General features: G+C 48.4%; 4 protein-coding genes across 16 annotated transcripts; all 4 read right to left on the bottom strand.

The window, feature by feature from the left end:
• Nucleotides 1-9359: 9359 nt before the first annotated feature.
• Nucleotides 9360-12915, bottom strand: RBM3 (RNA binding motif protein 3). 12 transcript variants are annotated; one of them, XM_080831339.1, is made up of 7 exons: nucleotides 12792-12915; nucleotides 12053-12172; nucleotides 11692-11798; nucleotides 10945-11050; nucleotides 10757-10850; nucleotides 10233-10318; nucleotides 9360-9917 (listed from the first exon to the last, which is right to left on the bottom strand). In XM_080831339.1, exons 2-6 carry the CDS (start codon nucleotides 12153-12155, stop codon nucleotides 10258-10260), a joined length of 471 nt encoding a protein of 156 aa, XP_080687465.1. In that variant the 5' UTR covers nucleotides 12156-12172; nucleotides 12792-12915; the 3' UTR covers nucleotides 9360-9917; nucleotides 10233-10257. The 12 variants fall into 12 exon arrangements, with proteins under 12 accessions (XP_080687465.1, XP_080687466.1, XP_080687467.1 ...); XM_080831340.1 differs by having other exon boundaries at nucleotides 12053-12205; nucleotides 12792-12909; XM_080831341.1 differs by lacking the exon at nucleotides 12792-12915 and adding an exon at nucleotides 12317-12488 and having other exon boundaries at nucleotides 12053-12205.
• A 6851-nt stretch (nucleotides 12916-19766) lies between these two features.
• On the bottom strand, nucleotides 19767-32823 carry TBC1D25 (TBC1 domain family member 25). Its single transcript, XM_080795921.1, has 6 exons — nucleotides 32614-32823; nucleotides 30907-31016; nucleotides 29823-29977; nucleotides 21961-22088; nucleotides 21638-21826; nucleotides 19767-21365 (listed from the first exon to the last, which is right to left on the bottom strand). The coding sequence occupies exons 1-6, from the start codon at nucleotides 32731-32733 to the stop codon at nucleotides 20007-20009; spliced, it is 2061 nt and encodes a 686-aa protein (XP_080652047.1). The 5' UTR covers nucleotides 32734-32823; the 3' UTR covers nucleotides 19767-20006.
• Nucleotides 32824-36382: 3559 nt separating this feature from the next.
• On the bottom strand, nucleotides 36383-41751 carry EBP (EBP cholestenol delta-isomerase). Of its 2 annotated transcripts, none has more exons than XM_080795919.1 (5): nucleotides 41409-41751; nucleotides 40168-40486; nucleotides 37755-37791; nucleotides 37492-37622; nucleotides 36383-36885 (listed from the first exon to the last, which is right to left on the bottom strand). In XM_080795919.1, exons 2-5 carry the CDS (start codon nucleotides 40466-40468, stop codon nucleotides 36662-36664), a joined length of 693 nt encoding a protein of 230 aa, XP_080652045.1. In that variant the 5' UTR covers nucleotides 40469-40486; nucleotides 41409-41751; the 3' UTR covers nucleotides 36383-36661. The 2 variants fall into 2 exon arrangements, with proteins under 2 accessions (XP_080652045.1, XP_080652046.1); XM_080795920.1 differs by lacking the exon at nucleotides 41409-41751 and adding an exon at nucleotides 41073-41114.
• A 778-nt stretch (nucleotides 41752-42529) lies between these two features.
• On the bottom strand, nucleotides 42530-53564 carry PORCN (porcupine O-acyltransferase). Its single transcript, XM_080831283.1, has 13 exons — nucleotides 53454-53564; nucleotides 52628-52800; nucleotides 50870-51062; nucleotides 50464-50507; nucleotides 49858-50039; nucleotides 49647-49777; nucleotides 48018-48143; nucleotides 47754-47854; nucleotides 46346-46422; nucleotides 46193-46256; nucleotides 45999-46084; nucleotides 44862-44972; nucleotides 42530-42972 (listed from the first exon to the last, which is right to left on the bottom strand). Exons 2-13 carry the CDS (start codon nucleotides 52761-52763, stop codon nucleotides 42871-42873), a joined length of 1353 nt encoding a protein of 450 aa, XP_080687409.1. The 5' UTR covers nucleotides 52764-52800; nucleotides 53454-53564; the 3' UTR covers nucleotides 42530-42870.
• Nucleotides 53565-60948: the final 7384 nt, after the last annotated feature.

Genomic DNA, 60948 nt, shown 5'->3' with positions numbered 1-60948 from the left:
TTGCAATCATGACATCTAGAGAAAAAAGCTGAAGCCCGTGAAGTCCTACTCTAATAGGACCTGGGGCTGTTTTATTGTCAGATTGATGGTTAAGGGTCCTAGACAGAAGAACAAACAGATTTAGACAGAAAAGACTGGAAGCCAGAGCTGTTTGAAGATAACACATCACAATAGGGACTTTAGTGGTGGGAGAAACAGCCAGGGGCTATGTCTTTCCTGGACTCTTCCTTCCTTCCTGTGCCTCCTGCCCATTCGACCCCCACCCCTGGCCCCTAGTTTAGAAATGCAAAGGCAAGCACTGGACCACACTGGCTGTGTCCACTTTTCATTACTAAGGCTGACACCAAACCTGAAGTTGAGCCCCATCCTCCAGGACAAAAGGCAGTACAATTTGAGGGAAAGCCTGGGTGGCTTGGGGTGACAAGGGTATGCTGAGAATCAAGACCCAAGAGCAAAATGGGAGACGTAGAGCTGAGGTGTAACTGGAGTCTAGAGTTCTTTTTTTTTAAGATTTTATTTATTTATTTGACAGACAGAGATCACAAGTAGGCAGAGAGGCAGGCAGAGAGAGAGGAAAGGAAGCAGGCTCCCCGCTGAGCAGAGAGCCTGATGCAGGGCTCCATCCCAGGACCCTGGGATCATGACCTGAGCCGAAGGCAGAGGCTTTAACCCACTGAGCCACCCAGGCGCCCCTCTTTTAAAAAAAAAAAAAAATTATTTATTTATTTTTAAAGAGTTTATTTATTTATTTATTTGCCAGAGAGACAGAGAGAGAGAGAGAGACAGAGCACAGCAGGGGAAGCACCAGGTGGAGGGAGAAACAGGCTCCCTGGTGAGCAGGGAGCCCGACATGGGACCCGATCCCAGGACTCTGGGATGGTGACCTGAGCCAAAGGCAGGTCAGCCAACTGAGCTCCCCAGGCGACCCTGGAGTGCAGGGTTCTTATTCAGTTATCTTACCCTCCAAGTTTCTTCCTAAACGGGACAAGTGGGGGTTGAGACACAAGGTCATAACTTAAATTTTACCATTTCCTGACAAAAAACATTTGCCTCTGAAGCCAAAGTTCTCCTCATCTCCAAAGTTCTTAATGGTAATAACTCTCCATGGCCTGAGTCAGAAACAAGATTCCTGCGGTTGGGAGAAGTCTCACAGACCACTTGAACAGCCCCCGAAAGCTGAAACGGAGAGCCAGCCTGCCAAGCAGCACCTACTTGTCAAGCCCCTACTCAGTTCCAGGCACTGGGAAAACAGTAGTACTTGAACCCCCTCTCATGGAGCTGCCACTGTAACTGGACAGATAAACAAGAAGGTCATATAAGAAACTGATACTCAGGGCGCCTGGGTGGCTCAGTCATTAAGCGTCTGACTTGAGTCATGATCCCAAGGTCCTGGGATTGAGCCCCGCATCCGGCTCCCTGCTGGGTGAGAAGCCCGCTTCTCCCTCTCCTACTCGCCCTGCTTGTGTCCCCTCTCTCGGTGTCTCTCTGTCAAATAAATAAATAAAATCTTTAAAAAAAAGAAATTGGTACTATTGTTAAAATAGAAGTTTGGTTAGTGTTGCTGAGCTGTGGGGGAAGGAAGGACGGATGAGAAAGACGTTTTGGCTGGAACCTGAATGAAAAGGAGCCAGATACACAGAGCTCTGGACGCTGAGTGTGTGGACAAGGCCAATGAGGCTGGTCAGTGACTGACTCAGAGACGGGGAACGTCACTTCACAGGGCTAGAACTGGGGTCACTCTGCTCTTAAGATCTCAATTCTATTTACTCAGGGAAGGATTTGGGGTCAGATGGTGGGCCTGGAAAGACTGGACCCCGAGTTTGGTACCTCACTCTCTAGCAATATAGATAATTGGGCACAGCCCTTGATTCTTTACATTTGTTTTCTCCTAATACACTAACTACATCTCATTGCTTTTCGAATATTTTTTTAAGATTTTATTTATTTGTTTGACAGAGAAAGAGAGAGAGAGAGATCACAAATAGGCAGAGAGGCAGGCAGAGGGGGAGGGGGAAGCAGGCTCCCCGCCGAGCAGAGAGCCCAACGCAGGGCTCCATCCCAGGACCCTGAGATCATGACCTGAGCCGAAGGCGGAGGCTTAACCCACTGAGCCACCCAGGCGCCCCTGCTCTTTGAATATTAAGGCGCCCTTGCTTTCCTGAGCTCAGCCTTGCCTGGTCTCGGTGACAGCCTGAATTTGCCAGGCTCTTACTACCTCCAACTTCTATAACTGTCCCAAACCACCTTAGTGAGAGGTACGTGTGACATTTAGCCCCGCTGTGATGAGGAAAGTGAACTGTGGAGGAGTTTACCACCCACGGTCACGGAAGCAGAAGATACTAGAACCAGCATTTGGACTCAGGCAAGAAGTCAAACTGGACTCATTTTCTTATCCTGGGCCGCAGAAATCAGAAACCACCAGCCCCTGGTGTTGACAACAGTGCTCCATTCCCTCTCCTCTCTATACATCCCCGGGCCGAGTCTCAGATTGGTTTTCCCTCCTGTCTCTTTTGCCCTCCTGCACTGGAAGGTCCATCCTGAAACTCACAATGGCTCCCGGCTGCTGTGAGGAGCAGCTCTCGGGCCTCCACTCCATCTTCGCCCCCTTGTTGCTCTTACTCAATCACGTTTGGTTCCGGCCATGCTGGCTTTCTCGCACATCCTTTGAAAACTGCACAGACTGTTCCTGGGCTCCGGAACGCTCTCTCCCGTGCGTTCTCGGTGAACGCTTCCATTCATCCTACGGTAATGTTACTAAGAACAAGTGCTCTGTGCCAGGGACTGTCCTAAGCACTTTATGGACATGGAAAACCTTTCATCCTAGTCCAGCCACCCCATAAAATTGGTACTGTTAGGCCATGTCAGAGATGGGGAAATGGAAGGAAGAGCTGATGTGACCTGCCCAAAGCCAGTCAGTTGGCTCCAGGGCTGGATGTGTACCCAGGCCACTTGGCTCTGGGAATCCTTGCTTTTTTTTTTTTTTTTTTTAAGATTTAATCTATTTATTTGAGAGAGAGGGAACACAAGCAGGGGGAGTGGGAGAGGGAAAAGCAGACTCCCCTCTGAGCAGGGAGCCTGAAGCCGGGCTTGATCCCAGGACCCTGGGATCGTAACCTGAGCCAAAGGCAGATGCTTAACAACTGAGCCACCCAGGGGCCTCTCTAATGTGGATTCGTAACAAGCATTTCTCTCATCCTCCTCCCCTCATTCGACCCGTCAGCAGTCAGTTCCATCTTCAGAATGTATCCAGAACGCAACCTTGCCTCTTCGTGTTCGCTGCCACCACCGCCATCACTGGCCTCGACTACTGCCGTGGCCTCACTGCTTCCACCCCCATCCCTCCCTGTCTGTTCTCATAGCGGCCGGAGGGTCCCGCTCCAACCCAAGCCAGCCCTCGGCCCTCCTCTGCTCACACGCCTGTCCTGCCTCCATCTCTCAGAGTCCTTCCTGTGGCCAGTGTGGCCTTAGAGGACCAGGCCCCTGTCACTTCTCCAACCTCGCTTCCTGCCACTGGCTCCCTCGCTCACCCTGCTCCTGCCACCCTGACCTTCTTGCTGCTCCTCACGCACCCTGAACAAGCTCCCACCTCGGGGCCTTTGCACTTGCATGCTTCTCCTTCCGCCTCTAACTCTCTCCCAGATGTCAAGGCAAGGCTAGGCTGACGGATTTGGTCAGCAAGGAAACGTGCCCTCACTCGATTGAGAGGTTTGTTACTTACAGATAGCGAACACAGGACCAGCCACGGATGCCAGCCCGTGTCCCACGTGCTGGGGAACACTGAAACGGAAGGGGCCAGATTACTGCAGCACAGATGGCGGGACACCCCGTTGCCGAGGAGCAAGTGCCATGCTAGGCAGGGGAGGAAAAGGACAGAAGGCCTCATACCTGCCCAGACCCATGCATGATGGAAAACCGCCTCATGACAGCCTCTTTGGTAGACAAGGGGTGAGAAATGGCTTCACGGTAGTTCCTCAAGCTGCTTATGCTCCGTGTCCTGAGGCTCACAGGGCGTTCTGCTAGTACTTAGATCAGCCTGCCTACGTAGCCTATGTGGAGATGTGCAAGGCAGCCTGAGTGCCATGGCGGAACCCTGCCTCAGCACCAGATCTCCTTGCTTGCTCTCCCCCGCCAGTGCTATCTTCAAGTCTCTGTTGAAAGGCTGCCTCCTGAGTAGCCTCCCCTGACCAGCTTGTATAAAATAGCGGATCCCATCGCTCTCCACACCCCCGGGTTTAATTCTTGCTACTCCCTAACATTATGTTACACACTGATTTATTACTTTACTGTCTTTAAACCCCAGCATGACATGATTCCTGAGGGAAAGAAATGTTGTATCTATTGCTGTTCCTACAGTTATCTGTCACACATAACAAATGCTAATATTTGGGATGCCTGAGTGGCTCAGTCAGTTGAGCATCTAACTTCGGCTCTGGTCATGGTCTCGGGGTCCTGGGACAGAGCCCTGCATCTGGCTCCCTGCTCAGTGGGGAGTGTGCTTGTCCTTCTCCCTCTGCCCCTTACCACCACTCCTGCTCATGTTCTCTCAAATAAGTAAAATCTTTTTTTTTAAAAGATTTTATTTATTTATTTGACAGAGATCACAAGTAGGCAGTGAGGCAGGCAGAGAGAGGGGGAAAGAGGCTCCCCGCTGAGCAGAGAGCCCGATGCGGGGCTCGATCCCAGAACCCTGGGATCATGACCTGAGCTGAAGGCAGAGGCTTAACCCACTGAGCCACCCAGGCGCCCCTCAAATAAGTAAAATCTTAAAAAAAACCCAAAACAAAAAAACAAATTCTAACATTTATTGACCACATGCAATTACCATTGTTCTAGGTGCTTCCCATGTCTTAACTCATTTAGGGGGCTACCTTCATTACCCCCCTTTTATAGGCCAGAGGTTCGAAGGCAGGAACTCCAGTGCCAGGCAAAGGGATAGTTCTTTTGCCTGGAAAAGCCAGAGGGATTCTGAGATCTGTGATTGGGGCAGGGAAGCAGGATGCGGTTCTGGGGCCAGTATCTGGAAAATAACAATGTCAGATGCCAAGAAAGAGAAGCTAGTATTTATAGAACAAGCACCCCTGCTTGTGCTCTGTCATTTTTTTTTTTTATTAAAGATTTTATTTATTTATTTGACAGACAGAGATCACAAGTAGGCAGAGAGGCAGGCAGAGAGAGAGGAGGAAGCAGGCTCCCCGCTGAGCAGAGAGCCCGATGCGGGGCTCGATCCCAGGACCCTGGGATCATGACCTGAGCCCAAGGCAGAGGCTTAACCCACTGAGCCACCCAGGCGCCCCATGCTCTGTCATTTTTTTTTAAGATTTATTTTATTCATTTGAGAGAGAGAGATAGAGACAGGGAGACATAAGCAGGGGGAGAGGGAGAGGGAGAGGGAGAAGCAGACTCCCTGCTGAGCTGGGAGCCTGACGTGGGGCTCCATCCTAGGACCTGGAGATCATGATCTGAGCTGAAGGCAGACGCTTAACCATCTGAGCCACCCAGGCACCCCTAGTAAATAAAGTCTTAGAAAAAGAAAAAGAGGGTCACCTGGGTGGTTCAGTGGGTTAAGCCTCTGCCTTTGGCTCAGGTCATGATCTCGGGGTCCTGGGATCGAGTCCTGCATCAGGGTCTCTGCTCAGCGGGGAGCCTGCTTTCCCCTCTCTCTGCCTGCCTCTTTGCCTACTTGTGATCTCTGTCAAATAACTAAATAAAATCTTTTTTAAAAAAGATACAATAGGGGCACCTGGGTGGCTTAGTGGTTTAAAGCCTCTGCTTTCGGCTCAGGTCATGATCCCAGGATCCTGGGATCAAGCCCCACATCGGGCTCTCTGCTCCGCAGGGACCCTGCTTCCTCCTCTCTCTGCCTGCCTCTCTGCCTACTTGTGATCTTTGTCTGTCGAATAAATAAATAAAATCTTAAAAAAAAAAAAGAAGATACAATAAAGTGGGAAACACCAGGGCACTTTGCCCATTTCATTCATCAAGCCATTCTTCCACTTACATAGAAAAATGGGTGGAATGGACTCCAGTGAGGAAAAATATACCTGCTACTATGGATTACAGTCATAAAGGTTAAAATAGAGACTGTGAATCTTGTGTTCAACTACTAGGAACTAGAAAAAGCGAAGGAAAATTCCAAAGATGAGTTAAAACATTTGACTCAACATTGTACAAGGAACATTTATACAGAATGTCATGGTCTGTTTTCGACAATTTAGAAACTTTTAACTTTCCTTGTGCCTTCTCTGTATGTTAAGACCACCCACCCATTAGGATCTGGGGCAGCTTGCCATAACCGCTTTATAGCAGTATATTGCATGCATTTGCACATGGAGGTAAAAAAAAAGATTATGAGAGCTCTGGCTCAGTTGGAAGAGCATGCGACCATTCTGGGGTTTTGAGTTTGAGCCCCACAATGGGTGTAGAGGTTACTTAAAAAAATAAAAAGATTATGAAAAGCTCCATGTCAAGTCTTGTACCCAATTTGAAAAAAACTGCTTCTAGTTCCTCAGATCTTTATGCACTGTGAATCCTAAAGGATCATGGCCTTCATGTTAGCCTGGGGAGGGGGAGAGGTGGGGGACGGTGGAAGCAGCAGCTGGGCAGGGACAGGAGATTTTGTCCTGAGCAGTCGTGGAACACTGGCTACTGACCATTATCTAATACACCTTCTTAGTCAAGTATTCACAGCAGCTTTTAAAAAGCTTGTTTGTTTCTTAGACCCTCAGATCCAGGAGTGTGTGGGACAAGGGTGTGGGTGTTCACTCGGTAATCTGCCATGTCCTAAAATGTAGATCTGGTGGGCACTATTATTCCCATTTTATACACGTTGAACCTGAGGCAGAGAAAGCTGTGAAGCAAGACTTCAGGGTTTTCAGGCCACATGGGGTGGGAAGGGTTAGGGCCTTGGATTTATTCTTGAAATGAGCGAGGTGGGGTGTCTAGAAGAAACGTTCGGGTCAACGTTTTTGGTCTAGGCAAGATCCAGGGCTTGAAAATATAAGTATCTGCAGTCCAGGGATCTGGTCTTCACATGTCCTGGGACAGAGGTTCTCAAGGAACCTCTGCATTGGAGTTTCTGGTCTCCATGGGTTCTTGACAAGCATGCACACTAGGGAAATTCTGGTAAAACTGAAGCAAGGACTAATAAACATTTTAAGGGGGCTTTGAATCCCGTATCTGGAAATTTTAACAGCAATAGCAGTGAGAAAAACCAAGAGTTCTCTAAGCCTTTTTCTTTAGAGCAAATTATCAGCCAGAGACTGGGCCTTCCTGGGCTGGATTATAAGAGATCTTCTATTTAAGTACGCTCTATGCCAATGTGGGGCTTGAACTCATAGCCCCGAAAATCAAGGATCACATGCTCTACCAACTGAGCCAGCCAGGCACCTCTACAAGGCCTTTCTAACATCAGGCATCAGGATAGCAGAGCAGGTGTAGGAAGCTGTGGTCTTTACTGATGTCACTTAGGGGATCATTTTGTTGCAGGAACTCTTGCAGCTGACTATGCAATCTCAAGCCACACCAAGGGTGAGAACATTTCACTTCCCAATAGCAGGGAGCAGGTGCCCCCCACCATGGCCTACTTACACAATGGTAATGGTGCTCCTCCTGCAAGCCCCCACTGCCTTTGTTCCCCAAAGGCCCGGCACAGAACACCTCCTCAGACCAAGTACCCAATACCTAACCAGTGGTGGTAGCCACAATGCCCCTTTTCCTGGCTCAGTGGGTCAGTCAGGAGGTATGAAAAGTTCCCTAGTCTCCACCCACCTGCCAAACAAAGCAGATTCATGACTGCTTAGGTAGAAGGGTCCTTGGAGCCTGTCCCAACTAGCTGGGGCCAGGAGGGCAGCTTCCAATATGGGACTCTTCCAATACAGGAACCTGTAATTTCAGTCAGTTCAGAGCTAGAAAACCACGACAGACTGGGACACCTGGGTGGCTCAGTTGGTTAAGCATCTGCCTTTGGCTCAGGTCATGACTCTGGGGTCCTGGAATTGAGCCCTGCAGGGGGGGGTGAGGGGGGTGAGGGGGGAGCCTGCTTCTCCCTCTGCCTTCCACTCCCCTGCTTGTGCTTGCTCTGGCAAATAAAATCTTTAAAAAATCAAACAACAAAGCAAAATGAAAAAACACCAAAACTGGGTGGCTTATCAATTTCTCAGTTCTGGAGGCTAAAGTCAATCACAGTGCCAGCATGGTTGAACTCTGTTGAGTGCTTTCCCAGACTACTAGCTTCTTGTATCCTCACGTGGCTGAGAACAGAAGGCGGAAGCTTTCCTGCGACTCAGGATACTATCATTCATGACCTAGTTACCTATCTTCATCACCCCTGCTCCCCAAGAACCTCACCTCCTTACACCATCATATTGGGGTTTCAATATAGGACTTTTGAGGGAACATACGGAGTTTATTAACACATGCCCTGTGAATGAGGGACTATGGCAGTTAAAGATGTCCCAGAACTGGCTATCTGGTGGTATGTGATTTGCATCAATCAGGTAGAAGCCATGGACACCACCATTAAACTCCAAAAGGAGGGATAAAGCGAACAGGACCCCAATGCAGCCAAGAGAAACAGGACCAAAGGGAGTAGCAGGAGGACTGAGGAACTAAGACCAGCTACAGGTGCAAAAGCAGGCCCAACTATTGCCACCTTACCACCAAAGACCCTCACACCACCAGACTGAATGAATCCCTGTAGGTTTGTTAAGTGTTCTCAATGGCTGTACATGCCTACTCACTGTACTTAATCCTCAAGAAGAAATGCGAAATGCCCATGAGGCTGAGGCACACAGGTTGTGTCCTACCCAAGATCAAATAGCTGGAGAGCAGCAGAGGCTTTGTTTCAATCCTGGATCTGAATCCAGTCTGAGCTCTTAGGACCTTGTTTTCAAGTCAGGATTCTTCCATGTTCCTCGAAGGGGAATTTAGTACACTTCCTCCACTTCTCAACATTTCAGAGTCAGAAGAAACTGAAAATGCTGCTTATGACAGGATCTAACTCCCACCAGATGCTTAAATTCTCAGAACAATCCTGTGAGGAGGGTACCCATTGATGCTCCAAGAAGCTAGGGAGACTCAAACCCAAGCAGTCTTGATTCCTAAGCTGACAACGATCAAAACAACGGTGACAAAAAGGCTATCTCAGGAAACCCAATTCCAGCCTAATATTTATTTCCTCTGTAACCCCCAGCACCCCCACACTTCATGTATACCCAAACACAACCAAGCTTTGAGCTGGAGAAGTCTACTCTTACAGCAATTGCTGCCTACCCAACTAAACTCTTTCCTAAAAGCATCCCTTCTTGATCTTCCATTTTTAGTTTGAAAACAGCTCAGCAAGGAAACAAACAAACACGTATCGGTTTTTCATTTTAAAACTTTTTAATCAGCTCTGTGAAGAACATCCTAAAATGCTAGTGAGACACAACAGAGTTTTTTTTTCTTCCAGTACTAAAAAAAAAGGACACTCACAAATATTTTAAGAAACTTCTGTATTCTCAAGGGTGGGGACCTTGAATAAAAAAAAACCCACCTCTAATTGTGATTTCTTGTACTTGCATTTGGAAATGCTTCCTAATCACGATAAATGCACATTATTTTTTTTTTTAAAAAGCAGTCTGAACATTTTTTTTTTGCCATAATCAGTAATCCTGAGAGCCCAAACTGAAAAATTGGTAGAAGGAAAAAAATACCCAGACTCTACAAATGTCCCAGGATTATTATTTAAAAGAGAAAAAAAATTTTAGAAAACACATGGAGCTTTCTAAAAGTTCTTTGTGACAAGCTACCTTGGGAGCTCAGTTCAAAAATAGAAGTTGATGTACTAAAACAGATGTGTCAGTGCAGCTCCAAAAATCTTTATAAATACAGCCATTTGGAAGGATGATCCTGGACCAGAAGTTTTATTCCTTGTGTATCTGAGAACAGTAAGAAGGGGAGAATTGTAATGTTGGGAAGGCAGAGGTACACATGCTCACCTCCCAGGGTTGGTAAGGATTGCTGAGCAATGCTGCTTCATCTCCTCCATACCCAGCAAGAGATTACAGGGTAGACAGGTTTTTAGACATCCCCTCCCAACAGCAGACTAGCTGACAGGCACCTGAGAGCAAAGGAGGCCTAGGAATGGTGTCAGGTGGGCCAGGTGAACTAAGTACAGGCAGGAGGAAAGCTCGAGTGGAACATGACAGGGCTGGTGGACAGAGGTCCGCTCAGTGGCAACACATAAGCCTCACCTACATTAGGTGCACAAGCCTCATCTCAGTTGTCGTAATTGTCTCTGTAATTTCCTCCAGAGTAGCGGTCATAACCACCCTGGCTTCTGGGAAAAAACATACATGGCAGTTAGCAAGAACATATCCTAAAAACCCTGGTATTAAAAACCACACATATTTACTTATCCTGTCATGTTCTGTTATTATTACGCTATAACATGTAAAACACGTATCAAACATATACTGTACAGAAATCATGTAATTACACGGCATGGAACTTGCACATAGCATATTAGACAAACAACACATGCAACCAACAAGACATGATAAACATGTATTATTACCACCTACCATATTACACTTTCATTATCTTACAATTTACTAGTGCATCATACACACCTCAAAAGTGTCACACTGAAAATCTCATTACAATTTGTAAAAACTGCCATAAGTTAACACCAAAATCAAGTGTGTATGAACTCCCAGGCAGCTGAGCTAAGAAGAAAGCAGCACCACCAGAGCACCCCAATCCCATGGCTACCCACCTGCCACCATAGTCTCTGGTTCTTCCATATCCATACCCATATCCTCCAGGTCGACTGTCATATCTGCCACTCCCATAGCCCTGGTCCCCACCACCTACAGTACGTTAAGAAAAAGTTGAAAAGCAGCTGTCTAGACGTAAGTCACTAATAAGCCACTCTCCCCCATATCCACTTACCACTGCACTTACCTCTAGAGTAGCTGCGACCACGCCCATGGGCCCCAAAGGCACCCCCTCTAGTTCCCCTGGCCGACTTGCCCGCGTGATCCACACGGATCTGGCGACCATCCAGAGACTACGCGTGGGGAGACACAAGGAGGATGGGTTGGTGGTCAAACAGGGCAGTGGTGAAGGAAGAACGGGTAGGGCAGGTGGGCTTTTGCCCAGAAACAACTGCTGGGCACCAGGTTCTGGGTGCCATGTTCCAGAATAAGCTCCTTTCACCAGAATGGCTTTATCAGGAGCTACAGAATCCCACAAAATGACCTGAATCCACCGTGTTCCCCCTGCTACTACTTACATCTTGACTGAACTCAGGCTGAGTTCTCCTCCCCACTCCTACAAGCTGCCCCACTATTAGGGCTAGACAGACACCTCTCTTGGTTTGAGACTTCAGAGTCCATCCCAGAAGACTCACGAGGTCCTCTCCGGGCCAGGCCCGCAGGTCTGCAGACTCTACTACCTAAGCCCAGGGCAGGTCAACCATCCACAGGTGGCTTCTCGGCCTCATGCAGGACCAGTCGTCGCCTCCCAGGCAGCCCGGCTCTGTCTGCCGCTGCCCTCCACCCCCTAGAACAGAAGGCAGTCACGCTCCTGTGAGTGGGCACTGCGGGGTTTGGTGGCCGCGATGCCCCTAGCAGACACAGAGGGAAAAACAGAAAGAATGGTGGAAGTGGCAGATGGGGGCAGGGCCCCTATGCAGGTAGGAGACCTCACCTCTCCATTCATGGCTCTCATGGCATCTGAGGCATGCTCTGGATTGGTGAAGGTGATGAAACCAAAACCCCGGGATCGCTGAGTCTCCCGGTCCTTGACAACCACCACTGGGGAAAAAGAGAGAAAAATGTGGGTAGGAATGAACATAAGCCGCAAAGGGTGTCCCGTAGAGAACAGATCCCTCCCACCACTCCTCAACTGAAAATTAGGGAGTTCTTGCAAGATTACCTTAGAAATAGAAACAACAAAAAAGGAATATGCGAAAGTCTAGGGTCCTGATTTTTCTTCTTTCGTTTCTTGAAACTCAAGGGCCCCAGACTTTCAAACAGCCAACTCATCATACAACTGGCCCATATCTCACCCTCCGAAATAGGACCAAAGCTGCTGAAGTGGTCTTCAAGAGCCTGTTCGTCGGTGTTGAAGTTGAGTCCTCCCACGAAAAGCTTCCCTTCTTCAGAAGACATGGCCGTCAATTTGAGTACTGCAAAGGGAGTACGAAAAAGGGTGGGAGAAACTGTAGAGATGAGAGAAAGAGAGAAAAAATGAAAAAAAGCAGGATCACGAAAGGATAAAGAAAGAGAAAGACTACAAAAAAGAGAAAACAAAGAAACAACTGAACACAGACCTAAAAGAACAGCGAAAAAGCTGGGAATCAGCAGTAGCGCATCAGGGAAGCAGCCATTTGGGGGCGGCCTTCGCGCATGTCCATTTCACCACCACCACGCCCGTCATTTTGTGCCACTGCGCAGCCACTGCGCAGGGCCCGATCACCCTTGTGTTCCCTCCGCGCCGGCCGAACAAGATGGCGGCGGTCACGTGGTGGTGGGGGAAGGGCACCCGCAAATCTCGGCTGTCGCGCGGTCACTCCCGCCACAGACGTCGCCAGTCCCTCCCAGCATTCCTCGCACTCGGATATAAGGAGCCAGCCTCCCACCAAAAGAAAAGTTTCATCTTTCAGCACGGACCTACCCACTCGGGAGAAGCCCAAGCCTACGTGTCAGAAGCCGCTGCTCTCCCCACTCGCGCATCTAGCTCCTGGCCGGCGCGAGGCACATCAGTGAGGCCAGGAGCAGCCGGCCCACAAGATACGCGCTGCTTACCTGCAAATTATACAAAAGAACTGGAAGAACAGCTACCGTGCAGCAGCGGAGACTGGGAAGATTGCCGCGCAGGAAGACGCTTGATAAAGCGCACGTAGCATGCACGTCACGAAACGTCCCCCGCGCGCACCAGCGTTCATGCTCATTGGCTGAAGCCAGCAAGGGGGTGGGAGGAAGGGATGGCAGAGCAGATGGACCAATAAGCTCAGCATGCTTCCGGAAAGGGAGGCGAGCCTTGTGCGATTGGTGAACTGTGGGGTCCGTATCCGTTCGCGGGCCCAGCAGTGCGCAGCAGCCTTTCACTCTGATACCCTTTTCCGGCCCTGACGTCACCCTGGCCATCCTTGACGTCATATCGACCATTGGTTCTGGCGTCTTCCTCACCATCTCAGTTGTCTTCCTGTAGGTCCCCAAGACGTAATTACTGTAACCTCCTTCAACCCCCAGTTCTCTCTTATTCCTCAAGGGTCGGATGTTTTATTCCCTACTTTACCGGTCGTCCTCACCCTTCACAGTCCTTAACATCAGATCCTCTGTTTTCTCAGTGCCTGATGCTGATCCCTACGTTTTCTCTGCCCAACATCTAGCCGCCTGTCATGGGATCCTTTTTCCTGGCGTCATTCCTTCTCATTTCTGACTTCAGCCCTTCTCCTTATCTGACTGTCTCCTGAAGTCAATCTTTTGATTTCCCTGCCGGTAGACTGCCCGAGATGCTTTCTACAAAACAGCATGCCCCAGTCTTTAGAGGGAGTAAATTCCAATCCACAGAACAATTTTTGGTATCATGCAGGGTCCCTGAGCCCTTGATCCGCAAAGACTTTCACAGTACACAGTGGACCTGTCCAGCTTTCAGAGTTTCTGAGCTCCCCCTCAAGGAAGACTGGGTTACTCTGCTCTCAGTAACTCTATATTTCCAAGTCGTTCTAAGGGTCAGCCCTCCAAATACAGACTAGATTTGTTAACTTTTGGAGTACACAATTGTATGCACCCACAAAATGAACTTGTCTGGCTTTTGCCATATCCAGGCCTCCTATGCTCAGGATGGACATGAATAGATTTCACATTGTGCATATACATAATAGTCTTATGTAGCCCTCAGGGAATCTGAGGCCCCATGCAAAAAGAAGTACCTGTTTGATTCTCAAAGTGAGCTCTGATCATATTCTATGGTTTGTGACACATCTTCATTGTTGTTACACAAAAAGCCCCTCATTTTATTTATTCTCTTTTAATCCTGCACCCAACTTTTGTTCTCTTCCTTCCACAGTTAACCATTTTATTGGTTTTAAAGTGTATCTTTTTCAACCTTTCTTTCCTGATAAATGTATTTAAAGCTACAGATTTCTTGTTTTAACTGATTTTGCTGTGATCTACAAAATTTGCATGTAGTGTTTTTATATTATTTAGTTGTAAATTTTTTAACATTTTATTTTTTAAGATTCTTACTTTATTTTTTTTTAAGATTTTATTTATGTATTGACAGATAGAGATTACAAGTAGGCAGAGAGGCAGGCAGAGAGAGAGGAGGAAGCAGGCTCCCTGCTGAGCAGAGAGCCCGATGTGGGGCTCGATCCCAGGACCCTGGGATCATGACCTGAGCCGAAGGCAGAGGCTTTAACTCACTGAGCCACCCAGACGCCCCAAGATTCTTACTTTATTTGAGAGAGAGAGCATGAGCTGAGGGGAGTGTGGGGTGAGGAAGGGCAGAGGAAGAGGGAGAGAGAGAATCCCAAGGAGAATCCCCACCGAGTATGGAGCCCAATCTGGGGCTCAGTTCCTGGACCCTGAGATCATGACCTGAGTCATGAAATCAGGAGTCAGATGCTTAACGGACTGAACCACCCAGGTGTCTCTATTTATATTTTTAAGTAAACTCTATGCCCAACATGGGGCTTGAACTCTTGACCCCACAATCAAGAGTCCCATGGTCTATCAACTGCGTGAGCCAGGTGCCCCCAGTTGTAAATCTTTTTTTTTTTTTAAAGATTTTATTTATTTGACAGAAAGAGATCACAAGTAGGCAGAGAGGCAGGCGGAGAGAGAGGAGGAAGCAAGCTCCCCAGCAAGCAGAGAGCCGGATGCGGGGCTCGATCCCAGGACTCTGGGATCATGACCTGAGCCAGAGGCAAAGGCCCTAACCCACTGAGCCACCCAGGCACCCCAATCTTTTTTTTTTAAGATTTATTTATTTGAGAGAGAAAAAGAGAGAACACAGGGAGGGGCAGAGGGAGACGGAGAGGAAAAACTATAGCAAACTTCTTGCTGAGCTCGGAGCCCAACTCGGGGCTTGATCTCAAGACCCTGAGATCATGTGGTGTCTGGGTGGCTCAGATAGTTGGGCATCTGCCTTCAACTCAGGTCATGATCTCAGGGTCCTGGGATAGAGCCCAATTTGGGCTCCCAGCTCAGCAGGGAGTCTGCTTCTCCCTATCCCTTTGCCTGCAGCTCCCCCTGCTTGTGTTTGCTCTCTCTTTCAAATGAATAAATAAAATGAAAAAAAAAAAAAAAAGACCCTGAGGTCATGACCTGAGCTGAAACCAAGAGTCAGGTGTTCAACTGGCTGCACCACCCAGGGGCCCCTTTCCTTTCTTAATTTTTAAAAATATTGTATTTATTTATTTACTTATTTATTTAGATTTATTTGAGAGAGAGAGAGCGAGCAAGAAAGAGAGTGCATGCACAGGTGGGCGGAGAGGGAGAAGCAGACTCCCCGCCAAGCAGGGAGCCCAAGCAGGGGGCTTGGAGGACCCCAAGATCGTGACCTGAGCTGAAAGCAGATGCTCAACAGACTGAACCATCCAGTCACCCCTATTCATTTTATTTTAGAGAGAAAGAGAGTGCAAGCAGGAGGGAGGGGCAGAGGGAGAGACTCTCAAGCAGACAAAGTGCTCAGAACTGGACACAAGGCTTGATCCCAGGACCCTGAGATCATGACCCACCAAGTGCCCCTAGTTGTAAATATTTCTAAAGTTCCTTTATGATTTCTTCTTTCATCTAAGGATTATTTAGTAATGTTTCAAAGATGTTTTTTTTTTTAGCTTTTTGCTGTTGCTAATTTTATTGTACTATGGTCAGAGATAATGTTTAATGTTGATACTTTTGAATTCATCGAGGTGTTAGTGCCCTAACATGGTCTATTTTTGTAACTAAGTGTAAGCATAAAAGTAGTCTTCTCCATTTGTTAAGTGTGGGTTATATAGGAATGTGTTCTTACATATATGTGAATATATAAAAACCATACATATATATATACATTAATATCTAAATCATATATATAATATGATGTATAAATAAATAAATATGTGTATATATAAAATACCAAACTTAAAAATGTATTGTTCACAGGCACCTGGGTGGCTCAGTCAGTTAAGTGTCTGCCTTTGGCTCAGGTCATGATCCTGGGGTCCTGGGATCAAGCCTGTGTCAGGCTCTGTGCTCAGCGGGGAGTCTGCTTCCTGCTTCTCCCTCTCCCTCTGCCCCCCACCACTGTGTGCTCTCTAATAAATAGATAAAATCTTCAAAAAAATGATTGTTCAGTACTCCTTAGGTGTGTATGTGTTTATGGTAGACATATCTTCCTGTCAATGAGTGTATGTCCTTTGTCTTTTGTGATCTTAAATTTTGTTAATTATTGGGAAGGCTATCTCAGCTTTCTTTGGGCTTTTATTAATGTGCTATATCCTCTCTTCATCTTTTCATTTTCAACATTTCCCAATCTTTGTGTGGGTGTTATTGGACTTTTTTTTTGGACTTTTTATTTTTTAAATCCAATGAGGATCTCTGTGTTCTAAATATTTTTGTGATTGTTATTATAGTAAAACTTCCATCATCCCATTTCATATTCTCTATTTACAGTATTTTTCTGTTCCTTTTTTTCCTATCCTACTCACACCTACTATTTTCTTTAGGTCCCTGTTATATCACTTGTTCTGGTTTTATATTCTACTTTTATCTATTTATTGTATTTACTTAAAATTACTCATGTCTGGCCCAATACTTCTTCCGATATTATATTATATTATATTTATATGGCATACCCAGTACACTAGCCAGCCTCCAGTATGGCCCCCAATGATCCCTGCCTGTTGGTATTCACATCCTGTGTAATTCCCTCCCGTGTTGTCCTAAGGTTGGTTGGTGTGACCAAGAAAATATAGCAGAAGTGATGGTATGTCATTTCTGAGGTTAAGTTCTAACAGACACTACAGTTCCGTCTTGCTCATGGTCTCCTGCCTGCCTGTTGGGACCATGTGTTGTGAGGAGTTCCACGGAGCGGCTCAGGTGGTGAAAAATGGAAGCCTCCTCCCAGTAGCCTCCCAAGTGGGCCATGTCGGAAGTGGGTCCTTTAGCCTCGGGGTCATGTCTTCAGTCCTGACAACTTGCCTGAAACTTCAGATGAGACTGAGCTAAAATCACCCAGCTGAGTGGCTCCCAGATTCCTCCCGACACTCCAGAGGCTGAGAAAATAAATGTTTGTTGTTTTAAGCTGCTAAGTTTGGGGGTCATTTGTTCTAGAGCAATAGATAACTAATACATCCGGTTTAATTTTCTCTGGAGGTGGTGATGCTGCCCCGGTGTCTAGTCATTTTGGGGATGAGCTCAAGTTCCCCAGACAGGAGCAGCTGTTGTGGCACGTACAAGGTCTTGAGGGAAGGCTGAGGGCCAGATTGGACTCTGCTCAGTCCCCTGGAGTTCAGAGGGTAAAGAGACGTGTGGGGAGACGAGCCAGAGGGTGGGAAGCCCCAGGTGCCACAGAAATAGAGCTACTTGGCAGTTCCTCTGATAGGGGTTTCATCTTTAAACCCCAAGAGGAGGCTGTCTCCCAAGGTGTCACCACCATCCCTGGTGTCTGGAGGGGGATAGGTGGAGGAATGATTGCCTTCAGCTGCTCATTTCCTTCCCTCAACACAGTTCTTGTTGTCCTGATCATAGTCCCCTGCCCCAGACGACTGTTAAGTGGTTGAGATAATGTCTACAGTAAGGGGCAGACAAGGACCTTCTCAATACAACATGGGGGAGAGGTTAAGAGCCAGACCTGAAACCTATTCTATTTGCTGCCTTCAGCCAGCACCACTCAAAACAGAGGCCACTTAGAGCTAGCCTTCCGTTTTCCCACAGGTCTCCATAGCTGTGTTGCAGTTTCTGGAACGCACATTTCCCTCTGTACTTTCTCCAGGGTTGCTTTTGGGCAAGGGGGTCGGTGGCTTGTGCTGTTTGCCACCATGGCGGGAACTAGAAGCCCCACGTATCATCAGGGAGAGAGGTTTCTGCCCTTCAGTGTATCTCCTATTCACAGAAATGACTCCTCTGACCCTCAGAGGTCCTAAGCTGCCATACACAGAATTGACTTGTCTGGCCCCTCAAATACCTGAGCTCATTAGTCACAGAATGCACCCAGAGGGTGTCAGCTGCTTCCGGACAAAGGGGACATTTCAGGTCCTCAGAGGACCGGATACCCTCATACCTTGGCTGGCTCTTGGATGGCATGTGTGTGTCTAAGCACCTTATCGGTACTTCTTAGACCCATAGTCTTGGAGTACCCTGGACACAGGATGGACTTGTCCAGCTCTTCCAGTGAAGCAAGCCCTCATCGGAGGAATGGTCAGCTTCCCCTCCAATACTAGGGCCTGATGGGAACATTTTAAGGGTTCTCTCTAGCTCCATATGGCATTCTTCGGGAGACAGATGAGAGGATGGCAGTTTCAGTGCCTCTCATCTCTGTGCCTAGTGCAGCAGTGACTTCTGGCCAGAATCTGGCATAGCCAGGCCATAACCTGAACGAGCCCAGTTACCTACCCATCATCTGCTGTGTCCTTTGTGGAGGACAGCACCTGGACCATGAAAGAATCCACCTTCTGAGAAGGTAAGTGGGGAGAAGGGTCTTCTTTTGATCATTACCTTCCCTATAAGTAGGTGACTTCTTTTAGGCCCCGAGTTTTATCAGTGCTTGATTTGTGTGCCAACATAAATGGGATAGAGAAGGCTAAGGAATGGTTTCTGTTGCTAACATGGTTAAGACAGGCCCTCATGGGGTGCCTGGGTACTTTGGTCATTGGGCGTCTACCTTCAGCTCAGGTCATGATCACAGGGTCCTGGGATTGAGCCCCACATCGGGCTCCCTACTCAGTGGGAAGCATGTTTCTCCCTCTCCCTCTTCCCCTGCTTGTGTTCCCTCTCTTGCTGTGTCTCTCTGTCAAATAAATAAATAAAATCTTAAAAAAAAAGACAGGGGGCGCCTGGGTGGCTCAGTGGGTTAAGCCTCTGCCTTCGGCTCGGGTCATGATCCCAGCGTCCTGGGATCAAGCCCCGCGTCGGGCTCTCTGCTCAGTGGGGTGCTTCCCCCTCTCTCTCTGCCTGCCTCTCTGCCTACTTGTAATCTCTATCAAATAAATAAATAAAATCTTAAAAAAAAAAGACAGGCCCTCATGAGCTGCAAACCCAATCTAGGACTTAGAGCCCTAGGCATGGCAAGGCCACTGTCCCTCAAGCTGGTCCCAAAGCAAGTGATAAGAATAAGTGCCTCAGACCCTGCCCAGGACTGCCAGCATTACTGCATAAGACTCATAGGGGAGGGTCTGGATCCTAGAAATGGTGACATGCAGAACAACAGAAGTGGTGGCCCAACATTACTAAGTAGCCTGTCTGTGTAATGAGACTTGCCCTTTTGGAGTCACGAACTCCCTCTCTCAGGCCTCATTTGGGGGCCTGTCCTGAAAACATACGTTTATAGCCATAATCCAGACCCTTACCGGCGGGCAGATATACCACAAAACAGCCTTGGGCCTTCCCCAAGCAGTCCTCAACCTGGGCTCACCTAGAACCAATTCTCGGCACCCACTCTCCTGCCACTGGAGAAGCAGGGGTCACCCTCCACCAAATGAGGTGTTTCCACTCCATCAGGTCAGGAGCCCCTGGGGACCCCATCTATAACAAAAACCAGAGAGAGGATAGAGAAATACACAGACCACAGTGACCTTTGTGTGTGCAAAGTACAGTTGTTAAAAACAATACAACATAAACTGAGAAAGGAGGCTGTGGCCTCCATGGGGCAGTGCCAAGGCACAGTCCCACACTCTCAGACCTGGGGAGAAGGGGCCCTGCCCTCCAACAGGTCTAGGGCTGGCAGGCAGGGAGCTGGGGGTCTCATGTATAGGCCCCCATGGTAAAGAACAGAGATCTGGTGGTGGGACTTATGGTGGGCTGGAAGGAGCCTGATCAAGACGGGGCTGTGGCCTCGGCCCCCTCCTCGGAGTCCCACACCTCTGACTGTAGGTAATCAGCAAAGAGAGCCTTGGCCCGGCGCAGGACGCGCCCCAGGTGGTGTTTCCGCACAAGGCGGTCAAAGTGCATGGCCAGCTCATTGTAATCTAGCCCGTTGCGCATGATGTGGTCACGGTGCTCCAGCAGGATGGCAAGGCAGAGGAAGAGCATAAATGGGTTCCCTCGGCCAAATTCCTGGGGCGGGGGCAAGCCCAGTGGGGGTGGGGGTGGCAGGGATTTCCCAGGTTCTTGTGGGGAGCCCAACTCTGGCATCAAGGGGGATCCTGCAGCCACATCACCAGCGGGAGAGGCCTCTTGGGTGGATGGCGGAGACGAGGAGGAAGGGGAATCAGGGTGGGAAGAGGAGGAGAGTGGGTCTGAGGAGTTCAACAAGGGCTCAGAGAGGGACTTGGAGCTGATGAGGGCAGCTGGGTGGGGCAGCTGGACCAGAGGGTCCCTCCTGGAGCCCGTGTTATCCCTGAGTTGCTGGAGGTCATCCAGACTGGCTTGTCTCAGGAGACGCCCCCCGCCACCAGGCCCTTGGCTGGTTGTGACCAAGTGGTCAACAGCATCGTCGAAAGCACCGCCGCTTCCCCCGGCAGGCCTCAGCATGTGCCTCTGTCGCATGGGCCGCCCCCTGTGGCCACTGAAGCCAGTGTCTGCCACCTGGCTGGGGGGTCCGACAAGCTCTACCTCATGTTCAGGAGGATCGGGGGGCAGCGAACTCCAGGTGACCTCGAGCATGCGGAGGGCATCGTCAAAGGCAAACTCGCGCTTGAGTTCAAGCAGCAACCAGCGGTAACAGAAGAACAGGTCGTCGGCCCCGGCTTCTTGTAGGTACTGGTAGAAGTCAGGGTCAGCATGTCGCAGTAGCAGCTTGAGGTGGGCAAACTTGGTGGCCATGGCGCGGCCATCGGGATGGAAGTTTGCGGCCAGGCGCTTCATGATGCCACAAAAGCAGACGAAGGCATGGCCTTCGTGGTCCATGACCGCGAGGATGGGCGAGGCGAGGTCGCTCATGCCCTGGCAGTAGGACACCTGCGGGTGCGTGACAGCGTAGGTGGTGAGTAGGTCGTGCAGCGCCCGCAGGTGTGGGCCGTCCTCAGGCCCCGCATAGTAGGGGTGGGCCCGGTCCGTCCGCAGCACATCCTTGAGGACTGTGCTGCGGATGAATTCCAAGTCCTCGGGGCTCGCTCGCTGTGCCCACTCGCTCTTGAGCTGCTCATACTCGCGACTCTTGCGTTTCATGTAGTCCATCCGCTCACGGCCCGTCAGCCCATCTGGGTACACGTTCAGCAGGTACCGCCACACCACCTGGCCAGGAACAACAGGGAGAAGGCTGAGGCTCGACAAATGAGCCACCACATCCTAGTGGATGTGGCTCTCACCCTGCTGTCTTGGGGCCTTTGTCTTCCCTTGGAAGAGTCGGCCTTCCCACCTCTGCCTCCCAGCCCCTCCCGAGGGAGGGCTGGCTGCCCTGGAACGGCTCCATGCCACCCCGTGACAGCATGGTCCACTGTGTGTGTCTCGTGAGCTAGTCACAACTGCGGGAGTGACAGATCTGATGAGTGACCGAGGCGGCTCACCTTTCGCAGGGAGGGCTCAACACCGCCGTGATAGATCCGCAGGCGCAGCTCCTCAGGGCGTGAGAGCTGGCCCTCATGGTTCAGGTAGGTGTGAAACTCGGCATCGCTCAAGGGAGGCTTGAAGGGCTTGACGTCTTCCCCATACGACCAGCTCAGCACTTGCTGGACCTTAGACAAGGTGCGGCCCACCTGTGAAGGAGGGAGAAAGGCCGTCAGTCAGCTGGGCAGGCTACGGGCAGGTGCCAGTCAGCATGCTCAGAACCAGGGGTACCACGTGGGCCTGCCCTCCCCCTGTAGCTGGCCACAGGGGTCCCTGAAACCACCTGAGAGAGGATGGACTGCGTGAAGGGCAGGGCAGCTGTCGTCAGTGATGACCTTTTCTCAGCCAGGAGCACATCGGAGCCAATGACATCCTTGGGGCTGATTATGTCCCAGTCTTCCAGCAGAGGGCCTAGGCACAAGGAATGACATGATACCAGAACGGGGGTGAGAGGCCCACACCTCAGGGCTGGGTTCCTCTCCTACAAAGCTAGGACACCCACGGGGCAGTGAATGGCTCCCACCCTCTCTTCCCACATCATCTAAATCAGGTAAAACATAAAACCATGAACAATTCTTTTGTGGTAACTGTCCCACAAAACCGCTCAGCAGACTCTAAGCAGTATTTTAGTGGGATAAAGTAACAGTTACTGAGCACTTACTACGTGCCAAGCACTGTGACAAGGGCTTCACTTTATGCCAGGAAGTGTTCTGAGCCCTTTGCAAGTATGGATTTATTTATTTATTTATTTTTTTAAAAAAGATTTTATTTATTTATTTGTCAGAGAGAGTGAGCACAGGCAGACAGAGAGGCAGGCAGAGGCAGAGGGAGAAGCAGGCTCCCTGCTGAGCAAGGAGCCCGATGTGGGACTCGATTCCAGGACCCTGGGATCATGACCTGAGCCGAAGGCAGCAACTTACCCAACTGAGCCACCCAGGCGTCCCAGTATGGACTCATTTAATATTAACATCCTTCCTCTAAGTTGGGCACTATTATTTTTTTTAAAGATTTTATTTATTTGAGAGAGAGTTGCAAGTATGAGTGGGGAGAAGGGGCAGAGGGAGCAGGGAGCCTGATGCGGGGCTCGACTCCAAGACCCCGAGATCATGACCTGAGCTGAAGGCAGATGCTTAACCAACTGAGCCACCCAGGCACCCAGCACTATTATTACTCTTACTATTATTTTGAAGATTCTTTTTTTTAAATTTTTTTTATTTTAATTTTTTTTATTTTGAAGATTCTTATCTCTGAGTAACTGCCACACCCAACATGGGGCTTAAACTCACAACCCCAATATCAAGAGTCACATGCTCCACTGACTGAGCCAGCCAGGCGCCCCCAGTTAGGCACTATTATTAACACCATTCTTCCATTCTTTCCATAAGGAAATAGGCACAGTCAATATGAGTCAGTATGAGATAGTTGCCTTCAGCATCATAGCTAGTAAGTGAAAGAACTAAATTTGAAGCCCAGGCCCAAAGCTCGAGAGCCCAAACTCTTAATCTTATACTCACGCTAGTCTCCATCCCACAACTGGTACAGATTACCATGATCATTCTCATTTTGTAGATGATGACAAAAAATGTTGTCCCACCTGTCCCACCCCACCTGTGATGTATGGCTGAAGTGGCAGTGGCCACATGAAGGAAAGTTCGAGGGACTTAAGAGATGTCAGCCCTGGGGGTCCAGAGCTGCTAAACTAACGACAGCAATGCCCAGTGGATTTCAAACTCTACTGTATGAAACAAATCAACTTGGACTTGTTTAAGCCATTGTCAACTGCAGGCCAATGCTGTCCCTAAGCAGCCTGTCCATGGGATCCACCGTACCTTCTCTCACAGCAGAGAGGGAGGAATAAACCCTAGGCCATATTTGAATGTCACTGCCTCTCCTTGGGTGTCTCATAGAGCACTGAGCGCCTCTGGAGTCCAGAAGGAGAGCTCAAGGTTCACTCTGGATACGACCTCCTCCTCTGATCCTCTATCTGTTCATCTGCGTGAGCCAGAAACCTGTGAGACATCCTTGCTACCTCCCACACTCTCAACTCCCAAGGCCAAACTCACTAAGCCCCGGGGCTTCCATATGCATAACATAATTCAATTCCACCTCTCCTCTCCTCTCTGCCTTGTCACCTATCTGAGTCACCACATCTCTCACCTGAAACTGCCTCTTTGCTTCTCTCCACTCTCCCAACAGCTGCCGGAGTAGTACTTGGGAAACAAAGTATGAAAACACTTAATGGGCAAAAGGAAGACAGTCAAACTAATGGTCTGAAAGACGAAATAGAAGAACCCGTTCAAGGTACAGAGCTAGAGCTTGATGATTTGAGTGACAATGTAGAGAGACCTGGAGGACAAGTCCTGGAGACTTAAGATGCAAGTAGTTTGGTTCCTCAATTCTGGAAGCAAGAAGACAGTGGCTTGCCACGCCCATGGAGCACTGAGAAGAAAGCCTTGAGATGCGAGGGCCCCCACCCAGCCAAGATAGTACGCATCTATCATGGCGAAGAAAAGACATTTTTGGTCACTGGAGTACATCCGACATGGCCATGCACTTTGTTGGAGAACAAGAAGTTCTCTAAGCAAATGACAACTGAATGACCGCCAGGGTTCCAAGTAGGGGAAGGCGAAAGGGAGGGTAAATGGAAACAGTCCCCAAGTTTTTAATATGTATAATTAAACATGAAATGACAAAGGTACCATGATTTGTGGGGTTCCTGAAACATAAGTGATGTACTATAAAGAAAATATGATAGCCTGGAATTTAAAAAGAAATTTCCATCTATCTATCTATCTATCTATCTATCTATCTACAAGTAAAAAGAAATTATTACCTAACCAAAATGCAGAAGTTAAAGGTTAGGGATCAGAGTAAAAAATAAGAATGAAAAGTGTTCCAAAGCTTCCATTACAAGGGCCTGGGAGGGTGGGAGAGACTGCAAGGAGAAAGATTTCACTGTCAATCGCTTAAGAAAACATAAATCCTGGTACCTAAAACTAAGTGACAAAGAAAGGCTGGAAGTTGAAGAAACCTAAAGGTATTCCTGGCAAACACCAACAAACAGAAAGCAAGTGCAGCCATGTGAATGTCAGGAAGAGCACTGCTCAAGGCCAGAAGTATTACAGGAAAAGAAAGACATTCTACATTGATCAAAAAAAGAAAGAACCCATGAATAGAATGGCAAAGGATTTCTAAAAGCACAAACATCCAGTGGCAATGCCTGATCTGAACTGCCATAAGACTATACATAGTCTTTATATAACCTACTAAGTGTGAATGCGTACACATTTCCCTGGAGAAGCATCCAAATGTTTCATTATGGGGTGCTGTCCCAGGCCCTGCTTGTGCTATTACATAATAGATGCTGTGTGTACTACATTTTCCTATAAAACTGTCAAACTTCCCAAACCCTAAATTAATATATAAATTCTGTGCAATGCCAATCAGAAATCTAATGGGGTTTTTCCTGGAACTGGATAAAAATTATTTTAAGGATCGTATGGAAGAATTCACATTTAAAAACAGTTAAGAAAAAGAAGAGCCAAGAAAAAGAACAGTGGGAGGATGGCAATGTTTGCCTTATTAAAATTAACCACACAACCACTGTGATAAAAATATGGTGTTAGCACAGCAATAGACAAATGGAGCCAACTGGTGGAATACGGTAAACAGCCCAGAAATAAATGCCAAGTACACATGGGAACTCAGTATATGATAAAAGTGTCATTTCAAATCAGTGTAAACATGGTGGTTCTTTAATAAATGATGCTGGCATAACTGACTGTTTATCTGGCATTTTTCTTAAAAAACCAGGTGTACTTATTATAATGTTCACAGAGTAGAGATTTATATGTAAAAAAAAGAAAATAACAAGCACATTAGAAGAAAACATAGGAGAATATTTGTAAAAGCTTGGGGATGGGGAATATGTTCCAAAGTAAGGGGAGATACTCAGAAATCATAAAGGAAGAGATAGGTATTATGTATAAGACTGCATACAAATTTTAGTTTTCAGTAGGACCAAAAAAAAAAGACACTGTAAGCAAAGCCATAAAACAAAAGATAACCTGGGAAAAAATATTTGCAGTCCATATGACAGAAAGAGGATTCATATCACAACTGCACAAATTGGTGGAAGGCCTAGGCTTGCTAATCTTCCGTTTGTAGAGGTGGCAGAAACAGACTTCTTACCGGAAAGAGGGACTGGCCTTCCAAGTTGTCACAACATGCCTGTTGCTTTCACAGTCATGAACATGGTCACAAGAACGTCATTAATAATATTTCTAATAAGAGCCCCATCTATTGGATACTTATAAACATATAGTTTGAGACCATTCATGTTAAACATATACCATTTGTATATATGTACAAACAGGAATATACTTATGTTTATATGTGGATAAATATGTGTGTTATGTGTACGAATAAGTAAAGGAGCTGCAAAATTGCACATCAAGCTAATCAAAGTGGTTCCTGCAGGGCAAAAGGGTAGGGGATCAAGATTAGGCACAGTGTGGGGCACCTGGGTGGCTCAGTCGTTAAGCGCTGCCTTTGGCTCAGTTCATGATCCCAGGGTCCTGGGATCAAGCCCTGCATCGGGTCCCCTGCTCAGTGGGAAGCCTGCTTCTCCCTCTCCCACTGCCCCTGCTTGTGTTCCCTCTCTCACAGTGTTTCTCTCTGTCAAATAAATAAGATCTTAAAAAAAAAATAACAAAGAGATCAACTGTAAGAAGACCAGGAATTCAGAAACAGGTTTGTTTACCAAATGCAGAAATGTGGTAAAGGAGACAACAGTAGGAAAAGAACAGACTCATCAATAACTGAAAAGTTGATTCTCTAAACAAAAAAATGTTTAAATGTCTTTTTGCCAAATTGAGAAGGGTCCGTCTCTCTGCTTTATTTGCATCCCTCTCAGTTCTTTTTATTTATTTAATTTTTTAAAAAGATTTTATTCATTTATTTGATGGAGAGAAACAGACTCCCCCCTGAGCAAGGAGACAGACTCAGGCCTTGATCCCAGGACCCTGAAATCATGACCTGAGCCAAAGGCAGAGGCTAAACCAACTGAGCCACCCAGGCGTCCCTGCAGTCCTCTCAGTTCTTATGCAGCTGGGGTTTTCTTAATGTTCATTAGCTGTGCAGATTTGATTTCTTTACTGAAACATTGCTTCCGTGTCTATTTTGCAGGTGAGGAAACCAAAGCTTCAGGAATTAGTTAAGTGATTGAGCTAAGCACCCAGGGCTAATCTGGCAGAAGTTCCTGTCTCTGGCTACCTGTCTTTGCCTTTTGTCCCTCTCCCCATTTCTGTCACTATCTTTCTCCCTGACTCCACTTTTTCTGTCCCTCTCCACCTCTTGCTCTTTTTCTCAAGGCTGCCAATCTTAACAAGCCCACGATTTCATAGAATCAAATGGTTAAAAGCAAGGAATCTGGAGCTAGTTTGGCCACCACCTGGGTTCAAATCCTGCTCTTGCACTTACTGTTTGTGTGACATGCACAAGTCCTGTTCCCCTCTCTGAGCCTTGGTTTCCTCAACTATAACATAGGAATGACTGTCATGCCTACCCTGTAAGGTTTTTTTTGACAATCAAATGAATAAATATCATGTGTGTAGAATGGTTCTAAGTGTTAAACACATGTTAGCTATTTATATGTTACTAGGACGTCCATAAAAGACCTCAGTCATCCCAAATGGGCATGTGAATTTCCTGAGGCAGGGCATGTCTTTCACTCCACAACTTTTTATTTTATTACTTATTTTTAAAGATTTTATTATTTTTTTAAAGATTTTATTTATTTATTTGACAGACAGAGATCATAAGTAGGCAGAGAGGCGGGTGGAGAGAGAGGAGGAAGCAAGCTCCCTGCCGAGCAGAGAGCCCGTTGCGGGGCTCGATCCCAGGACCCTGAGATCATGACCTGAGCTGAAGGCAGAGGCTTTAACCCACTGAGCTACCCAGGCACCCCAAGATTTTATTATTTTTAAAAGATTTATTTATTCATTTTAGAGAAAGAGAGACAGAGACAGTGGAGGGAGGGACAGAGGGAGAGAACCTCCCAGCAGACTCCCCACTGAGCATGGAGATGGACGTGGGGCTCGATCCCATGACCCATGAGACCATCACCAGAGCTGAAACCAAGAGCTGGATGCTCAACTGACTGAGCCACCCAGATGCCCCAAGATTTTGTTTGTTTGAGAGAGAGAGAGAGGGAGAGGGAGAGAGAGCATGAACAGGGCGAGGGGCAGAGGAAGAGGGAGAAGCAGACTCCTCGCTGAGCACAGAGCCCAAGGCAGGGCTTGATCTTAGGACCGCAAGATCATAACCTGAGCCGAAGGCAGAGGCTTAACTGAGCTACCCAGGAGCTCCCAAAATTTTACTTTAAAAAATGTCAAGGGTGCCTGGGTGGCTCAGTCGGTTAAACATCTGCCTTCAGCTCTGGTCATGATCCCAGGGTGCTGGGATGGAGCCCCATGTTGGGGTCTCTCCTCAGTGGGGAGCCTGCTTCTCCCTCTCCCTCTGCCTGCTGCTCTCCCTGCTTGTGCTCTTTCTCTCTCTGTTGAATAAATAAATAAATTTCAAATCTACAATAAAGTTAAAAAGATGATTTCATTGAATACCCATACATCCTTCAACTAGCTTGCCTAACTATTCACATTTTTCGCCACACTTGCTTCATCTTGCTCTCTCCGTATAGATACATATTATTTTTTAAAAAGATTTATTTACTTATTTGAGAGAGAGAGAGAGAGAGAGGGAGAGCGTTCGAGCGCAAGCGGACAGAGGGGCGGAGGGAGAGAGAATGCTTGAGCAGACTCCCCACAGATCGTAAAGCCCAACGTGAGGCTTGACCACAGGACCCTGAGATCATGACCTGAACTGAAATCAAGAGCTGGCCGCTTAACTGACCGAGCCACCCAGGTGCCCAAATACATACTACTTTTTGCTGAATTATTTGCAGACATCATGACACTTTACCCCTTAATACTCAACTGTGTTTTCCCTGAGAACAAGGGGATCTTCCTTCAATAACTGTGATACCATTACCATACCCAGGACATTGAACACTTACAATATTATCATCTAATATATGGTTTGTAATCAAATTTTTGGGCCCATATCTTAATTTATCTGTGTGCTCCCAGGGACCAACACAGGTAAGAGTCAGGGAACAAATAAGAGAAGAGAGGAAGTGGCTGAGAAATCAAGGGAACAATGAATGAGTGAGCAAGAGTGCAAACAAATGATTATGAGTGCAGGATGAATGAATGAATGAATACAACCATCATTATTGTAATCAGCATTGTATAGTTATGTGTTATTATAATGGAAACACACAATACTACATTTCTATTGATATGCTGCATTATATAATTATAACCTATATTACTAGGTTATATAATAGTAAATCTAATATGATAAATTGTTAGAGCTAATATTGTTTTAATATTTTTTATTTATTTATTTATTTATTTATTTTAAAGGTTTTATTTATTTATTTGACAGAGAGAGATCACAAGCAGGCAGAGAGGCAGGCAGAGAGAGAGGAGGAAGCAGGTTCCCTGCCGAGCAGAGAGCCTGATGCGGGGCTTGACCCCAGGACCCTGGGACCATGACCTGAGCCGAAGGCAGAGGCTTTAACCCACTGAGCCACCCAGGCGCCCCTGATATTTTTATTTTAGAGAGAGTGGGGGGAGAGGTAGAGGGGCAGGGAGAGAAAGAGAGAGAGACAGACAGAGAATCTCAAGCAGATTCTGCAGGGAGTGCAGAGTCCTACATGGGGCTCGATCTCACAATCCTGAAATCATGACCTGAGCTGAAACCAAGAGGTGGATGCTCAACCGACTGAGACACCCAGGTGCCCCTAGAGCTAATATTTTTTGAGCATTCTTTATGCAGCCATGTATCATTCCAGGGATTTTACATGAATTTCCCTGTTTAATCCTCATCATGGCCCCAAGACACTATTATTTCTACTTTACAGGTGAAGAAATTGGGGCCCAGTGGCCAAGCCAGGATGTGGACCTCAGATACCTTTTTCCTCTTAAGCCCACTGTGAGGAGTGTACTGTAAGGGGTGGAGTGATCCCATGGGGGAAAGGGTGGGTCCCAGAGTAGGGCCCCCAGGGCTCTGCCGGGTACTCACTGTCCTCAGTGGGCCGAATGTCTACCCGCAGGTGCAGGTAAGGTTTGGAGGCAGTGGCGAAGGCTGTGCTGAGGTCCCAGTCAGACAGCAGTGAGAGGTACGTTTCCTGCCCCAGCCGATCCCGGCCCAGGTAGCTGATCCCAAAGTTCTTCTTCCTGGACAGAGGAAGTGTGGCAGCTCTCAAGTGCTCCCAGTGCCATTGAGGCCCCAGGGACAGTTTCCACGAAAAGCCAGGGAAGGTAGAGATGATGTGGAACAACTCTCTACTATGTGTTGGGTACAGTGCCAAGGACTTCGGGCTGTCTGAGGTCAGACAGTGTACCTCTGCTTTGTTACACAAACACAGAAACAGATACACACCTGCTTGTATCTAGAGGGCACACTAAAGTTTAAAATGTTGGCCCCCTCTAGGGAGGGTGACAGAGTAGTTGAGGGATAGAAGTGGGAAGAAAACAGCTTTCTTACTGCATAAAAAATAAAGCAAGCTGTGTGTTTATTTTTCACAACAAAAAATGTTTACCCAAAAAAGTCAACTAACAACTAAGAATTTGTTCTTCAGACACAGTTGAGCAACTATGTGATAAAGAATGTTGTGTAACTATTGTAACCATGGAAACATCCCAAGTAGACATCACTTTTGTACTCTCTGAATTTGTTACCATGTGCTTGTATTCCTCCAAAATAACAACCACAACAAAATAACCATCACACCTGTCCCCAAGAGACACCACTTTTCATCTATCAGGTCAGTAAATTTTCCAATGTTTTCTAGTAACGAGTGTTTCTTAGGGAAAGAGGCATTTTATATGCTGCTGGGGAGATTATAAATTGGCAAAAACCTAGCTAAAGAGCATTTTAGAAATAGCTGTTGAAATTTTAAAAAGCACACACTCTTTAGTCCAGCAATACCACTGCTAGGAATTTAGCCTATGACTAGATTTCCCCAAATACTCTAGGATATGCAAATGTGGCAGTTCACTGTGGGATTATTTGTAATAATGAAACAAACAACAACAAAAAAGCCAAACAACCACTGCTGAAGTGGGTGGCCCCATGGTCGGTCCCCCAGCATCCCATAACTCACCCATTCAAATCAAAGGCTCGAATGAGGATGTGCTGTAATACATCGAGCGAGGTGATCTGGGGGTCGACGGCGAAAGAGCGGAACTCAGGTGACAAAAAGCTCTCACACTTCTGGGGAGATAAGACACAGAGTGGGCCATCAGGGGCCACATCACCACACTGAAGTAGGCAGAATGACGGACAGGAAGCAACGTCAGACAAGTTGTGGGCAGGGGCACATGGAGGCAGGTGTTCTGGGTCATGGGCTTTGGTTTTTGCTCTGAGTGAGGGGTAAGACTTGGAGGGTTCTGTGCAGAGGAGGGATGTGATCTGACTTAGGATTTAACAGGATCCTTCCAGCTGCTCTTAAGAGAACAGGCTGTGGGGGGCAAGGGAGAAAGCAGCAGTCCAGTGAGAAGGAGGCTACTGCAATGGTCCAAGCACCCAATTCTTCTTCTTTGTCCCGATGGTTGTCAGGATCACCAAGTCCAGTCTGGCTCCCATTAAATCAATACTCAATGCTGCATCAATTTAGCACATCTACTTACAATACTACCCAGCTTAAATCTCTTCAGAGGCAACCCCAGGGTCCCCAGAAGGTGGGCCTATAGGACGCTGGCCGGCCTCTCTTCAGTCAGCTTTTTTGAACTTTACACTCTGGTGCTACCAAACTGCTGGAAGTTACTTTGAACACATCCTGGCTCCGGGACTTTGCTTGTGCTGATCCCCCCTGTCTGGAAAGTCCTTCCCACTTTCTTCCAACTTGCTCACCCAGAGCTCAGGTATCATCTCTTTTCTGAACTCCCAAACCTCTACCTTAAATCTTCCTGTATTACCCTGAGGTGACCTGTTTACTTCTTTCCAGAATCTACTTTCTCACCAACATCAGTGCGACCACCCTAGTCTGAGCCACCATCACCACTTGCTGGAGCTATGGCAACAGCTTTCTTAGAACACATGCCAGAGGCCCTTCATAATCTGCTTATCTTTTACCTCATTGTTTTACCCCCTACCCACCCCTGCCCTTGCTCTCTTGCTCCAGCAATATGGGAACCTAAGGGAACATGCCAGGCTCATCCCCACCTCGCAGCCTTTGCCCTTGCTCTTCTCTCTACTTCCACTCTTCCTCGGATACACATACGGAGTATGTGTATCTTTTTTACCAGGGTCTCTGCCCCTTCAGTACCTTTCTAGGGACTTCCTGCTACAACCCTGGCTGAAGGAACTCCCTAGTTCAAAAGCTTTTTCGTTATCTCTTATCTCTTCACGACATTCACCAGTGTCCAAAGCATCTCATTGATTTAGCTGTCTTCCCGATAAGCACGACAGCTCATCCCGGGTGAGATTGTAAATGTGCACATAGGTACGTGTCTCTACATGTTAATTGACTTCAGCACCTCCTTTCAGACACCAACAGCCCCCCCTCAACTATTTAAGGCCCCTCCTCCAGCCCTATGGCCCCTCCTCTCTACCCAGGATCTCCACCTATCCATTCCTCAGGCCCCTACCCCTCCATTTTCAGTCCCTAAGTCCTCAGGGCCTGCCCAGCATTTCCAGGTCCAGCCCCCACTCCCCTATCCTTGTCCCCACCACTATCATTCTGCCCTCAAGCCTCGCCCCTCAGGTTAACACCCCAAATCTCGGGTCCCGCCCTCTGGCCTGAGAGAACCACCGCCTTCCCCTCCCCTGGGCACCCCGGGAGGGCCGGCCGACCAACTGTCAGCCTCACCTTGACTCGGACCCGCACCACCTCTCGCTCCTCCTCCTCAGCCGCCGCCGCCTGGGCTCCCCCGCCAGGTGGGGGCGCTCCAGAGCCGACCAAGTCCGAGGCTCCAGAGGCCGACGCCATCCCGCCGCCACCCGCCTCGGGGCGACGGTTGACCGTTGCCCCCCACCTCTGTGCGCACTCCACAGTTCGGGCGCCCGCGGCCCCACCTTGTGGCCCGGCGCAGGCGCAGAGGGTGCTGTGCGACCCTGCCCCCCCACTGCCCCTCCCACCAGGCACAGGGTGGAGATGGCCTCTGCGCACGCGCTTAAAATGCTGTTGCCAGGTGTCCCGCCCCCAGAAGCGGCGCATTGTGCCTCACTTCCAACAGTGCGCAGGCGCATACTGAGGTCCCACCTCCCCTCGCCTACGGTTTGGTTGTCTGGGCAGCTTAATTCCAGATTCACCTACGTGTTAACAGTGACGCTCTACTCGGGCGAGAGAAGTGGGCAGAGAAAGAATCTGCCGTGGATGACGTCAGGCCCCACATCCCGCCCGGAGTTGCCTCGTGCCTCTCCTTAAAAGATGATGTCATCTATTTCAAAAGCCTGTGGCCCTTGCTTCAAATGAGCCTGCTGAATGGGAAAATAATCCCTTTTCCAGAATCTTTTAAAAATAGTTTACATGGGGCGCCTGGGTGGGTTAAGCCTCTGCCTTTGGCTCAGGTCATGATCTGAGGGTTCTGGGATCGAGCCCCGCATTGGCCTCTGCTCAGCAGGGAGCCTCCCCCTACACCACCGCCCCCCCCCCCCCCGCCTACGTGTGATCTCTGTCAAATAAATAAATAAATAAAATCTCCACAAAAAAGTTTCCATTTACATATGACTTTTGCAGTTTCTGTCTCCATTATATATATAGATATCTAAATCTATATATATAAAAGATTGTATTTATTTGAGAGAGAGAGGGAGAGAGAGTGTGCATAAGCCAGGGAAGGGGCAGACAAAGAGGGAAAAGGGGATTCCCTGCTGAGCAGGGTGCCCTATGTCGGGGTCCATCCCAGAACCCCAGATCAGGACCTGCGCTGAAGGCAGATGCTTAACTGACTGAGCCACCCAGGCACCCCCGCATGATGTATTTCAATAAATAATTTACTAAAAAATTCATTTTTATGCTCTCTGGAGGTCCTAGCTTTTTAAGTTTGCCTTCATTTTATTTGATCCTTGCAAGACGTTGAGGTCAGTCCTGTTATTAAACTGTATGTCTACTAAATATCAGCTGATTGAACACACTTTAGACTCCTCAAATCACCAAATACATGAAGGAATTCTTCTAACTCACTGAATTTCCATCTGGTTTGGACAAAATACAGACTGCCCTTACAAACGTAATTCCTAACAAAGGAGTCCTGTAAGACGCCTGGACTTCAGTTATTGTTGCAGTACTGTATGAATGCTACTCTTAACATTTTTTTAAAAAGATTTTATTTATTTGACAGACAGAGATCACAAGTAGGCAGAGAGGCAGAAGCAGGCTCCCTGCTGGGCAGAGAGCCGGATGGAGGGCTCCATCCCAGGACCCTGGGATCATGACCTGAGCCGAAGGCAGAGGCTTTAACCCACTGAGCCACCCAGGCGCCCCTGCTACTCTTAACATTAACTTTTTAGAGAAGACCACAATTCTATTTTGGTATTTTTTTAAAGAGATTTATTTTTTTTAAGATTTTTTAAAAAATTTATTTATTTGACAAACAGAGATCACAAGTAGGCAGAGAGGCAGGCAGAGAGAGAGGAAGGGAAGCAGGCTCCCTACTGAGCAGAGAGCCCAATGTGGGGCTCGATCCCAGGACCCTGGGATCATGACCTGAGCCGAAGGCAGAGGCTTTAACCTAGAGCCACCCAGGCGTCCTTTATTTATTTTTTAGAGAGAGAGTGATAGAGTACGAGCTGGGGTGGAGGGGTGGAGGGGGTGGTGGGAAGCGGACTTCCTGCTGAGCAGGAAGCCCAACTCAGGGTTTGACCCCTGGACCCTGGAGTCACGATCCCAGCAGACACTTAACCAACTGAACCACCCAGGAGCCCCTATTTTGGTATCTTTTAAAGTAATTGTTTCCTCAGTATTATTATTACATGGATGTCAATTTTTTAAAAGGTATGAATACTGGAGAATTTTTTTTTTGTAAGCCAGAGAAGGGTTTTTGGCACATTTCTTCTGATCCATGTGCTTGAGTAAATAAGACTTTTTAGGGGTCCGCTGGATTTTCTGAAGGAAATTAGGAATTTGAGAGTCTGCTTCTCATTACAATTATCACAGGGTGGGATGAGCAAAACACTAGCCTGGATTCTGGAGCTCAAGCCTGATGGCAGCACTGGAGTCCAGGTTTTAAATGGGGATATAATGCGGTCAGATGCCTGTCTTGGTTGTGGAGAGGGCCTTGGCTGGAAAGACTGCTTACTGGAAGCAAGGAGATAAAAAAGGAGGTCCTTGTCATAGTCCTAGGGAGAACCTTCTCTTTCATTTATTTATTCTTCCATTCAACAAATACAAAGTGTATGCCAGGCACTCTACATATATTAATTCATTTAATCTGCATAAAAATCCAGTGAGGTAGGTACCCTTATGAGAATTTTACATGGGAGAGCACTGAAGGTCAAGGAGAAACATGCTCAAGATCAAAGGGATAGTAAGTGGCACGGAGAGTTAAGTGCAATGGCCAGAAGGTGGCTGCACTCAGCTTTGGCTTTAACAGCCAGGCATTTCTCCAAAACTATACTGTAGGCTTGAGCAGAACCAGGATTTGAACTGAAGTCCTGTTCTGCACAGGTCACCAGGAGCCAGTCTACAGGTATCCGCAGTTTCTTCATTCTTTGTCATCTCCTCAAAGTTCCTCAAGTACCCATCTGTTCTATGACTCAAGGTCTATGAGGTTAATGACAGACAGACTGTGGGAGGAGTGATGGGGGTGGGTCTATAGGGTGAGAGGTTATCCGTGGGATGAATGATGAGAATCTGTGGATACATGATAGGTGATCTGAAGGATGATAGGATGTGGGGTGAGTGATAGAAGATCTGTGGGGCAACTGGGGACCTGTGGGGTATGAGGTGACAAATTCTGCAAGGCAAGTTATGGGGGTTTGTACGGTAAGTAATGACAGCCTATGAGGTAAATGATAGGGGATTTGTGGGGTGACTTGAAAGGGTCTGTGTTATCCATGATGGGGGGGGTCTACAGGGTGAGTCGTGGGGTTGTAGGGTATATGACTGGAGGTCTGTTGGTGTAAGTTATGGGGTATGTGAAGTGAGTGATGGGTCTTGTGAGTTTTTGCGGTCCCTAGGGTGAGTGATGGGGATCTTAAGGGTACTGATGGGTGTCTTTGGAGTGAGTAATGGGGGAGTCTGAGGTGAGTGAAGAAAGATCTATGGAGTTATTGATGGGGTGTCTATGGGGCACCTGATCAGGAGACACGAGGTTGAATAAATTGAAGAACTTATAGATTTGGAAAGTTCTACAGAAAATGAAAAAGTGTGCTCTGGAGAGAACACCAAGGGTGTGAATGGATGATCACTTCTTAAGAGAGATAATGGGTGTCTCATGGATCTAATTAGTCATCATGGGACTCTGTGGGGTCAGTGATAGGGGGTTTGTAAGGTTATAGATTGGAAGCCTAAGTGATGATGATGGAGGGGGGGGTCTATGGCTGAGAGAACGGTGGTCCTTGAAATGAGTGAGGGAGGGGCTTATGGCGTCAGTCACAGGACATCTCTGGGGTTAGTAATTAGAGATCTCTCAGTGTTAGGGTCAAGATCTTTTATTTCCTGATTTTATTTCCTGATTTTAAAAACTGCCACCATCATGGCCCTTCTAGCTTCTTCTGTACCTTTGTCCCAGTGGCTCCTGGCTGTAGCTCCACACAGCTCCTTCCTTGCCCCTGCCTTTGGCCCTTCTGGTGCTTACCCATCAACCCGAGTTTGACAGATTAATTTGCTTTGTCTCTCCAACCTGCAGGACTGGACTCTTCTTCCTGGTGGAGGGTTCCTCATCAGCCCGTGTTCAAGTCCAGCCTACTACTTACTAGTTCAGCTTGCTCTTGGCTTTTGTGGTTTTGATGTCCAGCATGCTCTGGGCATGAGCGAGCTGCTTTACAGAATCGAGCACAAGGATTCCAGGCAGCACCAGCCACAGGCCGTTCATGAAGACAAAGTAAAACCAGAAGTAAAGCGGGTGGCCCAGCTCCCCATGCTGGAATCCATCCCGCTGCTCTGTTAGGAAATAGAGCACATCCCCATAGATCTGACCTGTGGGAGGTAAGAGGGGAAGAGGAAACCTAGTCAGGAGGAAAAGCTATTCCAAGGCATCTTCTAAGTCATCATTCAAGGTCTCAGAGCTGATTCTCAAATTTAGAGAGCTAAGAAATCTGAACACATACAGCTGAAAATTTGAGGAATTAGAAAAATGAGAATTCCAGAAATCAGAAGCTGAGAATTTCTCAACTCAGGAGAGTTCTTATCTCCAGAATTTAAGGAAGCTCAAAATACCTTTAATTCAAGACAGCGCAGGATTCCAGAACTAAAGAAAGCTAGCAGTGTAAGAACACAAGAGGACTGAATGCCAGATGAAGGGAGCTCAGAATCCTAACCCTGGAGGATCCAGGGGCTTCCTGCCACCTAATGTAAGCTTCACAGGAGACGTTGTGATGAAAGAGGAGGAGAGGGAAATGACCCTTTCCCACCTGAGAACACAGACTGAGAGGGTCATGGCTGTTCCAGAACCTCAGGATGATGTCATTCAGCCTGACTCAGCCCTGGATGGGCACAACTGAGGGGTGCTCTGTGTAGGGATCCCCCTGTGTCTGTGGATCCCCCATCAACCCCTCTAGGACCCAGTGTGGGCCCTCTCCTCACCTACAGAGACCACGAGCTGTAAGACAAAGCGGAGGGGCTGCTGGCGGAGAAAGGCGATCACCACCCATAGGCTGAGTGGTCCCCAAAGGCAAGCTGTGATGGTCTCCATGCATATTGTGAAGTTGTCACTCCTGTGGGAGGAGAAAGGATTGGGGAGCACTGGCATCACTGTGCTATACCCACATGGCACCCCATTAGTGCTCCCCGACTCACCACCGCCCCCAAATGAATGCAGGGCTCCCTTGATGGAGGCAAACACTTACAGGATATATCGGCTGTCTCCCTTGGCATACTCCTTCCCTGAAGAAGGTGAGAGACATACATGAAGAATAAAGGCAAGAAAAGGAATTCAGATGTGTGAGAGCTGAGGGCCCAGGTAAGGTGGGCTTCATAACCTCTCCATGCCTCAGTTTCCTCATCTGAGAAATGGGGTAGCTGTCTGGATTCCAGAGTGAACATATGTATACAAGATAATGTGTGCAGACCTGACACAGAACAGTAAGTAACGCTGTGACTGTCTGGTACCCAATAAATGCGGAACAAAAGAAGGTAAGTGTAGGTGATGGGGTGAGTGAAGTAGCCAGTGAATATGAGAGAAAGAGAGAGAGAGCACGCATGAGTGAGCAAGCAAGCACAAAGGTGAACAGAGGAGTGAATCAAAGAATGAGCAGGAAATTAATAAGAAAAAGACAGACCACTCAATGTAAAAATAGACAGGAGACAAGAATAGGTTCTTTAGAAAACAGGATTCCAAGATGGTCAATAAACATATGAAATGTGTTCAAACTTCATTAATTATTAAGAAAAAGCAAATTAAAACCATAATGAGGTATTGCTTGCAGCCACTATGACTAAAACTAAAGAAACACCTGACCATACCAAGTGTTGCTGAGGATGTGGAGGAACTAGAACTCCCATATGCTGCTGGTGGGAAAATAAAATGGTGTAGCCATTTTCAAAAACAGTTTGGCAGTTTTTTCATAAAGTTAAACACACATCTACCACTCTTCTCTTCCATATTTACCCAAGAGAAACAAAGGCGGATCTTCACACAGACTTGTGTTAGATCCAAGTGTTATGTAAGAATAGCAGTTTTATGGGTGCCTGGGTGGTTCAGTTGGTCAAGCATCTGCCTTTTGCTTAGGTCATGATCCTGGAGTCCTGGGATCGAGTTCTGCATCGGGCTCCCTGCTCAGTGAAGAGTCTGTTTCTCCCTCTTCCTCTGCCCCTCCCCGCTGCTCGTGTACTGGTGCTCTCTAATAAATAAATAAAATCTTTGAAAAAACATAGCATAAAAATAATTTATTCATGAGGCCAAAAAGGAATATTATTTATAATAGCAAAAGACTGGGGGCACCTGGGTGGCTCAGTCGTTGAGCTCTGCCTTCAGCTCAGGTCATGATCTCAGGGTCCTGGGATTGAGCCCGGTGTTGGGCTCCCTGCTCAGTTGGGAGTCTGCTTCTCCCTCTCCTGCTGATTGTTCTCTCTTTCTTTCTCTCTCAAATAAATAAAATCTTCTTTTTATTTTTTAATTTTTATTTATTTATTTGACAGAGAGAGAGAGATCACGAATAGGCAGAGAAGCAGGCAGAGAGAGAGGGAGAAGCAAGCTCCCTACCGAGCAGAGAGCCCAATGCGGGGTTCGATCCCAGGACCCTGAGACTATGATCCGAGCCGAAGACAGAGGCTCAACACACTGAGCCACCCAGGCGCCCCAAAATCTTTTTTTTAAATTTGTTTATTTGCCAGAGAGAGAGATCACAAGGAGGCAGAGAGGCAGGCAGAGAGAGGGGGGAAGCAGGCTCCCCGCTGAGCAGAGAGCCCATTGTGGGGCTCGATCCCAGGACTCCGAGACCACGACCTGAGCCGAAGGCAGAGGCTTAACCCACTGAGCCACCCAGGCGCCGCTCAAATAAAAAAAGATAAAAAAAAAAAAAGATTGGAGGGAAATACCCTAAAATACTGGCCAAGTCAAATAATTCTGTAACATCCATGCTTTGAAAGCTTTTTATGAACTGATGAGGAGTGACCACGTTGAAAAAAAGCAAAGTTCAGAGGTATATATACCATATTATCATTTGCACAGAAGGGAAAAAAAGCGATGATGATGATGATGATGAAGGACAGTTATGGCATCTACTGTCTGCCAACAGAGTTCTTAAAATCTTTTTCAAGATTTATTTATTTATCTGAAAGAGTGTGTGTGCATGAGCAGGAGGGGCAGAGGGAGAGGGAATCTCAAATGGACTTCATGCTGAGCTCAGAGCCTGACACAGGGCTCAATCTCATGACCTGAGCTGAAAGCAAGAGCCAGATGCTTAACCGACTGTGCTATCTAAGTGACTTACATATTTTGGGGTATTACCATCCCTCTTTTACAAATAGCAAACTGAGGCTTATCTGTATAATTTTGTTATAAGTAAGCCCTGGAAGAAAGCATACACAATTATTAACATTGGTTAATAATTACAGAAACTTGGTGGACAGAAGGTCGATTTTCATTGCACACCTCTTTAAATGGTTTGTTTTTTTGACCCATATGAACAGATATTCAACAAAAAAGTTGAATACATTTTTTAAATAAATTAATGTTAGAGTTGGTGGGTGGATAAATATCTAAGCCAATCCCTGCCCAGAAAATTCCCTCCCACAGCCCTCAAAGAACTCAGGACTCACAGAGTTGGGACAAGAAAGCTTGGTCTCCAAGAAGGTCTTCGTGGTAGAGGCTGAACCAGCCCTCAATCACCATGTGAATGAACCCACACACTGCAAACCAGCACAGGGATAGACGCCGCCAAGTCCCCAGGGGGACGACCGCAGCACGACCTGACAACAGCCATGTGGTCACAACCAAGACCCCAGAGACGGAGAAGAGGCCCGCCAGGAGATGCCAAGTGGGGCAGTCATTAGGCACAAAGTTGTCCAACCTCAGGTGCCGAGGCCAGTATGGGTGCAAGGGGCTGGCGTTGGTGGTCATGTCTCTGTAGGCTGATGGCTGTATGTGGGCAAGTAGAAAGGAGAAAAAAAAAGAGAGAGAGAGAAAAACCTGAGCAAACAGAAAGCACAGAATGAGATCATAAAATCAAATCCAAATAATTTATTATCACAAGAAGTGTAAATGGACTAAAATGATCAGTTAATAGACTGGATTAATAACAGCCTAATTATATGCTGTTTAAAAATCCCAACTATAAGGCTGTTCCAGTCCTCCAAGAGAGTCCTATGATGTGAAAGACACAGGAACCGGGCCAGGTTCTAGCCCTCATTGGTCACAGTCTGGTGGGCGGACACAAAAAACAGACTAGGTCCCAGCACTCACTGGTCACGCCCTGATAGGGGACACACAAGGGCCGGGTGTGGTCCCTTCCTCAGGGGTCATAGTTGGCTGAGGGAGACACAGCGACCAGGCTGGGTTCCACTGCAAGGATCAGGGTCTAGCAACTTTCAAGAGGAAGCTATTCCCTCCCCCGCAGTCCTGGAATCCGCAGGACAGAAGAGAGAAAACTAATCCGAACTACAACCGTCAGGTTCAGTATGTGCAAAGCCAGACCCTTCCCGAAATCGTGCAGAACGCCACTAACCTGCAAGAGAAAGAGGAAAGCGGAAGGCAGGGGTCTTGGGTGCAGTTCTAAACAGGAAAACGAGGGTGAAATACACAGACCACTAATTAGAAATAGAAGCCTGTGGTCTAGCTGCCCAATGAGAAGGCAGATCGTCTGCCGTCCAGGCAACCGCGCCGTAGCTGGGGGTCTTGCGCAGGCGCGTAGAGTGGGCGGTGGGTGTACTTGCGTGGGACCCGGGCGGGGGGTGGTGGGGGGAGAGGGAGGGAGGAAGGGTCTAGCGCGGGCGTCGAGGGCCGGCTGTTTAGCAGTTGAGAGCTAGGGGATGGAGTGGCAGGTTGGGCGGAGGAAACTCACCCAGCGGCGTGGTCGCGGCGGCCTCGCTCACAGACTCCGGGGTCTCTCTAGGCTAGCTCGCAGGCTGCGTAAAAACCCTTCGTTCCGACTTGTTCCCTCACAGGTTCCTCACCTTACGGAGCTGACCAATGGAGGGGCTGCGAAGGCGGCCAGCGCCGCCCCTAACCAATAGGAGCTCTCTGTGTGCCGCCGGCCCCGCCCCCATGCGTGGTGCCATTTTCGCTGTTGGTTGAGACCCAGTCAGGAGTTGCGGGAAGGCTGGGATCCGCCAAGGCTGGTGGGCGTTTTGGGGCTGAACCCTGTCCGCAGTGAGTCCTAGCTTCAATTTCCCTAGCCAGTTGTCAGTCAGTCGTATCGGAAACTGGGTGTTTTATCCTTATCTGCTGTTGAGTCAGCATTGCTGTGTTCGCTCACCTACCTTTGCCCTCGTTTTTTAGGGACATCAATCAATGAGTTCCCAATCCTAATGCTCGAACCGGCGAGGAAACTTAGTACGACAGGCAGATCACATCTTGTACGTTGTGCCTCTGCCCTCTCCCTGGGCGCTCAGAACTCCTCAACGGTCATCTCCACTTCTCCCGACTTAAGTCAGAACTAGTCAAAACCCGGGCTCCCCAGAGCTGCTGGCCAATTGGCATGGAGACCCTTAGTCTCCCTGTGCCAACTCGAAAGGGCCAATCCAAACTCCGTGACTCTAAGCCAGCAGGCACCCCAGGCCGCGCAATGAATCAGAACCCCGACCTATCCCACACCTTCCTGTCCAATTAGAACCCACAAGCTTCAGTTCTAAGGACCAATAAGCATGAACTCTTCATCTGTCTTGCTTTCCCCTCTCTCTGCCCTAGTCAAAATAACGGATCAGAAAACCAGTTTTCCAGCCAGCTAGTATCAGGTCCCCCCCCCCACACACACACATCCAACTATCCAGTTTGTCCTGGCTCCACTCAAATTAAGTGCAGTCCTCGAGCTCATCGTCCAGCCCTGAACGATAATAAATTAACCATGAACCAGCCACAACCTGTTCCCTCTTCATGATTTCCAGCTTCCAAACCTTTAATCCGTGCTGTGCCCGTTCCTCACTCAATTCTATTCCCCACTGAGCAGTGAAGAAAGAGCCTTTTGTATCTTTCCTACTTTTATTTGACAATAACAAACTGTATATAAAAAGGGAGAAGGAAGGCGGGGGAGGCCCTGGATCTCCCCCTCTCTGTTTCCCCAAGCATCCTCCGCCCCTAGGCCCCAGCAGGGACCACCCCCTTCCCGCCTTGTGGTGAAGTGGGGATCGACAGGCATGGAAACTGTGTGTGTGTGTGTGTGTGTGTGTGTGTGTGTGTAGGGGTGTCAGGGGGGTCAAGGATGGAGAGGGGTCAAGAATTAGAGATAGGGCCTTCCCTCATCCCGCATCAGAGCTGGCACCCTGAGGAGGGGTCTTGAGGGAGCTATGAGGGTCCACAGATGTGCCTCAGCCTATGAGACGATAGAAGATCCAACATCCAAAAGTGACCCAGTGACTGGCCCAGCTGAGCTCTGACCACTTGTGGACAGTGTATGCCATGCCGTAGCCCTGTGGGAGAGAAAGAGGTGACAGTCCCACTCGGCAAGAACAAAAAAAGGTCTCAGGAAAACCCATCCTTTGTTCAAGGACATTTCTGTGACTCCATGCTAACCCTAGGCAAGGCCCCAGAGAAGAGACTGGGTACATGTAAAAGGTAAGCAGAATCAGGTGTTATTTTTTTTCATGTTTTCTTCTTTAAATATTATTTTAAAAACAAAACAAGGCAATTCCATCCTCTGACTTGTACTCTCCCTAATACAGAAGGAGCTCCTAGAAATCAATTTTTCAAAAAGAAAAAAAAAAAACCTGGTAAAGGAAGGGAGTATGCCAGTCTCACAAAGGAAAAATCCCAGTGGCTCTTAAATATATGAAAAGATACTCAGCCTCACTCATAATCTTCCTCCTCTCAAACCGGCAAACCTATCCAGGCAGTCTGAGAGGCACTCTGTTGGTAGGGCAACAGGTATGGTCACACACTGCTAGGGGGAGGCAAAAAAGTAACTTCTTTGTAACTCTTAAGGCTAGATCCTATAGTTCTGTCTGCACCTGTGTGAATCCATATGGGTATGAGGGTATTAGTACTTGCTGTAGCACCATTTGCAATAAGAAAGGGCTGGAAATCACCTAGGTGTTCACTGATGAGGGACAAACTACACTGTGTCATATCATCATACCCTCGCAATGGAAACCAAATGAATGAGGACATTCCATGTACTTATGCGGAAGATTTTCAAGAACGATTACGTGAAAACAGTGACATGCAGAATGGTATCATTCATGAGTTCTTTTAGGGTAAAACCTGGGGGTGGGGGAGGGAATCAAAATATAAATCTACCGTTGTGCTTATATTTTAGCGGGACATTTTAATGAAGTGAATAAAAATAGTTACCTGTAAAGAGGGGAGGAAGGAGACAGTAGGAGCAAGACTTTTCCCTGAACATCTTGAATACTGTTTTGTTTTTGAACCTTGTGATTATGCATTAACTATTTTTAAATGTTTTAGTAAAAATTAAAACCCCGATTTTGCACACTCAACCTGAACGAAGATTAAAAATTGTTTTTAATGACAAAATAGAAAGTAAAAGTTTTATTTTCAATTAAAAATTAAAAAATGCAACTAAAAGAGAAGCAAAACCTGGATCCTGCAAGAGCCATGTGAAGAAACAGTATTTTTAAAATCATCTTTCATTTTAAAAGGGACTAAAATCTGGAATGTGCATACTCCACATGAATAAAAATAGCACATACATTTTAATGTACATTTTTAAAGCAGAATCCAGAGTTTGCACATTCAACCTGAGTAAAAATACTTCTTAATTAAATAAGAAAGAAACCTTGTGCATTCTATTGAAACAAAAATATGATGAAATAATTAATATTTTGAAGAGTAAAACCTGGGGGTACCTGGGTGGCTCAGTCGGTTAAGAGGCTGCCTTCAGCTCAGGTCATGATCCTGGGGTCCTGAGATTGAGCCCCTGCGTTGGGCTCCTTGCTTGCCAGGGAGCCTGCTTCTCCCTCTCCCCCTGCCCCTCCCTCCTCTGCTCCTGTTTCTTTCTCTCTCTCTCTCTCTCTCTCTCTCACACACACACACACACACACAAATAAATAAAATGTTAAAAAAAAAAGAAAACTGGAATTTTGCTCTTCATCTCTATAAAATAAATTTTATAAGTAAACTAAACATAGTTTGCACGCCTTGCCCTAATAAGAGCCCCAACAGGATGAGTCCAGCAGAAGGACCCTGAGAAAGAAGGATCCAGGAGCACTAGCTTTGCAAGTGCTAGACAGACACACAACATGAGGTCCTCAATGCCTCAGCCTCTTCACCTTTGCTCTCATGGTTCCCATGAGTGGGTAGCACGTCCCTAAGTAACCTCCAGCCCAGGGCCCCACCTCACCTGCTCCTCTGTGGTGTCATCCACATCGACATCAAACAGGGAGCCCAGGTAGGCCAGGTGGAAGATGGCCAGGGCCCCAAAGAGCAGGTTTAAGACTCGCACCCCCAGGCCCTGTGGGGGACAGATGGATATGCTTGGCAGCTGGATCTACTCACTGTCCCCCAGCCCCACCCGGCCAGGGGAGCCCAGGGAGATGCACAAGGCCCAGTGGGTCCCAGGAAGGAGGATGTCCAGGGCACAGGGCACCCTCTGGGGTTTGGATCTTCCTACGGGAGCCCCAGAGGTATCCAGGGATGAGGGTACTGTTAGCCTAGGGGCATCCAGGGGGAGAGGCGAGTGTTGAGGCAGAGGAGGACGAATGGAGGGGCTTCAGCTGGGGGCTTATGGTGATAAACGTTGGTTGCCAGGTGGGAGGCAAATCTGAGGTGGTCCATATTTCTTATTGCAAACAATGAAAAAACGAACAGAAACAAATCCCCACCACGACCTATGGAGACCCACCTTTCCCCACCGCCCTCGCTCGCTTTGCTCAAGCCACACTGGCCTCCTTGTTGTTCCTCAAATATTCCAGGCTCTCCCATCTCAGAGCTTTTACACAGGTTGTTCTCTCCCTGCCTGGAATGCTTCTCTTCCTCATCTCCTCCAGTTCAAGAACTCAAAAGTCACTTCCCTATTTAAAATTGAAACCATTCACACCCCCGCCCCATACTTCCCTTCCCCTTTCCCTCACGTCTTTTCTCCTTGGCATTAATCCCAATCTAAGAAACTATTATACTTTCGTGACTTTTTAAAAATTTACTGTCTTATCTGTTAAAAGGCTTGTCCCATACGGCTGGGACTTTAGTCTCTTTTGTTCACCACTGTGTCCCCAGGGCCTAGAACAGTGCCTGATACCAGCAGGTGCTCAATAAATATTCACGGGGCGAGGGGGGGGAATGGATGCCAGGTGTGTGTACAGCAGAGGCTTGATAATGTTTGTGAGAGAAATGGATGCCAGGGACTAGAAGTGAGGTTCTGGGGACGGCTCAGGCACCAGGAGAGGAAGCTGGACACCCTGAGACGGACAGAAGATGGAGACGGAAGTAACGTTCTTGAGGGGAAGTGTTGGGCATGAGGTTGCCCGGGCTGAACCCTCACCAAGCGATGCCGGTGCGAACAGTTTGGTGGGCACCGTTTTGACAAGACGCAGGCACTGAGGATCCGAGCCAGGCGCTTCCGGAGGACTGGGGCGGATGCCAGGAGGTAAGGGGGTCAGGTTAGCCTCAGGGGACGGTGGTTCTAGCCCTGCCCCCACCTCCTATCCCATCTGCTGGGCCGGGCTCAGCACTCACCGTGTTCCACGTAAGTGATAAACGCCAAGGACAGCAGCACCGCAGCCAAATGGAAGCTGAAGCCCTGGAGGGCCCAGGGGGCAAGGAGGTGAGTAAGGAGAGGCCCTGCCCCCCCAGCTCTCCCCACCCCACATCCCGCTCTGCCCTGCTCACGTGCAGGAGGGCACTGGCTGCATAGGTAACCAGCACGGCTGAGAAGGTCCCCAGGCGGAGAGCGTTCTTGAAAACATCTGGAAGGGGGAGATGCAAGTCAAGAGTCTCCTGGGATCCCCTCTGCCCTCCCCAGGGGGCCAGAGGGCAAGGTGAGGAACCCACAACCTTTTGGAGCCCCCAGGATAAAATCTTGATAATGGTCCCAAATGTCCCATGTCTGAAACTTAGCTCCTGATCTTCCCTCCCAAGCTGCTCCTCCCATAGCACCCCCAAGTTCAGCCAAGGTCAACTCTACTCTTCCAGTTCCTCAGAGCAAAAACTAAAATCACCCTCGCTCTGCCCTCTTCTACCCTCTCCCCCATTTCCACAACCAAACTCTCAGCAAATCCTGTCAGTTCCACCTCCAGAATATATCCAGAATCTGCCCTCTCTTCACACCCACTGCCACCACCACCATAGCTTGCTTGGACTATTGCTGTGACCTCCTCCCTGCTTCCACCTTGTCTGCTCTCACAGCAGCTGGAGGGGCCTGTTACAACCCAAGTCAGCCCTCAGCCCTCTTCTGCTCACACCCCTGCTGTGGTGCCACTTCTCAGAGAAAAAGCCCCAGTCCTCCCTGTGGCCAGTGAAGCCCTCCAGCCCCCTATCACCTCTCTGCCCTCACCTCCTGCTGCTGGTCCCCACTCACTCTGCTCTTCTGGCACTGGTCTCCTCCCTGTTCCTCAGATACATGCACAGTGTGCTGCCTCAGGGCCTTTGTACCGGCTGTTCCCTCCATCTGTTTACCCTCTTCCCCCAAACATCGGTATTGCTTGTTCTTTCATCTTGCTCAGGTCTTTGCTCAAATGTCACCTCCTCAGTGGGACTTGCTCTGGCTAATTTATTTAAAATTGCAACACTTCGGGGCGCCTGGGTGGCTCAGTGGGTTAAGCCGCTGCCTTCCGCTCAGGTCATGATCTCAAGGTCCTGGGATCGAGCCCTGCGTCGGGCTCTCTGCTCAGCAGGGAGCCTGCTTCCCTCTCTCTCTCTCTGCCTGCCTCTCTGCCTACTTGTGATCTCTCTCTGTCAGATAGATAAATAAAATCTTTAAAAAAAAAAAAAAGTTTAAAATTGCAACACTCCCCCCGCCCTCACTCCTGCCAACACTCCCAGATCATCTTTACCTGCTTCATTTTTTTTTTACCATAGCACTGTTACCACTTGCACTATTACATATTTTTTTTCTCTTACTGTCTGCTCTCCCCACAAAAATGTCAGCTCCACAGGGGCCAGAGACTCCCCCCGCCCCGGTTCCTGCAGTATCTTCAGTGCCTAGTATACAATAGATTCTCAGTAAACGTTACATGAATGGGGAAGGGCCTGGGTTGAGGGCTCCCAACTCTCTTGGAGCGGTGACTTGGTGACTCACAGTTATTTAGCCAATAAGACATGGGCAGGTTCCAGCTCGTGACAACTTCCACCATGGACCGAGGCAGCTCCACATTCAGTGGCTTGGATACAGTCAGGTCCCTGTAGGCAAAAGAGACCTGCAAATTCATCTGGGATCTCAAGCCATCCATCTAACCTCCATACTTTTATCTTGGCTGTTCCCTCCCCTGGGACTCCCTCCCACCTCCCTGCAGCTCCTCTAGGCAGCACCCTAAGGGAGAGGGGGGCCCCCGGCCCTCCCCACCATTCCAGGTGATCCTTCTCCTCGGTGAAGCCGGCCCCTGCCAACGTGGCCGTGGCCTCGGACAGAAAGCCCACAAAATAGTTGCTGAAGTGGAAGGAGACAGCACTCTCGTAGGCTCGCAGCCACCTGGGAAGAAAGTGGTTGGGGGGAGAGAGGGATCACTCCCAGGCCCGGCATGACACCCCACCACATGTCAGGTCCCCAGCCCCACTCTGCAGACTCACCTTACCATGGTGCCCCTAGGGCCCCCAGGGGTCAGGAAGGCAGCAGAGAAGAAAGGAAAGAGAGTCAGAGAGGACCTGGAGGCTGGCCGGAGTTGTTTGTAGACAAGACAAGACAGAAACATGGCAGCAAAAGATAGTCACATGCACACGTACGCTGTCAGTTTCACACGCCTCAAGTGGAAGTGTGAGCTGCCCTACGGTATGACCTGGTCCTACAGCCTCACATGGCCAGACATCCAGACCCAGCCACTGTCAGAGGCCTGACCTCACCGCGCCACACAGCGACACAGCCACGAGGCCAGACACAAATGCTATCAGACTCCCAGCCCCACAGCCCTCGAGTCTGACCCAGTGACGGTAAGATACATCAGAGTCCTTTACTTAGGCACAGACACCACCAGGCACCCTGCTTTGCACACGTATGCGATACTATGCTCAACCCAGTCATCCTGTCAGCTGTACAGTCAGACATGGTGAAAAACAGACCGCGGCCCGGAGAAAGTGTAGGTTCTGGAATCGGGCCTGGGAATAACACCCAGAGGCTTAGCTGGGTGACACTTGTTAAATCTCTCCACCCTTTGGGAGCCTCATTCAGCATCAGACACCATCAGCGGCCAGTGAGTGGGGGCACTGGGTCATACAATCAAACAGCTGGATGAAATCCTACAGTCACACTAGAAGGTGGACAGTCAGTCCCACAGATAGGCATGGACACATGGTCGGTCATGAGCCCACAGCCAGACGACACCAGGCGGCCAGACAAGGCAGACTCACAGGCAGAATCCGTCACAGACAGGCATACAACAGGCTACGCACGGTCAGACCCATTCCCAGCCAGAGTCACAGATGACCCAGCTTTATCTTTTCCAGTGACAGGCACACATCCTATCACTGACAAAGGCACAGCGAGACAGCTGGAACACCAGTCCCACACAGAGGGTGAGTAGCTGACAGGTGAACGACCCACATATACCAGTGTTACAGGCAGGTCGGCGTCACCCACCAATATATACTTGTCGATCCCCATTGTCGTCCCATAATTTGTTCCTAGCCATAAACTAGATGGACAGCCAGGCACAGTTGGAGTGTCAGTCACATGGAGTCACAGAGCTAACTGTGGTCAAACAACAGCCATAGACACTCAGCCTCTGTCTAGTCATGGGATAGATGGTCCAACAGTCTCAGATTTATAGAACAAACCAGCCACAGACTGCGCCCCCCACCCCAACCCCTAGTCAGCCCCACTTGCCCTTAGCACCTGCCCTCATTTACCTGGCTTTGCGTTTCTTGCTGTATTAACAGAAGACAGACAGAAGAATTAAGCGACAGGCTCAGAGCTGGGGAGACCCCAGGTCCCTCCCCAACCCCCTCCCTGTTGGGCAGAGGCCTCGAAGGCTGTGCTCACTTGCGAAGGAGGCGGTCACCATCAAGGGGGATGAAGTATGGGAAGAGGTAGGGGCCCACACAGGTGGACAGCACAAGGCACAGGAGGGCCAACGCCAGGCTCCGGGCCACTTTCTGCAGCCATCGGCGGCCCTGTGGGGATCAAGGCTCCATGAACACTGCCCCACCATGGCTCCCACAGTCCCTGCCCACCTGTCCACCCAGGACCTCACCAGCGGGCGGCCTTGGACAGCCTGTAGGTAGCTGTGGAAGGATATCCAGGGCCCAAAGACGATGGTGCCCACGAAGTAGAGGTAGCCCATGAACTCCATGGGCGAGGGCACTGCACCCACCTCGCCCCGGTCCAGGTCGAAGCCCAGAGACACCGCCTTCATGGCCACGATCATCTGGGCCCCTATGTGTGGCGCCCATGGTCAAGTGGACAGGCAAAGAGCAGGTCCGCGTGAGGGAATGGGGAGCACCAGGTGAGAGGTGGTGGGAGATGAGGAGGTCAGGTGTGGACAGGTGGGCACGGTGTCAGACAGGCAGGTGAGCAGAGGGGGCCCAGGACCAGCAGACGCCATTAGTCAAGTGTCAGGCGCTTGCGGACATGAGATAGGATGGACAGATGGCGCGGGGGGGGGGTGCTGGTGGAGGGGAAGGCATGGGAGAGAGAGACACAGATGTAAGGGGAATCTGAGGCCCACGTGTCCACCAGGGCGGGCAGATGAGGGAGAAAAGCAGGGAAGGACAGACAGGGTTGGGGGAGTTAGGAGCTGTGGGGCAGGGCGGGAAGACAGGGGTGGGAGGGGGCAGGTGAGAGGGCCGGGACCACCTACCTCGCATCTTGTGCCATGTCACGGTGTCCACCATGTGCATCTCACTACGGAAAAAAGGTGGTCTTGGCTCCATGACTCCCATGGTCTCAGAGACCACAAAGTGGGGGAAACCCAGGCGCAGAGACGGTTACAGCCCCCCTCCCCGCACATCACCATCCTGCACAATCTCCTGGAGGAATAATTCTCCAGGACCCAGGACTCCCTCCTCCAGGGGGAGCCCAAGCCCAGCCTGTCCAGTACAGCCTTCAGAAAGAACCAGTCTCCCAGACTCCGGTGCCCCCCCACTCTGGGAATCCCCTATGCCCTCCTAGTCCTGGACAGCCTCACGAGGAGTGGCCTGGGCCCACCGCCCCCTGCCCCCCCGCCCTTTGGCCCACAACGCGGGGAGGAGGACTCGCACCCATACCCCATGAGCAGGTAGATGAGGATGGTGACCGAGAGGAAGACGCCACGATGGGAGGAATGTCGGCAGAGGAACAGCACGAGGTAGCACAAGAGGCTGAGCAGCACGACCCAAACCATGTGCAGCTGGAAGAAGTGGTAGAGGCTGAAGAACCCCCCTGCCACAGTGCTCGCATGCTTCAGGTAGGACGGCAACCCTTCGGGTGGAGGGGGGAGAGACAAAGAGAACAAGAACGGGAAGTTGGCTGGGCCAGGAGGAAGGGAGGGCCACCGGGCAGAGGGCAGAATAAGAGGTGGCAACGTGGTGAGATTACGGGGGGAGGGGGGAGGGGGAGGAAGCGGGTGAGCTTGAGAGGGGAGCCGAGAAGAAACATCTGTAAAGGACATTTTTGGGAACCCTGGGTGAAATATTAATATTGACTTATGTTGGATAATTATTATCGCACCCAGATTACATTTCTTGAGCAGGGAGGAAGGGCGTGCTTGTTGGGGGAAGATGTCCTTGTTCTTGGGGAGGCACACACCGAAGGGTTTGGGGTGAAGTGTCAGCACATTCTTCACAGGATTCAGGAAGATGATAGATAGGTAGATAGATAGAGCTAACGTGTTAAGATGTTGACAGTTGCAGGGGGCGCCTGGGTGGCTCAGTGGGTTAAGCCTCTGCCTTCGGCTCAGGTCATGATCTCAGGGTCCTGGGATTGAGCCCCGCATCGAGCCCCGCATCGAGCCCCACATCGAGCCCCACATCGAGCCCCACATCGAGCCCCACATCGAGCTCTCTGCTCAGCAGGGAACCTGCTTTCCCTCCTCTCTCTCTCTGCCTGCCTCTCTGCCTACTTGTGATCTCTGTCTGTCAAATAAATAAATAAAATCTTTAAAAAAAAGATGTTGACAGTTGGAGAATCTGATAATGCATATATAGGTGTTCACAACATTATCCTTTCAGCTTAACTTTTTGGTAAGTTCTAAATATTTCAAAATGATGAACTTTGGCGGGGGGGACATCCATTTAAAACAAAAGAAAAAAAGGGGGCACCTGGCTGGCTCAGTTGGTGGAGAGTGCGACTCTTGATCTCGGGTCATGAGTTCGAGCCCCACATTGGGCGTAGATTACCAAAAAAAAAAAATCAATAAATAAACTTTAAAGAAAAGAAAAGGAAAAGAAAGTGTAGAAGCTTTGAATCTCAGATTTCCAAAATTCTCAGCATCCTATAAGAAAGTTGGGAACTTGGAATTGTATCATTCGGATACAGGCTTGCCACGATTGTGGAAGAATTCCAGAATCCCACAATCCAGAAATCTCATCATGCCCAGACTCTCGAAATCCAGAATGCCAGCATTTTGGAAGGCTACACTGTGAGAATTTCTATTTGTCAGAATGCCCAAACTCTGTAACGTGGTACTTAGGGATTCCATAGCTGACATCGGCATCCCAGAAGCTTGTAACCTTGGGATGGAGACATTTCAGGATCCCAAGATCCAAGAAGCTCAGCTTTCTAGAATCCCAGAAACCCAGGCATACCGAAGGATGTGGCTTGTCATGGCAGGATGTGGCTTGGTGTGGTGTGGCATGGAGTGGCTGGGCATAGCGGGACGTGGTGTAATGGAATGGCACTTGGGCTGCTGGCATGTGGTGGGCTAGACACGTTGGCATCCGGCTTGGCATGGCAAGATGTAGTGGGTTAAAATGTGGCTTGGGATGGATAAATGTGGTATGTGTGATATGGCCTCCGTGGTGGCACCTGGTGCGGCAAGCACTTACCAAGCCTCCAGAGGAGCCGGCAGGCGAGGCAGATGGCAAGGAGCAGCCAGATCTGATCAAGGCCCTGCTGGGCAGTAGGCAGGAGACAGCCCTGCAGCAGTTGCTGGAAAAATTCCTGGCGGCTGAAGGTGGCCATTGCGAACCCCCACGGATGGATGGGCAGATGGATAGACCTGTCAAAGGGGATACACAGGGAGCCAGGATGTCCGTGGGGCAGACCATGCTCAAGGGATGGACTTGAACACTCAGATTTCAGTTTGGGGCTGTCCGTGGGGAGACATGGTCCTGGGGGGCTGGGGGAGGGTGTGAATGTCAGGTACATCCGACAGAGCCACCAACTGTGTGTGTGAATGGGCGTCCGGGGTGAACACACACAGCCCATGACCTGTAGTGAATGAAGGACCCGTATCTCTTGTATGCTGTGAACAGTCCGGGTCCGATGTAATTGAATGGTGTATATTCTAGGCCCACATATCAAATGCCCCCCCCCGGGTTTCCAAGGTAGAGTCACTCTGTGTGGAGGGCAAAGAGGGAGATCCTGTGACACTTGGGGGCCGTGTGCATCTCTTCTTCTATGGATGTGGGGGGTGTCCTGTATCCCCCGCGCGCCCCATCTCACCCCCACCTGGCCTCTTGTAGCCGCCAACAAAGCTCTGCCCAGGCCCGGGAGCTGCAGGGAGGTGAAGTTGGCAGTCGGGCATGTAGCAATTGGAGCAGCGGGAAAGGTGATGGAGAGGGGGCCCCAGGACACGCGCTGCAGACCCGCGCGGAGAGGCCGGCTCAGGATGGGAGCAGGGCAGCAGCACGCGCACTGCTGGCGACTTACCTGGCAGGAAGGAAGCTGCGGTCCTGGGGGCCGGGGACGCACCGCCGCCGCCACCGTCGCCGCCTCCTCCGGGCAGCCTCCCCCGCAGGCCGCAAGGCCGGGACCAGCTGCGGCTCCCTGGGCGGCGCGGAGAGCGGGCCCTTTAAATCCCGGGGAGGCCCGGCCGGCCAGCTCGGCCAATGAGAGGGCAGGAGAGGGGCGGGGACGGAGGAGGAGGGGAGCCGGAGGAGCGAGGGAAGGAGGAGCGGGAGGTTGAGAGGAGCTGGGCGCGGGAGGACGTCGGCGCGCGGAACGTTCGCGCCCGCACCTATCCGGCCTCTTGGGGCTGTTCCAGCCCCTTGAAGGTACGCGTCGGGAGGTCTTCTGGCGGCCCGGAAACAAACTTTCCAATCGTCAAATTCCTAATCCTTCAAGAAGCTGAGACGCGGAGGGATGGGGGAGGGAGAAGGCAAGCCCGCTCCCGCGACCCGGCCCAACTGCCCACCCGCGCAAGTCTTCTGGCCACTTTTGTCCCCCCTCTCCCCCTCGTTTCACAGATGGGAGAATAAATCGAGATCTCTCCTTCCCCAACCGGTGAGGGAACTAAAGGAATCTCCAGCCCTACCCACCCGCAGAGACGGGTCAGAAGCATAATTACTGTGTCACCTAGGAGCACGAATTAGGCGCCTGTGCTTCCCCTAGGGATTCCTCGTGAGCACTTGGCTTGTCGTTGAGACTGATAATGCCCGCATAACTCCCTACTGGACTCACTCCTGCCCTGAGGGTGACCCCAGCAACTAGCAGTGAGGGTTCCCTGTGCACTAGGAGGCTAGTACAGAGCATCAATCCGGGAGCATGTTTAAAAAGCGCTTACGGTGCCCCCAACAATGATTTCTTTTGGGTTCCATCTGCACCAACATGGAGGAGTTAGGCAGCACCTGGTGTCAACCTCCCTAACCCTGCAGTGTCTGGACTCTCCACTCTGTCCCTAGGCTGATGAGGGGTTTATTATGACAAAGGGGGCATTTTCCGGGCGCGTACTGCAAGTTTAGCAGAAGTTGGAAGAGAGAAGGAACCCCAGGTCAAGCTGGATCCCACCGTGACCCGAAGGATTTAAGGAAAACAGCGTCTAATCAGATTGTTGAAACACACTGGGCTTCAAACAAAAGAGTGGGATTACCTGTTCTTTCCTTGGAAATCTCAATGGCAGTTGAAGAGAAATGGATGCTTCATCTCTTTAAAAATGTTAACGGGGATGCCTGGGTGGCTCAGTCGTTAAGCCGCTGCCTTTGGTGCAGGTCATGATCCCGGGGTGCTGGATCGAGTCCCGCATTGGGCTCCTTGCTCCGCAGGGAACCTGCTTCTCTCTCTGCTTCTGCCTGCCACTCTGCCTGCTTGTGCGCGCGCTCTCTCTCTCTCTCTGATAAATAAATAAAATCTTTTCAAAAAATGTTAAGGTGGGGCCACCTGGGTGGCTCAGTTGGTTAAGTGTCTGCCTTCAGCTCAAGTCAGAATCCAGGGGTCCTGGGATCCAGCCCCGCATCAGGGAGCCTGCTTCTCCCTCTCCCTCTCCCCTTGCTTGTGCTGTCTGTCTGTCTGTATCTCTCTGTCAAATAAATAAATAAGATCTTTAAAAAAATTAGAACGACAATTAGATACCATTTCACATCTACTAGATGTGGTGTTTCATATTTTTATCACTGGAGCTTTGTAGAGGGTGGGGGTATCTGTCAAATGTTTTAGCCTTTGTGGTCACTCCAGATTATGGTTTCTGGGCATTTTAAATGGTCTCCCTGTAATTAAAGGGATGCAAATTAAGGCAATGAGATCCCATTTTTCACTTATTAGATTGGCAAAAAAATGCTTAGTCTCATAATAATAACAGCAACATAATCATCTCTTTCTGTCTCTGCCTCTATCTCTTTTTAATCTCTATATTTTTTCTAAACTATTTTATATATATTTTTAAGATTTCATTTATTTGTCAGGGAGAGAGCGAGCGCACAAGCAGGGGGAGCGTCTGGCTGAGGGAGAAGCAGGCTGCCCACTGAGCAAGGAGGCCCATGTGGAACTTGATCCCAGCACCCTTGGGATCATGATCTGAGCCAAAGGCAGACATATAACTGATCAAACCACCCAGGCATCCCTTTTCTAAACTATTTGATACTAGTTGCAGTTTTGATACCCTTTCAACTGAATACTTTAATATGAATTTACTAAGAACAAGGACATTTTCTTCCATTCCTACCATTGGAGTCTGAATGTTCCGGTTTATCCACACCCTTACCAACACTTTGTTATTCGACTTTTTGATTATAGTTGTCAAAGGCAGTGTGTCAATAATGTCTTTTTAAAAAAAAAAAGATTTTATTTATTTATTTGACAGAGATCACAAGTAGGCAGAGAGGCGGGGGGGGGGTGCGGTGGGGGGAAGAAGGCTCCCCGCCAAGCAGAGAGCCCTTTGTGGGGCTCCATCCCAGATCCCAGGACGTGACCTGAGCCGAAGGCAGAAGCTTAACCGACTGAGCCACCCAGACGCCCCAATAATGTCCTTTTAAAAAAGATTTTATTTATTTATTTGAGAGAGAGAGAGTGAGAGGGAGATGAGGGAGCACACAGAGGGGGAAGCAGGCTTTCCACTGAGCAGGGAGCCCCATGCGGGCTCGATCCCAGGACCCTGGGTTCAGGACCAGAGCCGAAGGCAGACATTAACCGACTGAGCAACTCAGGAGCCCCAGTAATATCCTTTTAAAAAAAAATGAAGTATAGTTGACATATAATGTTACAGTTAATCTCAGGTGTACACACAGTGATTGGGCTATTCTTTAAGTGTAGTTATCATCTGTCACCATGCAATGTTACTACATTACTATTGACTATATCCCCTATACCATACCTTTCATCCCTGTGACTTACTTATTTTTTTTTTAATTTGTTTATTGGTTAGAGAGAGAGAGCGAGCGAGCATAGGCAGACAGAGTGGTAGGCAGAGGCAGAGGGAGAAGCAGGCTCCCCACCAAGCAAGGAGCCCGATGTGGGACTCGATCCCAGGACGCTGGGATCATGACCTGAGCCAAAGGCAGCCGCATAACCAACTGAGCCACCCAGGCGTCCCGACTTACTTATTTTATAACTGGAAGTTTGTACCTCTTCATCCCCTTCACCTATTTCACCTGTGTCCTTTTATAGTTAAAGGAAATCCCAGGTCACAAGATACATTCTGTTATCTGGTCTTTTTAATCTCTTTCAATCTGGAACAATGTCTCAGTCTTCTCTTAACTTGCATGATCTTAATGTTTTTGCAGAGCATAGGGCAGTTCCTTGGAAGAATGTCCTTCAATTTGGGTTTATCTGATGTTTCCTCAGGATTTGATTTGCATTATGCATTTTTGGCAGGAATTCCACAGAAGTGACTGTGTTCTTCTCAGTGTATCCGGAAGCTCAAAGTATTGGTTAATGGCAAAATGGTTGGTGTTAGCTTTGATCATTTGATTAAGGTGGTGCCTTCCAGGTTTCTCCACTGTAAAGGTACTATTTCCCCTTTGTAATTAAATGAGTATCTTGTGGGGCGCCTGGGTGGCTCAGTCAGTTAAGCGGCTGCCTTCAGCTCAGGTTGTGATCCCAGAATCCTGGGATCGAGTCCCGAATTGGGCTCCCTGCTCAGTGGGAAGTTGGCTTCTCCCTCTCGCTCTGCTGCTCCCCCTGCTTGTACTCTCTCACTCACCCTCTCCATCTCTCAAATAGATAAATAAAATCTTAAAACAAATAAATGAGTATCTTATATGAAAGACCTAAATGGGAGATAGGAATCCATCAAAATCCAAGAGGAGAACAGAGGCAGCAACGTCTGTGACCTCGACTGCAGCAACTTCTACCTAAAAGCGACTCTAAAAGCCAGGGAAACAAAGGCATAAGTGAACTACTGGGACTTCATCAAGATAAAAAGGTTTTGCAAAGGAAGCAGTCAACAAAACCAAAAGGCAACCAACAGAATGGGAGAAGATATTTGCAAATGTCTTATCAGATAAATGGGCTCCTATCCAAAATCTATAAAGAACTTATCAAACTCAACACCCAAAAAACAAATAATCCAATCAAGAAATGGGCAGAAGATGGGAACAGACATTTCTCCAAAGAAGACATACAAACAGCCAGCAGACACTTGAAAAACTGCTCCACATCACCTGGTATCAGGGAAATACAAATCGAAACCACGATAAGATACCACCTCACACCGGTCAGAATGGCTAAAATTAACAAGTCAGGAAACAACAGATGTTGGCGAGGATGCAGAGAAAGGGGAACCCTCTTACACTGTTGGCAGTCACTGTGGAAAACAGTATGGAGATTCCTCAAAAACTTAAAAATAGAGCTACCCTATGACCCAGCAATTGCACTACTAGGTATTTACCCCAAAGATACAAACACAGTGATTTGAAGAGGCACCTGCACTCCAGTGTTTATAGCAGCAATGTCCACAATAGCCAAACTATGAAAAGAGCCCAGATGTCCATTGACAGGTGAATGGATAAAAAAGATGTGGGGGTGCCTGGGTGGCTCAGTCAGTTAAGCATCTGCCTTTGGTTCAGGTCATGATCTCAGGGTCCTGGGATCCAGCCCTGTGTCAGGCTCCCTGCTCGGGGGGAGTCTGCTTCTCCTTCTCCCTCTCCCTCCAACTTTGTGCTCTTGCTCTCTCAAATAAATAAATAAATAAAATCTTTAAAAGAAGAAGATGTGATACACACACACACAATATTACTCAGCCATCAAAAAATGAATTCTTGCCATTTGCAACAACATGGATGGGACTAGAGGGGATTATGCTAAATGAAATAAGTTAGTCAGAGAAAAGTATCATATGATTTCACTCATATGTGGAATTTAAGAAACAAAATAGAAAGGGATGCCTGGGTGACTTAGTCGGTTAAGTGTCTGCCTTTGGCTCCGGTCATGATGCCGGGGTTCTGGGATCAAGCCCCACATCAGGCTCCCTGCTCAGTGGGAGATTGCTTCTCCTCCTCTCTCTGCCTTTCTCCCCAGCTTGTACTCTTTCTCTTTCAAATAAATAAAATCTTAAAAAAGGAAACAAAACAGAGGATCATAGGGGAAGGTAGGGAAAAATAAAACAAGGTGAAATCAGAGAGGGAGACAAATTTTAAGAGCTCAACTCTAGGAAATAAACAGGGTTGCTGTGGGGGGAGGAGGTTTGGGGGATAAGGTAACTGGGTGATGGACATTAAGGAGGGCATGGGATGTAATGAACACTGGGTGTTATATACGATTGATGAATCATTGAACTCTATTTCTGAAATGAATAATACACTACATGTTACTTTAAAAATTTAAAAAAATGAAGAACATTAAAAAATGAATATTTTGTAGGGACATACTTTGAGATTAGGTAACTCTTCCACCATTCCTCAAATTTTCACTTACTAATTTATTTTTTTATTTTTTTAAGATTTTATTTATTTATTTGACAGCGAGAGACACAGTGACAGAGGGAACACAACCAGGGGAGTGTGAGAGGGAGAAGCAGGCTTTCCTCTGAGTGGGGAACCTGATGGGGGACTCGATTCCAGGACTCTGGGATCATGACCTGAGCCAAAGGCAGACACTTAAGGACCGAGCCACCCAGACATCCCTCCATGAACTAATTTAGCATCCCTTGGTGATTCTTACCTGAAACAATTACCACTACGATGGTGGCCAAATAATGATTTTCTCTTACATGTGTAGCTGGGATTTTATGGTACCATTTTATGGTACCATTTCATTTGTTTATTTGTATTAGTATGGGACCCACGGGTTCTTCTTTTAATTTAAAGGTTAAAATCCGTTTCTATCTTTATTTATAAAAGTAGCTTAATTCAGATATAATTTACAGACTATAAAACTCATCCATGTTAGTTGTACAATGCAATGGTAGTTACTATATTTAGAGACTTGTGTAAAGATCACCACAACCTATTTTTAGGACATTTCAGTCATCCCAAAAAGAAACTTTGTGCCCACACGGAGCCTGATGTGGGGCTCAATCCTGCAACCCAGAGATCATGACCTGAGCCAAAACCAAGAGCTGGATGCTCAATGGACTGTGCCACCCAGGCGCCCCAGAAGTTTTTATGAGACTGAGACTGAACTCAGGACCGCCCCAGAAGTTTTTAATGTTGACATAGCCAACTTGCTTATTTTATCTTTCATTGCCTATGTTTTTGGTATCATATCCAAGAAATCATTACCAAACCCAACATCATGTTTTCTTCTAAGAAGGCCTTTATATCAATTTTGAGTTAATTTTTGTATATGGTGTGAGGTACGGTTCCACCTTCATTTTTTTGCATGTAGGTATCCAGTTTGTCCAGCACCATTTGTTGAAAAGAACTCTCATTATTTATTTTAATGCTCAAACTGTTCTAGATTTGGCCACTGAGAGTCTCCTCCACTTGGTTCCTGTGTCCTTTTGACATATCTCCATCATTTTTTAAAAAGATTGTATTTATTTATGACAGAGAGAACACAAGCAGGGGGAGCAGCAGGCAGAGGGAGAAGCAGGCTTCCCACTGAGCAAGGAGCCCAACTCGGGACTAGATCCCAGGACCCTGGGATTGTGACCTGAACCAAATGCTGACGCTTAACTGACTGGGCCATACAGGTGTCCCATCTCCATCATTTTTTAGTATATCTTTCCTTTAGATAACATCAGGATGTTTCAGACTCATCTTGTATGTTCACAGTCATGGCCCTGGGGTCAGCCATTTCCCCCCAAGAAGCCTTGTTTCTCCTTTTAATGGAGAATGGCATTTAGGAAACCAATATCTGGGCACTAGAAGCAATCATTGCTTCTAACAGTGTTGCCGATTCTAGGCCCTCTCAAAGCACAAAGGTAAGATATAAATATAGATGCATATATGTAGTAAATCCATATACACATATGGAAGTCCATACGCGCATCTATCTTTCTGCTTATATATTAAAATCTATGAGTTCCTACTGACATCTACAATACCAATCCAACACCACAATGTTCATCCTAGACTTTTCCTTTCCTGTATTTTTAACTCCCTTCTCCAGCAGGGAGAATCCTGACTCTCCTTATCCACAAGAGTTTATTTATCTCAATCCCAAGATACACATTCAGTAGTTTCAGATTCACTAACTGATATTACTGTGGAAAACAAGTCTACCAACTAGGGGTCAATACTTGTCATAGTTCCTTTTGTCTTTAGCCTGATGGATACCATGTTTAAAAGTTACCCGGGATAGTTCTTCCTGCTCTCCTTCTGTGAGGCTGTGTTTGAAATACAGTCAAGGTTATTTGTTTCTGTTTGTATTCCTTTTAAAGATTTATTTATTTATTTATTTGTCAGAGAGAGAGAGAGAGGAGTGAGAGTGAGCACAAGCAGACAGAGTGGCAGGCAGAGGGAGAAGCAGGCTCCCTGCCGAGCAAGGAGCCCGATGTGGGACTCGATCCCAGGACGCTGGGATCATGACCTGAGCCGAAGGCAGCTGCTTA

Source organism: Martes martes, assembly GCF_963455335.1.
Source record: "Martes martes genome assembly, chromosome: X".
In the NCBI taxonomy this organism is placed as follows: domain Eukaryota; kingdom Metazoa; phylum Chordata; class Mammalia; order Carnivora; family Mustelidae; genus Martes; species Martes martes.
The sequence above is the reverse complement of the archived record's forward strand: the minus strand, read 5'-3'. Positions and strand labels throughout refer to the sequence as shown.

Coding starts and splice junctions, on each gene's coding strand:
- TBC1D25 (XM_080795921.1), bottom strand. CDS start 32,733: ATGGCGTCGGCCTCTGGAGCCTCGGACTTGGTCGGCTCTGGAGCGCCC. Junction 22,089..29,822: donor CATTCGGCCCACTGAGGACA/GTGAGTACCCGG, acceptor CCTTGTGCCTAG/GCCCTCTGCTGGAAGACTGG. Junction 21,366..21,637: donor TTGAGCCCTCCCTGCGAAAG/GTGAGCCGCCTC, acceptor GTTCCTGGCCAG/GTGGTGTGGCGGTACCTGCT.
- RBM3 (XM_080831333.1), bottom strand. CDS start 12,155: ATGTCTTCTGAAGAAGGGAAGCTTTTCGTGGGAGGACTCAACTTCAAC. Junction 11,051..11,691: donor TGAGAGCCATGAATGGAGAG/GTGAGGTCTCCT, acceptor CCCCACGCGTAG/TCTCTGGATGGTCGCCAGAT. Junction 10,851..10,944: donor TGGTCGCAGCTACTCTAGAG/GTAAGTGCAGTG, acceptor AACGTACTGTAG/GTGGTGGGGACCAGGGCTAT.
- EBP (XM_080795919.1), bottom strand. CDS start 40,468: ATGACCACCAACGCCAGCCCCTTGCACCCATACTGGCCTCGGCACCTG. Junction 37,792..40,167: donor AGCTTTCTTGTCCCAACTCT/GTGAGTCCTGAG, acceptor CACCTTCTTCAG/GGAAGGAGTATGCCAAGGGA. Junction 36,886..37,491: donor ACAGCTCGTGGTCTCTGTAG/GTGAGGAGAGGG, acceptor TACCTCCCACAG/GTCAGATCTATGGGGATGTG.
- PORCN (XM_080831283.1), bottom strand. CDS start 52,763: ATGGCCACCTTCAGCCGCCAGGAATTTTTCCAGCAACTGCTGCAGGGC. Junction 48,144..49,646: donor GGTGACCGCCTCCTTCGCAA/GTGAGCACAGCC, acceptor CTTTCTTCCCAG/GTGGCTGCGAGCCTACGAGA. Junction 46,423..47,753: donor GTCTTATTGGCTAAATAACT/GTGAGTCACCAA, acceptor TCCCCCTTCCAG/ATGTTTTCAAGAACGCTCTC.